Source organism: Malus domestica, chromosome 15 (genome assembly GCF_042453785.1).
Source record: "Malus domestica chromosome 15, GDT2T_hap1".
Lineage (NCBI taxonomy): Eukaryota > Viridiplantae > Streptophyta > Magnoliopsida > Rosales > Rosaceae > Malus > Malus domestica.
Window position 1 is genome coordinate 12,993,942 of NC_091675.1, and position 60,948 is coordinate 13,054,889.

Genomic DNA, 60,948 nt, shown 5'->3' on the forward strand with positions numbered 1-60,948 from the left:
AGACCTTAAAGCTCGTTCACTATTTTTCATGGCCCTGTTGGAAGATTTAGATATAGGTGTGCCACCACTTATGGAATATATCACATTCACCTAGCGTTGGTTACGGTTACCCCTTGAAGGGTGAATGAGGAATTGATCAATTTTTCCTTCACGTGCCAAAGCTTCAATATGATCACGAAGAATGATACACGTATCGCCGTCATGGTCGTTATGCTCGTGGTAGCAGCAAAACGTGCCCGTGTTCTTCATGGGCTTGTAATCCAGGTGCCTCGGTTTTGGCTTCGGTATCAGGTGTGCTATGCTGGGGTAAATGGCCACTCATGTGGCGTTCAAATGTGTGTATGCCTCATACCTCAGGGTAGGGGTTGTCCTGACACGTGCTTGACCCACTGTGTTGACTGCCTGGGGTCGGGGATTATCATGGCGATACCTTTGGTAATCGCGGTAGTGTCCCTTACTCCTTTTACTAAAATGAGACTAGTGAGGATGGAAATATTTCCTTTTGCCCTGAGATTGATATGTCTGTTGACTTGACAAAGTATTAAGTGAGGCAGAGGGAGGCACCGCTGCCGTTTGGAAGGTCGAGGTCTTTTCATTTGGTTGGATCTGATTTCCACTCCCTACTTGCTGATAAGGGGTGGTTGTGAGGGGTTTCCCTTGATATGTCCTTGCCTCGACAGAGGCATGGTTGTAAGCATGTGCCATCACCTCAAAGTCTTCCAAGTGTTGGCATTGATTATGTACTTAAAGAAACAATCACGTAGGCATGCCGTGAAGGCCTTAAGGGCGGTCTTATCATCTGCCTTAGCGCAGTGAGAATACTCATGGTTGAAACGACCGGCATACTCTCGTAGTGACTTGTCCGACTTCTGGCGAATAGTGTACAAGTCATCTGTAGAATGCAAGCGATCGATCTGGAAGATGTGTTGAGAGACAAACAGTTTCCTCAGTTCCTCAAATGAGTTTACTGTCTCAGGTAGAAGACGGCAATACCAGTTTAAAGCTCCGCCAGAGAGGGTGGAGGGGAAGAGAAGACATCGCTCTTCGTCGGTGTGCATCTGATATGCCATGGTGGACTCAAAGAGGTTAAGGTGTTCAATTGGGTCTTCCCTTCCAGTATAGAGTTGTAAACCAAGCTTTTGTTTTGTCTTTGCTTGAAAAGGGTGTCGAGGATCCTCCGTGTGAAAAGGCCAGGCCTGGGTTGGTTCCAGTCAGGTATCTTGGCCTGACGTTCGGCCTTCAACTTGTTTACTTCCTCAAGGAGCTGTAGGACAAGGGGGTCCTGAGTGAAGTCATATACTACTGGGATTTTCTTTCGTAAGTCTCCATCGCCTCTTGGAAGTATGAAAGTTTGAGCAAAGGCATGTGATTTTTCCTTGGACTCGCCGTACTGACTTCTATGGTGAGTCTGTCGGAATACCTCATAGTCCCCTGTACCTTTATGTTCCTCTGGGACCTGTCGTTCCTTCCCTAGATTGACAGCTGGCCTGGGTTGTGGGAGGGGACTGAGTCTTTCAGAAACCCTTGGGTTATTGATCTTCGAGCATATGTGGAGGGGATTCTCTCGACGTTGCTTTAGGAAGTCTCGGCAGTCACGATAAATGGCTTTCGATCCTTCCAACCCTTCTACAATGAGGTGTCTTCCTCCACTTCTCCTACTTCGGGTCGAAGCAGCTGGGTTGAGAGATGTCTCATGTTGATCAATGTTTTGATGATTAGCTCGCTCTTCATCAGGGATACCCATGTCGAAGGAAGGTGACCCTCCGTGTTAGAGGGTGCCCAGATGATGGTTGATGTCCACAAAGGCAACGAGCTCGCGTGTTTGAGTATGCCTAGTTTCGGGAAGCGTCTCAAATAGCTTCTCATACTGCTCCTGGAGGACCTCATTCTTCATTGCTCTTTTGTTGTTCTGAGCTTCTAGCTCATCGACTTTAGCTTGAAGAGCAACCCTATTTCCTTCCTTCTTTCGTTGCTTCTCACTAAGTGCAAGAGGGGTGTCATTCTGTGTGTTGTGGCTTCATTCGCTCCCCATGTTGGAGAGGGATGCCTGGTCAAAAGAGAGTGTACGAATGGTGGAAACCAGCTTGACAAAGCTGAAGAAAATGGGAATAAGTGTCGTTCCCACAGACGGCGCCAAATGTTGATGCACAAAATCAACGAAGACTTTGGTACAACAGAAAGTGTTAAGTTTGTAACCTTCGCTAGATTGCTCCAATCACTAGTGTGGATAAGTATGTAAATGGATAGGGACAGGGAAGCAAACACCAGATGTACGTGGTTCACCCAGATTGGCTACGTCCACAGAGTAGAGGAGTTCTCATTAATTGTGAAAGGTTTACACAAGTATATAGGTTCAAGCTTTCCTTTTGTGAGTACTAGTGAATGATGTAGTACAAATGACATTAGGAAATATTGTGAGAGAATGATCTCTATTTATAGAAGAGAGTTTCTAGTTTCATTCTGACATTGACACGTGTTGTGTTGTGATTGGTTTCTAATGTTGACACGTGTCACGTTATGATTGGCTTCTGATGTCGACACGTGTCGCGCTGTGATTGGCCTCCTGGTTGGAGGGAAACTCTTATGGGTCCTTGACGGTATAACGTTGACCGGTGCTCAGTAGTTTCAAGATTGGTTAAGTATGGTACAAACACATGATAAGAGTCATAAGACACATTACTTATAGAAGGGTGTAACCTTTATGATAAATCACACATTTTATCCCACCCTTTGGTTAAGTGTACATTAGTACACCAATCTTATGGTGCACATCCATACATCAAATACCACATAGTAAAGCCAACATCATCGTGATTATATTCTAACATGAAGGACTAAAATAAACTTTCTTATCAACAATGCACCTTTTTAGTGGCGTTATTTGTTCAATAAATATATGTCATGTGTTAAAAAATAAACTAATTATCCGATAAACGAGTTTCACATGTTTAAATGCTTACAAGAGACTCTCTCTTGCTCTCAATAACTTGCATGCATGTTTATCTCTTGTTGTAGACTCGTATATCTGTCTCTCTCATGACACTCATCATCACATGTAAGATAATATTTAATAAAGGATAAGATATGACGGATCATCATGTTTATGTCATAGACTTGATCTCTACACAAAGTATGTACTTTTAATAATATCTTAATCTAACAACATATTATAGTATGAGAAAGTTAAAACACATAATTTTGTATTATTCATTTGAAATTGAGTCACAATTGCATGCCTGATAAGTGGCGTGGACATGACGCTGCTTGTTTTACTTTGTTGCCTCAGTAGCACATAGAGTGCTTCAGTTTCAAATTCAATGGTCTGCAAAGACTCGTTACTATTTCAACCAAATAAATTGTACTGACAAAAATTGTTTGCATGGTGATTGTCCAACCCACTTAATTTTTGGTTTCAGTTCCCCCCGACAAACACATGACATATTCCTAATTGTAGCTGCCAAGGCAACGAAATTAAGGAAAGATTAAAGCTGCCAAGTCCCCTTAATTCACTATTAATTTTCTTTAATTTGTTTAAAGTGATTAGTAAAGTGGCGGAAGCGTGGTTTAGGGCTCAGTACTGTGGACTTGCTTATTTAAACCGACAAATAGAACTCAAAGTCGTACCAACCAACCACCGAATTCCAAACAGGGAAAATCTTTTTGAACCAGACCAGGCCAAACCAGAATCACCAGACCAGCAGGGTGCATGCTTCAAAAGTAATTAAAGTTGAGTCCGTGTTAATTAAACAAATTGAACTGAACCAGACCGGACAATTGACCTCTTTAGTCTGTTGGATCCTTTCATAGGCAATCTGCTTTCATCATGTCGATTTCGGCTATTTCCATATAGCAATTTTAATTTGATAGGAAATGTAATTAAACAGTTATAAGTGTTTATGAGAGGAACATATGTTTGAGTTTTTAGAAGCAAAAGAAAGTCTTTTTCGCATGATTTGACCAAATAATTAAAGACCATCAACCCAAATAGCGATTACTTATAACAAAATCTTCCATTAATTACTATGATATTATTGGATCGTCTATTCTTTATTTTTTTTGCCGAATATTGGATCGTCTACTCAACTATGTGTAATTGTCATTATACATAAAATTAGTTCTTGGTGTGTAACCAGAAAATCACACCACTATTCATGGGTTATAATATTGATCAGTGATGAAGTTTATACCTTATGCTATAATTTTGTATGTATACACTTAGTGTAACATTAGTAGACTGATTTCGCTTAGTGATAGTGCGACAAACTCACTAAAAAAAGGTTACACATGACCTAAATGAAGATAAAAACATACTTAAAACAAATACACAACTGTTTTATTATCCCAAACGTATTATGCATCGTCAAAACATGTAGTGTAATCGAAAGTTTATCGGAATTTCAGTACGCACACGTTTCATATAGCTTTCTCTCCCAAGTAACAACACAGCACCCCATTTGATCATCAAATTTGCTAATCTTGGATGGGTTTGGTTCCAAAATATCACAAGTCTGAGTCATCATGACACAAGCAGAATCCCAATACAGAAAATATATTCTTTTGTCCGTTTGTCCCCACACTCTAATTTACATAGTCTAATATTCTACTATCTATATATGTGCAAGAAGATTCTTGCCATATGCTTTCCAAATTCGATTTGAGTTTGATTATTATGTTTTTTTTCTTTTCTTTTTGTTAGAAAGAGTAACTTAATTTGTATTAAATTTACCTAAATTTTAAAGAGATATTTAAATTTAAATGCAGATTTACATTTAGAAACATATTGTTAATACAATAATTTTTATAAAAAAATTAACTATTATTTTAATACTATTTAATTACAATAAAATAGGGGTTAAGTCAGTTAATGTGTCTATTTCTATGTAGAAGTTGGAATTTCGCTTCTAGTAAACCAAAGTACATAATTTTTTTCTTTAAATTCTTTATGGAGACATTGAATTTGTGAGATGGTATTATGATGGGTGTTGTTATTCACAACCTATTTTTACCTTTCACATCCCTATTAATTTTTAGGGTAAATATCAATTTACTACATTTAAATTTCGTGGTTTTCAACATTTGTTACACGAAGTTTTTGTTTGTCCCAGAGTCATACCTAAAGTTTTAATTTTGAGACAATTTTATACATCCGTTAGTCTGATGGTTAAATCTTACGTTAATTGATGACGTGGCACCTATGTAAACAATGACCGGACACCACGTGTCATTAAAGGATCCACGTGGAAATTCAAAATTCAAAAAAAAAAAAAACTTGGTCTTCTTCTTCCTCCCTTATCCCTCGATCCTCTCCTCAAAACGAGTCCCAGATCCCGCAACAAGTCCAGAGCTGAGAACCCAGATATGCACCAACCCACCAAACTCTTAGCTCCGATTCAACTCCCGCAAGGTGTGGATATATGCACCAACCCATCAAACCCCCCACAGAACCCAGATCCCGCAATCGTCGGATTTGTTCAATTCAACTCTCAGCTTCAATCCACCATCGTTGACTGATTAATGACCATGGTTCGGACCAATTGAAGAAGGGAGGGGGTTGGGGGAGGTAGGAGACAGACGGGTGGGTTTTGTTTTTGTTTTTGAATTTTTAATTCCCACGTGGACCTTAATGACATGTGGCGCCTAATCATAGTCCATATGGATGCCACGTCATCAGTTAACGGAAGACTTAACAGGCAGACTAACGGATGTATGAGACTGTTCCAAAATTAACAATTTAAGTATGACTTTAGGACGAAAAAAATTTCATGTACCAAATGTTGAAAACCATAAAACTTGAAGGTAATAAATTGATATTTACCCTAATTTTTAACCATCGAATAAAATGAATTAAAAAAAATAAATGGATAAAAATTAATAAATATATGTGAGAGATTAAAATATGTATGAATAGTATTACCCTGAATCCCTGATACGGTAGCACATCACCGTCCACATCACGGGCGTGAAAAAATTGGTCGAAGGAGATGAGATTACATGCAGAAGAGGGGACCTCTTTCTGAGACAAATTCTGAATACATTCCTTTCACTAGGGAGTAGGGAGCCCCTCCCTACGTGCTTAGCTAGACTCATTGAAAGCAATATATCACCATTTCCACTTGATTGAGTGGAGGACATGTCTGTTCCATATTCTTCACCCTTGAAGCAATATTTGACAAACAATTCAATTTAGTTGACTCATTGGCCAGTCACACTCTTAAGATAGAATGTTGGACCATCCAACACATGGGCTTGAACCAGCAATGCAGTCTATGCCGATTTGGTTTGGATGCATGCGCTCTCTCTCTCTAACCTAAAGGTATCTTCATTTAAGAAAAATCAGAATATCACAATTTCAATAAGTTGTGATCCAACAATTGAAATTGTTCAATTCTTTTGATATTATGTCGAAGATTACTCCTGATGCTGAAGGAGCTAAATCTATATAACTGGTTTAGCCATTTGAATATCTACATTTTTGTTGATATGGTTGATGTTTTGCATGGATAAAAAAAAAGGTCGTACCCAGTGCACAAGGTTCCCGCTTTACGCAGGGTTTGGGAGAGGTGATATTTTGCATGGATAACTCTTAAATATTGATGATCTAATATAGACGATTACAATCGTTAAACTACATTATAAACTACAATACTATGATTAATGAGTGCGTTTTTTCTTAAATAAGGACATCCTTACCCTAGAAAACATGTGGTTGGGTACATAATTTGGGTGCATTGCATGGGACTAGCAATTAATCTGCAGGTGAAGCATTAATCAACAATGAAGTGTTGCTTTTGTTGGAATGTGGGTGGCACCACCGCCAACCGCCACCAGATGTTAATGTCTCAATAGCCTCGTGCGGGTGGCTCGGTCCAGGGTCTCGTGGGTTTGCCGGCAGCCACGTGAAGCCCCCGCCACGACTGTGGTCTCAATGTTTTTGGTGCCATGAGAGAGAGTGAGACTGTGACTCGACCCCAGGAGGCAATTTTTCTACGCTGGTTTGTTGGAACTTTGTTTGCCACATATGTACCTACAAAAAGGACCGTACATGAATAATTTTAATTTTAATTTATTCATAATATATATTAATCCCCCCAAACATAACCAAAACAAAGCACATGGGAACCAATTTTATGTACTAATATTAATATTATTTTGTTTGTTTGGCTTTGCATGGCAAATGGCACATTCCTCATCACTCATAAATTACAATATATTGACAAAAATAAAGTGATTAGATTACCCTAAGTTTTAACAACCAAAGACACGTCTCCTTTGTGCAATTAATTCCAGGAAGAAGCTGTCTGTATCCAACTGAATAGCGTGATCTTGTGGCTTTAATTAGGAATTGGATTCTCTCCGAGGTAAACCATCGGATCCTCCGGACCCACTTACACGGATCATTGGATTTTAATCCAACGGCTACAAACAAGGAGTTCTTCTAAAAGTTATAATAATTGTAGCCGTTGAATCAAAATTCAATTATTCAACGGCCCGTGTTATTGAGTTAGGAGGATCCCGAGGATTTGCCTCGGAGAGCATCCAATTCCCTTTAATTAACTTATACTTAACCTATACTTGATGTTTCCTGTTTTACCAAAGTCAGAATTATTATTTTATAATCTTAAGAAAAATATGCCGTTGGTAATGCTACGTGATTATAATTAATATTTGAAGGTATAATCTAATGATCTTCTGAGTCGGAAATGCAATACGATGTTATCAACTCTTTAGTTCACCATTTAAAAAATTATTATGCAATAGATAACTGAATTATAAATCAATTAAATGTTTGATTAATATTGTCAATGAATCAGGTTAATTAAATAATATGATTTATTTATTTTATAAAAAAAAGTTATTAGATGATTAAACGATTTTGAAGTTTGCTAGCTTTTTACAGAGCTAATAACTTTTTTCTTAGAGCCGAAAAAATTGAAATCAGAAAGTTACTTCCACATTAGGTTTGAGTCGTTTGACTTTAGGCTGTTACCTGAAAGGGAAGTGCAGGTCCCCGATCTGCCCGATCTGCTTTAGTGGTTATGGGAACCGGCAGAGAAAAACGTCCAGAGAGTTACTATTCTACAGTTATTTCAGCAACACATCAGAACGTCATTCTCCAAAAACGTCCGACTTCACGGGTGTCGTGTGACTGAGAGTGTTTGAATTCCAAATCTTTGGAACAGAGTATGATTCTCTATTTCTCTCTCCTGCTATTTCCATTTAGCTTTCTTCTACTTCTCTCATATTTTGTTTTATTTTTTTTTATTTTTTTTAGAAAAAAAATTAAAGTAAAACATTGACGTAATTTAATCATAACGGTTCAAATAAAAAAGAAAAGAAGGAGAGGGACTACGAGGGGAATAACTTTTTTCCTCTGTATTTGATGACGTGTGAAAAAGACGTGGCCTTGATGCGCGTGAGGATTGGGGATGTAAGATCTATCTCTGAATATAGTGTTGGGGGTTCAGAAAGCAATGAGGGGCAAGTGGGTCGGCTAAAAGTGGAGCATTGATACGGACAATCTTAGCCAATGTTCCCTGCACTCCTTGTCCCATCCCCGCCCTTCACCGCCTTCTTGTCCCCCCATCCCTGCCTAATTAGTCCCTCCACAATCCCATTCACTCCCTCCCTCACTCCGTATATATATTAAAGCAAGAAACCCAGACCCCTTGAACCCCAGACTCTCTCTCTATAACTCATAATTTATTGGTAATCTTTTGTTTGTTCTTGTTGGATTGGATTACATGATATGGAGCTTCAACTTGGTCTCGCTCTTCCAAGCACCCCTCCTCCTCCTTCTCCGCCAATCAAGGGCTTCGACTTGAACAGCTTTGTTTACGAAGCTAGGGTTTGTGGTAGTATTAATGACAACTACAAGAAACGCAGCTTTGCGCAAGCTTTTGATGATGGCGAGCACGACAAGACTAGTTCTACTACTAGTGCAACGGCCGTGCCTCGAACGCTGCCTTTGTTGCTTTGGAACAAGCAATCTAACAACGACGGTGACGAGGAGGAGGACGACAACAACCCTAATAAACGCCAACACTGCAACTCCCGCTTTACCGTTGTCATCAAGTAATAATCTATATCTCTTTCTTCAATGTCAGCTTCTCTCTCTAATTCAAAGTTTTCATCTTTACAAAATGATATATATTTTAAATAACTTTAATTTAAAAATTAAAAATTCGAGCTTTAAGTGTGAGAGTCAAGGACAGTTGATCAAGTGTCTCTTGATCAATTTACTTAACGCACATTTATCTCTTTAATTAATCTCCAGTTTTGATATAAAAAAAAAATTGTTCAAAAAAGGTTCATAACCATAAATTAATAATTTGGTCCATGTTATTTGGTTTGGTATAGAAATGATGGAGATGGATTGGTGGGGTGGCCGCCCATTAAGTCATGGAGAAAGGAGATTTGCTTCCACCACCACCACAACGACCGTGGTGGTGGTAATGGAACGGTGAGAAATATTAACGGCTGTGGTGGCGGTGGAAGATCAGGTTCATCATCAAACTCAAACCAGTACTACAACAATTCTACATTCGTTAAGGTGAAAATGGAGGGAGTGGGAATAGCAAGAAAGATTGACTTGAGCCTCCACCAATCTTTCCAGACACTCACAGACACCTTGATGGACATGTTTGACAAATGTAAGTACTTCAGAGCGCCACGCATGATTGACGGGTCACTATTTTCGAGTTTAAGTTTTAACAATTTCCACGTGTGGAATTCTTTGCGAAACAGGTCAGATGGATTCGAACAACTATAAGCTCACTTATCAAGACAGAGAGGGAGACTGGCTATTAGCTCAAGATGTTCCTTGGAGGTTCGATTAATCAACTAATTAAACAATATTTATTTAAGTATTATACATTGATGAGATTATTTAACGTATAGGGTTTTGTAACTTCTGTTCAACTAGCCAGTGATTAAGAAACTGATCATGTTTTAATTTTGGCTATGCAGAAGTTTCATCCGGTCGGTGCAGCGTCTGAACTTGCTTAAGAGAAGTGATTAATGGGAGTGACAGGAGCATTGTCAATGGGTCATCGAGATTTGACTAAACAATTTGCTCTAGCTAGTTTTAATAGGCCCATGAGACCTGTTGCAGATGATTTTTTGAACGACTGCTATGTATAATAATATGGAATTATAATATAGAACATCCTAATCAGTTCAGTTGTATAACATATGAATCACCTAAAATTTCCCCAACAATAGTAAAATTAATGTTTTATATCTTATAGCTAAATGTCCATATAACTTACATATTTTTTCTTATACGAACAATGTTAGAGAAAGGGAATTGAACACGCACTTTAAACTTAAAAAAATATGTTCTAAATCATTTGAGTTACATGACTATGACTAGAGGTGGGCAAACGAGCAGAGGACCTGAGGGTCGGGGCAGGTAATCACAGTCCCGACGAGCAGAGGACCTGAGGGTCGGGGCAGGTAATCACAGTTCGGGACGGGTCCAATTTTTTTAAAGGACAAACGGGCCGAGGTGGGTCCAAATCTTTAGACCCACAGGGTCCCGGACCGGCCCGTTTTTATAATGCTATGGATGGCACTGCTGGGGGAATAGAAATTGGGCCTGTTTCTACTTCGATTTCAAACCGGCCCGTTTCTATAACTAAACAAAATGAAACCATCCCAGGCTTCCAGAGTCTTCTCCCTTCTTCAATTTCAAATCGAAACCCACCACTCACTCTCTGCAAGTCCAGCAAACTTCTTCATGTCTCTCCTTTCTCTCTCACCCCTAATTCAAACATCATCAAACTTCTTCAGATCCCTCCATTTCTGACCGTGATATGCTCTGTCTCTCCCTTGATTTTATCGAACTCACTCAGATGGACGAAGATGGGGCATGGGTCCAAATCAAAGAAGACGGCCGGACAGCAGAAAGAGAGGGGGGACTGAAAGGGGTGGAGCTGAGAGATTGAGTTGGCAAGAACAGAAGTACTGAACGTGTACAAAGCTTTGCTATGAGCGACACGGAAGTCGTTCACCGAAGACGTGACGATGCTGAACGGCGCGACGACGAAGGTCCGCAAGAGGTTTGAAGAGAGCAGGCACTCAGACACGGAGATCCGGAGTCTCCTAGAATAGGCAGGCGAGGCCTCCTATTTCATCAGCAAAATGATCGTCCAGGGCAAGCTCAATTGTCGCTAGGCATTTGGGTTTTGTGTCAAAGGAAGACATACTTGAATGACGTCATTGCCTTCTGTTGGACCTGTTAACCCAGCCCGAACTGCCCGTTTCAAATAGGTTAGGTTATGTCTGATTCCCAACTTCAGAAATTTCAATACCCGGCCCGTCCCACCCCGTTTCATTTTAAAGCAAGTCCGGTCCAATCCCTTCAAATTTGGGCCCAGCCCGGCCTGTGCCCACCCTAACTATGACTGTCATGATCCACTATCGAACTGTCTTCCAACAAAAAATATGATTAGTGCCATGTATACATTAATTTTTACCTCTTACATATGGATTTAGATCCCATCTGGATTCAAATTGTGTGGATTTTAGGAATCCTCGCATTTTAGTCATTCCTCGTGCATCGTGTTGTCATAAATTATTTGATTTTTTTAATATAAAATTAAACATAAATAGTACCTGATGAAAACTTATCGCACGATGTACGATGAACGGTTAGGATGTGGGAATCCCTAAGGCAGATTCAAAAAATATGGATTAGGTGTGGGGCTCACTCTACATTCGAACCGTCTATTTTGTAAGTCTCAATTCATAGATTATCCTTACAAAAATTTAATTCAATCTGAAACTATTTGCCTATTTAATTATCAAGATAAAATTTCATTGTTTCTTATATAACAAAGTATTCGTTAATTTCTTTGAACTCAATCAAATGTCTTATACATTTCCGATTTGGCTAATATTTTGTAAGGATGATCTATAAGGTGCAAATTGAATATAGACGGTTCGTATCGTTAAAGTTTGATGTGATGTGAACCCTACAACTAATCCCCATTTTTATAAAAATAAAATAAAATAAAATGGAGATCCCATCTCTTAAAGGTTTTCTTTATATATAGAGGGATAGGATCAAGGGACAAACATCTTGACAAATATTTTAACATTTCTTATGAGCCTTTAGATTTTATAACATCTAATAGTCCTAATTAAGAGTGATGTAAAGACTTTTAATCATTAAATAATATAGTTGATGAAGTAGATTATTAACTAATATAATAAATAACCAAATAAAGATTAAAACTTAAAATGACTAAAAACTAGGAATTTCGCTAAAAAGGTAAAAACCCTAAAGCCTATTTGACTCTTGTGAACTCGCACCCAAAGTCTTGATTGGGCTTGTGAACTCGCATCCAAAGTCTTGTGAACTCGCATCCCTAAACCTAGACCCGGTAATTTCTGACACGACACGAAAACAACGGGTTTCAGGTCAACACGATAACTTATCTGGTCATTATCAGGTGACCCGTTAAGAATCCGTTAATAACGGGTTCTTAACGGGTATACACGTGGGTAACACGTAGGTAACCCGTTTCGACCTGTTAATAAAAAAATTATTTTGATAATTTTAAAGTTTAATTACTAAAAGATTTATTATAAAATACAATAGCCATATTAATATATACAATATATTCTATATTAAATATATAGTTTTGTATTATTATTCTATATAAGTTTAAAAAAAAAAGGTTTTAGTCGTTATTTATTTTTATTATGAGAGTTCCTTATTATCATTACTAGGATAAATTTTACTTAACATGTTGTTGTAGTATCCCACATCGACGACGTGAGGGCTGTCCTTGGGCCTTATATGTATTCGCTCGCATGTACTCTTGAGAGACGCGTTTTGGAGCTGCGGCTTGCAAAAACAAATCCGTGAGTGGGGTCGGACCGGTGCGCCGGGTTCCACCACAAAGCGGACAATATCTCTGCGGAGGAAGGCGTGGTATACTGTTTGGTATCAGAGCCAGACTCACGGCCGTTCGGTGTGCCGACGAGGACGTCGGTCTTCCTCCGCAGAGATATTGTCCGCTTTGTGGTGGAACCCGGCGCACCGGTCCGACCCCACTCACGGGTTTGTTTTTGCAAGCCGCAGCTCCAAAACGCGTGTCTGAAGAGTACATGCGAGTGAATACATATAAGGCCTAAGGACAGCCCTCACGTCGTCGATGTGGGATACTACAATCCACCCCCCTTAGGGAGACCGACGTCCTCGTCGGCACACCGAACGGCCGTGAGTCTGGCTCTGATACCAAACAGTATACCACGCCTTCCTCCGCAGAGATATTGTCCGCTTTGTGGTGGAACCCGGCGCACCGGTCCGACCCCACTCACGGATTTGTTTTTGCAAGCCGCAGCTCCAAAACGCGTCTCTGAAGAGTACATGCGAGCGAATACATATAAGGCCCAAGGACAGCCCTCACGTCGTCGATGTGGGATACTACAATCCACCCCCCTTAGGGAGACCGACGTCCTCGTCGGCACACCGAACGGCCGTGAGTCTGGCTCTGATACCAAACAGTATACCACGCCTTCCTCCGCAGAGATATTGTCCGCTTTGTGGTGGAACCCGGCGCACCGGTCCGACCCCACTCACGGGTTTGTTTTTGCAAGCCGCAGCTCCAAAACGCGTCTCTGAAGAGTACATGCGAGCGAATACATATAAGGCCCAAGGACAGCCCTCACGTCGTCGATGTGGGATACTACAATCCACCCCCCTTAAGGAGACCGACGTCCTCGTCGGCACACCGAACGGCCGTGAGTCTGGCTCTGATACCAAACAGTATTCCACGCCTTCCTCCGCAGAGATATTGTCCGCTTTGTGGTGGAACCCGGCGCACCGGTCTGACCCCACTCACGGATTTGTTTTTGCAAGCCGCAGCTCCAAAACGCGTCTCTGAAGAGTACATGCGAGCGAATACATATAAGGCCCAAGGACAGCCCTCACGTCGTCGATGTGGGATACTACAATCCACCCCCCTTAGGGAGACCGACGTCCTCGTCGGCACACCGAACGGCCGTGAGTCTGGCTCTGATACCAAACAGTATACCACGCCTTCCTCCGCAGAGATATTGTCCGCTTTGTGGTGGAACCCGGCGCACCGGTCCGACCCCACTCACGGATTTGTTTTTGCAAGCCGTAGCTCCAAAACGCGTCTCTCAAAAGTACATGCGAGCGAATACATATAAGGCCCAAGGACAGCCCTCACGTCGTCGATGTGGGATACTACATTGTTGTCCAAAATTAAAATAAACTAATATAGTATTTGTATAGACAAGGACTAAGAAGACATACATACAAGTATGAAAAATGTGAAAGAATATATAAACACTCGTGATTCATCATTATTCCTCAACGAGTAGATAATGGTTACACTTACATTATCGTTTAGATTTTTAAAATCCTCCAAACCTTCACGAATAATGTTTTTTATTTTAGGGCAATATTAATAAAATTAATAATAATTATTGTAGAAGTGTAAAAAATGTATAAAAAAAATATACAATCACTCATAGTGACAAACTTTACAACTTTCATGAATGGGTCAGCTTCGAAATCCAACACTATAATTCATAAACCTTACATTTATATTTAACCGTCGATTGCTATTTACGCTTTATTCTTCTTATTGAATTTCATTTTTTAAATTTTCTTTTTTGAAAACATGATCATCTGACGGATGTAAGAAGATGAACGGTTCAGATCTTTGATATCACGTTTTGATATTTACGGTTAACTGAAATATAAGTCGATGTCATATAATTTGTAGAAACTTTATAAACATCGATCAATATTTTCACTAACCGTAGAACTCTAAATATAATATCAACAATTCAAACCGTTCATCTTCTTGCATCCTCTAATAGATCAAGTTTTCAAAAAACAAAATCTGAAAAAACAAAATTTGATAAGAGCAATGAAGCGTAAATGTAAACAACAATCAACGGTTAAATTTTGATCTATGATTTATATGATTATAGTGGCGAATTTTGAAGTTAAGCTCTTTATGAAAGTTGTAAAGTTTGTCATTACGAGCATTTATATATTTTTTTACACTTCTACATTAATTAAAAAAGTATTAAAGACTTTAGGTAAGTAAAATATACTTAAAAGAAAATTGCGTTTTTATGTTTTGGATGTGACAATATGATATGTATGTACTTATTTAGTATTATGTTTTTCATTTGATTATTTATTGGTTTAAAATATATTTTCTTTAACGGGTAACGGATCGGGTCATATTACCTGTTAATATTATTGGGTCGATTTTGGGTCAGGTCATTTTACCCGTTTATTTTAACGGGTATTACACGACACGACCCATTAAGATATTGAGTATGACACGAACACGAAAAACACGACACGAATGTCAGGTCTACCTAAACCCTATATATGTATATATGTATATATTTAGTGGGCTTGAGTGTGCCAATGTCACATCCCGGCCCGGGGCGGACCACTTCCCGAGCCCACTCCACCACCATAGCACGATATTGTCCGTTTTGGGCCCCGACTACGCCCTCATGGTTTTGTTTATGGGAACTCACACGAGAATTTCCCAGTGGATCACCCATCATGGGATTGTTCTCGCGCGCTACTCGCTTAACTTCGGAGTTCCAATGGAATCCGAAGCCAGTGAGCTTCCAAAAGGTCTCGTGCTAGGTAAGGATGAGAATATACATTTAAGAATCACTCATCTGGGCAATGTGAGATGTTACAGCCAAGCTCTTGTTGGGCTTAATTGTGAAGCCTTTCCCCATTCGACCACCAATAAATGTTGGGCTCAAGTCTTCACCCGATGTGATTTTGGCAACTCCCATTTTTCTTATGCACTCTTTTTATTTTTATTTTTTATTTTTCTAATAGTTGGTTTACATAAGTTAAAAGAGAACAGTCAAGAAACGGAGGAATGCACAAAGAGAAAACGGAACGTGAAAATCGTTACCGATCATTATTCAACGCAACAGCACATTCAATGTTCGTTTGATACTAGTTGAAATTTACCTATTAATTAGTTATTGGCGTAAAGTTTTTTGTTTCAATATTTTCGAAAAGAATTGTTATTAGTATTTCAAATGGTCATCTTGCATTCTCGATTCTTCAATAAGAAAGAGCACATTGATAAACTTTTGTTTACCGGGTCAATCCACCATTTGCAGACAAATATAAAATTTTAAAATACATTATATTAGGGTGCCGTCTTTGTGAGTGAAAAGAAGTCACTCCATTTGCGTGTTGGAAAGATCAAGAGCAAGACAATGAAAACAACTATGGGTCGTTCAAAACAAGGGCAAATGTGTCATTTCAACGCAAGTCACATCCATCTTGCGTGGGCTCCGGTAGGATATCCGTAATAAATGGAAATGCATTCTTTTCGGATTTCTTTCTCTTAATTTTCCAAATTAGAAAATTTATGTCGTTGAAAATTGATTTACCAATTACGAACAGAAACCTACTTTAAAAGTTATAATAACTTCAATCATTGAATCAAATTTTAACGCTATAGATTCTTTAATTTGATGGATTAGAAGGAAGAGATCATTTCCCCAGTAAATGGCCACGTTGGGCCGATTATTCCAAAGCTTCTTGAATCTGCCACTATTGCGAGTGCCAGCATTCACCTACTCACCGTCTCACCTACGCTCAAACCATCTTGTTCGAAACGCACCAATGAAAAATTGCCACGTTTCTCACAACTTACACGTGTAAGTCGTTAACTCAAACTGTACGAGGTTGCATCTGTAGACGATCCCCCCCCCGGTGATCAGGTTCTGCGCTCCTCCTATCTTCCTATCTTCCCTCCAAGCTTGTCCCTCTCTCTCTCTCTCTCTCTCTCTCTCTCTAGGATTCTCCGCCTTCTCTTTATCTCTTACGGCGGTAATGCGCGCGCGGCGGCCAACTATTGTTCCTCACCCAGTCAGCCCCTGCAACTCCAGCAAGGTCAGATTTTGATTTCTTCTTAAAGTAGCACACATATTCAATTCAAGCGATATTCTAGTCGAATCTAATTTTACGAGGATGAGAATTCGAACTTTGGTACCTAAAGTAGCACACATATTTAGTCAACTTGGCTACGCCCTAGTCTGCAAATTTTCGTTTGACTTTTAAATTGAGTAAATTTCACATCCTCAATCCATGAACGTAATTAGTAGAAAATTATCTATCTTTGCTCTTGGTGATGTTGTGCTATCTCTCTATGAATAATGGTGGGAAGAGACAATAAACTGAGCGTTTGAGGCAAGCAAAGTATGTTTGGTGCTTGCATAGATTTTTCTAGGCTTCAAATAGTGTGTAGGGTTTAGGGTGTTAACTTAAAACTCCTTGGATGAGTAAGGATGTTGAGATCCGCGGCTATAATTCCAGCAGAAAGGCCCCTTTGATTGAGTCTGCGATCACCGTACTTAGATGAATAAACTTCTTTCGGTTTTTGGTCTCCTAAGTTAGATGTGCAGAATAAGATTACCCCTTGAGGCTGTTATTTCGGTTTCTTACCAGGCAGGGAATGCTCAACCTACACCTTATTAATTCCCGTCTTTTGCTATGAGCATTCTGAAAGAAAACTTCAAAACCCTTCCTAATCTCAACCAACTTTTGGATCTTTCAAAAGCTGGTGCATTGTCCCTAACATCAACGTCGTTTCTGAAACAAGTGAGTTCTACTTGGATTCGTGATTGTTGTAGGGATCTTCTAGTTTCTCCATGCCTTTTTTTTTTTTTAACTTCCTATATAACAACGTTTCAAAACTATTGATTATATTTTTATTCTATGTCCATATCTGCTAAAAGCAGAGTTGCTCATTTTTCTTGTGCTTTAGTGAGAGTAAGATTAAATTGAAGCGTGACTTTACGATATGCTCCTTACCTTTCTGGCATTTGCCAAAATCCGGTTTGAAATAACTGTCATTGAATTTCTATGCCAAGTGCATTACTGCATTTTATCAGGATGGCTTCTTATTTTCGCATCTAATCTACATATTAATTTCATGCAGGTGATCCAAGATTGTTTGAGCAATGATCATGTTGGTAGTTAAGTTGGGAAAGACATGTTAAGTATTACCCCTCTTGACCCCTCTTGATAATTATTCTTCGAGGCATGGCAATGCGATCTCCCCACTCTCCTTCCAGAAGAAGACCACCTAAGTTCTTTTGCTTGATACTGTTGATAGTTGCGCCTACATGTATTTTTGGACTCTTCACAAATTACCAGAAAATTTTGTATTTCTTCCGACCACTTTGGGACAAGCCGCCAGCCCCTTTCATACGACTCCCACACTACTACGCTGAAAATGTCACCATGGACCATCTTTGCCGCCTTCATGGCTGGTCCATACGGGATGAACCCCGCCGTGTTTTCGATGGCATCATCTTCAGCAATGAGTTGGACATGCTTGATATTAGGTGGAATGAGCTTTATCCATATGTCACAAAATTGGTAATCTTCGAGGCAAATACCACTTTTACTGGCATCCCGAAACCTCTCTATTTTGCTTCAAATCGTGGCAGATTTGCCTTTGCCGAGGATAAAATCATCCACGATGTCTTTCCTGGTGTAATTGTCCCACGAGGATCACATGCAGACCCCTTTGATCTTGAGAAAAAGCAACGTATAGCTATGAATGCTTTACTTCGGCGTGCTGGGATTTCCAATGGCGATATATTGATAATGTCAGATACTGATGAGATACCAAGCCCACATACTGTGAAATTGCTGCAGTGGTGTGACGGGATTCCACCTAAAATGCATCTTGAGCTGAAGCACTACATGTATTCGTTTGAGTTCCCGGTGGACTATAGTAGCTGGCGGGCGACAGCCCACATCTATGGCCCTCGTACCTTGTATCAGCATTCACGACAGACAAACTACTTATTTTCTGATGCAGGATGGCATTGCAGTTTTTGCTTCCGGCGGATTGAAGATTTTGTGTTTAAGATGACAGCTTACAGCCACGCGGACCGCGTGAAGCGCAGAGAATTTCTTGACCATTCAAGAATTCAGAAACTCATATGTAGAGGAGATGATCTTTTCGACATGTTACCTGAAGAGTACTCGTTCAAGGAGTTGATCAAGAAGATGGGAGCGATACCCCGTTCGACTTCCGCGGTTCATCTTCCTTCTTACTTGTTAAAGAATGTAGACAAGTTTAGGTTCCTTCTCCCTGGAGGCTGTTTAAGGTCACAGGGTTGAAAGGTTTCGTAGGTAATACTAACTTTAAGCAATATATTATTCTGATTTTAGCTTTCTATGTGCACCGGTAACTTGCTAGTAAAGGATACACCATTGCAAAGCAATTATTCTGATTTTAGCTTTTATAAGATTTGATTTTGTTTCTAATATTCATGTTTGGGCTGCGGAGGGTCGTTATTTGGTCATCCTTTGTGTTATTTTGGGAGTGCTTTTTTCGTTTTGAATACGCTGGTCTACTCAGTAGAACGGGAAATGAATGGTCATAATTAAATTGATGAAATACTATTTTTACTTGCTTGCCATTCTAATGGATATAAAGCCGGACTATGTCATTGTGCCAACTATTGAAAAGTTTCCCATGAAACAGGTGTAAAGGAAACCCAACTTTGCAAAAGTTATCGTGAAAGCGAAACTATCACAGAATCCATCAAGATGCATGGATGGCTAGATGGAAAAGCAAATTTCAATATGATGGTGTCTGGTACTCGAACATTGGCTCGAGTTATTTTCTCATCTCGTTCCAACCTCGTGCGCTTTTCATACTTTTATTGATAACCTTTACATTCCTCAATCTGAAAGTAGAGTATGGAGCATAAAAACATGTTGGATACACACCATGTATATGCATCATCGCGTAATTGGTTGTGTGATAAATTAAAGTCGCGTGATGATAATTGGTTGTATAGTAAAAGTAAAACAAACAATTACGTAATGAGAAAGATAAAAAAAAATGATAATTGAACATCATCTTTCGGAAAGAGGTGGCAATTTCTATGTGGTTTGTTTGTCAAATATTTGGACTATAATAGCTGATATGAATCTACAGTCCAAACTTTGTAGTTTGCTTTTGTTTCCGAGGTCAAATAGGTCATCCCGAAACTCAAGCTTTGAAGTCTAAGAGTGCGTTTTGGGGCCACCAGTTTTTTTAATTGTTAATTAAGGTGGGCTAAATTAGTTTTGACTTTTGTTCAACCCTAAATTATCTACTCGCAATCAATTTTTAATGCAATTGGAACTTTGGGAGGACTCACATTTTCTCAATAAGCACTTTCTATGATGTCATGACAAGTAGTTGATCTAACAATTTTCGGTCTTTATAATATCTCATGTTCGACTTGAAGAGATGTGAAATCATATATACTTTTAGTCAGTCAGATTTTAAATTGTAAATTTATTATGAGTGGATTAACAATTCGTCGTAATAGTAAGTTTGTAAATATCCTGTCATTTTGACTCAATTTCCTAGGGGCTTCAGAACATTATCAAAGATATTAATTGGTGATTTTTACTCAATTTCTTGGAAGCATGTCATTAGGGCATTCTTCTAAAAATCCTCGCTTAGCGTCGCTTAGATATTAGACAGCTGGTCACTGTCCCTATTAATTTCTAAGCATTTAAAAATTAAGAAATAATGCCTAGATCGCGATTTTCATTTAGACAAAAAATAGATAATTTTCATTTTGCATTTTATTTTTTCAATAAATTATAAAAGATTTGTTAAATACTTGAATGAACATTTGTTCCCCATGTTTTCAATAGGTCTAATACTTTAAAATCCATATTTCATTATATTTCGCAATTTATGTATCTCAAAACAATTATGTATTTTTTTAAGTATAAGTAGACATTTATTTATTTGTTATATAATAAATCTAATTAAAATTAAAAAAACCCACCTAGATGCCTATAGGCCCTACCCTCCGTCCAACTAGCGCCTAACGCTTTTTGAAATTTTTACTTTAGGGAGACAAACTTTGTTACGGATACAATAATTAGTATGGGTTTTAAGGTAGATAATTTGTATATCTGGGATAGAACCTTGCCGCATGTGGCAAGAAGAGCACTCTTGTTTGATTATATTGTTACTGATTATGACCGTAGTCACTTTATTTAATTGTATTTCCTTGATGAAAAAAAGTATTTTGCCATTTGTAACGAAAAATTGGTATTTTTGAATATTATAATTGGTGGTCTTAGTCTATGGTTGAATTAATTTAAAATCTATGGGTCAGGATCCAACATGTTAAAGCAACCCCGAAGGACACATTTCGGTCACTAACAAATGCTCCAAACACGTTTTCTTATCTTATGCTTTCCGGATAATAACATCGATAGAAACAATCACACATGTGAGAATTTGTTTTGGCCATAGAAAAATGCGAGAACTTAAAGAGAAATAAAAATAAGATAATGAACATGTTTTTACTGGCCGCCCTCAAATGATAACGATGCTCACGACTCTACTTATTAGTGTTGGATAAATTTAAATTTCAAGATTTGTGTATAATGGTATACATTTGAATAAGTTATCACGGCTGTCGACATGTCACTAATATATTGATTTTATTAGTAAAAAAAAACAAATCATAATGACTTTGTTGATAATCATCGTCAATATGAATATAATATTAGCTTCACGATTGTAATTTATTAAAAAAAAATGTTGAATTAATCAAACACTTTATCTGGAGGTCTCACCCACCATTTGGCAACCAAGCAGGCAAAACTTGTAAAAGCACAAAAGCAAACTTCATTGTCGATTGCTTGAAGAAAAAAGAAAGAAAATAAAATAAAGAGTTGAGCAAAACAAGCACTGTGGCCTGTATGTGGACGGCAGGTACCACCAATGCACTGAAACATCCACGAAAATTCCATCAAAAGTGTCATTTTCCAGGAAAATGCGATTCATCCTTTGCTGCTTTTTTCTTCTTTTGTACCAATTTTACCTACACCATTTGCTTAACAAATTGCTCATTTTATGGAAGATAGATATGGATCCAACTTTAATGCTACGTGTCACTTGGTAGACTGTAGTAAGAGCTTTATACAAAATTTAATCGTTGTAAATATTTATTAGATATTCATACGCCCAAGGAGTAGATGAAAGACCTAGGACAACTTGAAAATAGACATTAAGAAACCTAGAATATTCGGAGCTCACAGAATAATTGGCGCATAACCGAGTGGTGTGGCGTTCTAAAATTCATACAGCCGACCTCGTTTAGTAAGGTAAAGCTTTTGTTATTGTTGTTGACGACGACATGTTACTTAGAATCAAATAAATCATGAATCGGTGCGAGAATGAACAATCGTGAAAATGAATGAGTATTCTATTGGTTATCTCATACCTTTGTTTTTTTTTTTTAGGCATGACATACCCAAAATCAATATAGGACTCACTCACTTATGCATTCCTCAGTTGGCACAAATTAAATCATTGTAAGTAAACATGTCATGAATAGATTAATATTAAATTATAAGAGTATGTACAAAACATGATCACGGCTTTATCCAAGCTTCATGAAAATTGTCACATCACTACTTGTGTACATTCAAGAGTCTATCTATCTCTCATTTACACTACTAATAATATAACAACGTAGTGATATTCCTCTCAACTTCTACAGACAGTTTTAGTATTAACTCAAATTGCCCACTCGTTAGTGTGAAATATTGTTGTGATTAAAAAAGTTTATTGCGTTTATATTGTTTGACGAACTATAAATCCAGAATTTACTTGGAAATCACTCTTCTCTTTTTCTTTTAAAATGGCATGATATTATTGGTTGTTGCAAAGCTTCCCCGTTTGAAACGTCTTTCGACAGAACGAATTGACGTAATTGACGTGTGGTTGGTTGTTAGCCCACGTGAAAATGATTTGACAAAGCCTCTCACTACATATAGCGTTTTTTTGTATATATCGTATCGTTTTTTATAGACGATAAATTGAGAGTATTTAAAGTACTTATCTTATTTAGCACTTTATTCTATTTATTTATGATTTAGCTATTTCAGTCCAGCAGAGCACGCATTCATGTGCTTTTTATTCTTTTTTGTGTGAGCACGTGCCTTTATCTTCTCTCTCATTTTCTTTTATATGTCAACCGTGCAATTAACACACTCATTTTCTACCCCAACACACCTTTGTTAATTTTAGCTACTGATTTTTTTTAATTTATTCGATTTGAATGCCAAAATTAAGAGGAATATGAGAGAAATAAAATAGGTGTGTAGATAGCATTACCTTTATTTTTTATGAACTTAACGGTATAGGAATAATTTATATGAAATGAGTTTACCGTCACATAGTATTTTGATTTAATAATGTATTGTCATGTAAAAATAAGAGAAATTTATACATAATATTGGATCAAATATCACAATAATGATGAACCCGTTTTATTTAATACTTGCCAAAAGACTAGCGTCATTCTAGATTTCGACAAGCAACACTTAAGATGACTTCATGAATAATAATTAGATGCTCCTCATAGCACTAATAAATCATGCACTAGTTAATGTTAAACTAAATCAGTTGATTAATGCGCCACTCCATTATTTTTACCGTGAACATGTATGCAACGATCGCCTAAGTTATTATATAACGAGAAAAATGATTTTCACACGTATATTTTTTTCCCTTTTGCAAATGTTAGTTTATTTATATTTTTTGAGTTTTTTTTTAATTTATTCAATCAAATTGCTTGACAAAACAAAAAGATACCAAAAGTAAATTAGGGTGTTCCGAAATCACTTCTGTATAAACTAAAGTGTGCAAAAATCACTTCTCTATAAACAAAAACACGTGAAAATGCATGCGTCAATAATTTTTTTAGTGAAAAAAAAAAACTGTTTTATACACGGGATAATATAATATAAAAAAAACTGAAAGTGTTATAAATAGGTAAAAAGTTAGAGAGATAACTTTTACTGGTGACAGGAGCGAAGCAGGTGTAAAATGTCACACTGTAACTATAACATAAGGGGATGACAAATAAAAGAGGGAGGGATAGATAATGATGTTATTGATCTTTCTTGTTCTTTCTGTATATCTTGATAGTAGTCGGAGCGCTCTATTTATAGAGCTACTCCAGACAAACGTATTATTACATTTTGAAATTTACAGCACACATCTTTTGAACAATCTCCTTCATTTCCAAAGTCCACATTACTGTGTAGGTATTGAAAATTTGTGTGGGCATTCATTAATCTGCCAAATATTTTCAACACTGCCAATGTTTTCAACGCTCCCCCTTGGATGCCCACATATCAACATCAGTTGCCTCATTAAAACCTTGCTTGGAAAAACCCAGCGGGAAAAAACCATAGCGAAGGAAAAAGAGTACAACTTTACCTGGATTGTTAATATAGTGTTAAGTTTGTTTATGTTGCCTCGTTAAAACCTTGATATGAAAAACTCAGTGGGAAAAATCCTAATCAAAGGAAAAAGAGTACAACATGCATGTATCATGGATGCTCCCCCTTATTCTGCATTCTCCAAATTTATCTTATTGGTAAGTCGACGTAATCCGATACTTTGCACTATCTTCTAAAACGTGCATTTTGGTAGAGATTTGGTGAACAAGTCTGCTAGATTTTCATTGGAACTGATTTTTTTTACTTCAATAACTTTCGCCTTCCGAAGCTTATGTGCACTGAAAAACTTTGGAGATATGTGTTTAGTCTTATCACCCTTGAATCATTCTTTCATTTGGGCAACACAAGCTGCATTATCTTCATGAATGACAGTTGGAGTACCTGTCTTTGAGGGTAAACCATTTGAATTCCGAATATGATGGATCATTGATCTTAAGCAAGAACATTTATGACTTGCTTCATGTAAAGCAATTATTTCTGAATGATTTGAAGATGTAGCAACTAATGTTTGCTTTGTTGAGCGCCAAGAGATTGTTGTATCTCTATTATTGAACACATATCCAGTTTGTGAGCGGGCTTTATGCAAATCAGAGAGAAAACCAACATCTGTATATCCAATAAGAACCTAGTCATTTGTGGATTTCTTTGAGTAGAAGAGACCCATGTTTGTTGTCCCATGAAGGTATCGCAATACATCTTTGACTCCCTTCCAACGACGAATTGTTAGAGCAGAGATATACCTTACTAACAAGTTAACTGAAAAAGCTATATCTGGTCCAGTACATTGTGCTAAATATAATAAAGCATCTATTGCACTCAAATATGGTACTTCTGGACCAAGGACCAATTCATCATCTTCTTTTGGATGGAATGGATCTTTCTTAATGTCCAAAGAACGAACGACCATTGGCGTGCTTAATGGATAAGCCTTGTCCATGCCAAATCGCTTCAGGATTTTTTCAATGTAAGCTGATTGGTGGACCAAAATTCCATTAGCACAATGCTCGATCTATAGGCCGAGACAATATTTTGTTTTTCCAAGGTCTTTCATTTCAAATTCTCTTTTCAGATATGTTTGTACCATACTTGACCAATCCCGAAATTACTGAGCACCGGTTAACATTATACCGTTAAGGACCCAGAAGGGTTTCCCTCCAACCAGGAGGCCAATCACAGCGCGACACATGTCGACATCAGAAGCCAATCATAGTGCAACACGTGTTAACATCAGAAGCCAATCACAACACGACAAGGGTCAATGTTAAAACAAAGCTAGAAAATCTCTTCTATAAAAGGAGATCATTCTCCCACAATATTTCCTAATGTCATTTGTACTAAATCTTTCACTAGTACTCACTAAAGGAGAGCTCGAACCTATGTACTTGTGTAAACCCTTCACAATTAATGAGAACTCATATACTTCGTGGACGTAGCCAATCTGGATAAACTACGTACATCTTATGTTTGCTTCCCTGTCTCTATCCATTTACATACTTATCCACACTAGTGATCGGAGCAATCTAGCGAAGGTCACAAACTTAACACTTTCTGTTGTACCAAAGTCCCCACTGATTTTGTGCATCAACAAGATATTCAGCAGTTTTATTGAGTTCTTCAGGGGTTCCAACTAGGTTCATATCATCGACATTTACTGCCACTATAGCAAATCCAGAGTTGGATTTCTTACTGAATACACAAGGGCAAATGACATTGTTGGTATACCCTTCTTTGATCAAATACTCACTGAGACAATTATACCACATTCGTCCAGATTATTTCAGCCATACAATGATCGCCTTAATTTGATTGAGAGCATACCTCATGGTTTGTTAGTTGTTTCAGGCAACTTAAGTCTTTCTGAGACTTTTATATATATGTCAGTATCTAATTCTCCATATAGATATGCGATGATGACATCCATAAGTCGCATGTCAAGTTTTTCTGAAACCAAGTAACGGAACGTAATTGCGTCCATTACAGGAGAGTATGTCTCCTCATAATCAATTCCAGGTATTTACGAAAAGCCTTGTTCAACGAGTCATGCTTTATATCTTGCAATCTCATTTTTCTCATTGCCTTTCCTTGTGAATACCCATTTGTACCCCACGAGGTTTACACCAGGCGGGGTTTGGACTACTGGTCCAAAAACATTTCGCCTTTCTAAGGAATTTAAATCTGCATGGATTGCATTTTTCCACTTAGGCCAATCTTGTCTTTGTTTGCATTCATCAACAAAGCGGGGCTTAAGATCATCACTTAATATGATTTCAGTGGCTATTGCGAATGTGAACATATCGTCGATGATTATTTCATTCTGATCCCACAATTCATTAGTACAAGTATAATTTATGGAGATTTCTTTGCTTTCATGTACCTCTGTTTTTTCAGGTACATGTGTCTCATTAAGGACATTTACTTTCTCTGAAAGTACATAATCATGAATTGTGGATTTGTCATTCATTTTCTCTTCTTCAATGATTTCATTTGGATTCAGTTGTGCCCTCGTCTTTCTCTTTCGAGGGGCTAGATCTTTTAAACCTGGGGGTCTACCACGTTTTAGGTGTGCACCAGATGAATCATTCGCTGCCACTTTATTTTGTCCAATAGGGACATCAATCATTGCAGGTGCATTTGCAGTTGGTATATGTGATTTTGTCACTTTCATAGCATCATTAAATGCATCTGACATTTGATTGGCAATACTTTGAAGATGAACGATCCTTTTTACTTCATTTTCACATTGAATGCTTCGAGGATCAAAATGAGATAAGGTGGGAACAACCCGTGTCAGCTCTCGCCGTTCTTCTGGAATGGTCTTTTCTCCCTCTAACGACAGGAAGACTGTCTCATCAAAGTGACAATCAGCAAAACGAGTTGTAAACATATCACCTGTCAAAGGTTCCAAATATCTAATGATAGATTGACACACCCTGACCGAGGTCAAGGTATGCTGGCCGTCACGTGAGAATGACGTAGCCATGTGCACAGTGCAGAACCGATAAAGACAGCAAATATATGAATAATTAAAAACCAAATTACTAGAGTGCACTACTAAACGAATGTGATATGAGTTGGTTACAACAGTGAACACTCCTAATAAGAGCATAATAAGTTTAGGTGCAGTCCAGTAGGACAAGTACTAGTTACACAGTACCAGGAATGTCCTACTATTATTCAAATAGGTCAGAACTGCCTACAATCCCGAGCCACCAACAACAACTTACTTAGAACTTGGAGGGGCACAAAACAAAAAACGTGAGTGGGCAAAAACAAATGTTTTACAAAAACATTTCATTTATCAACATACTAACCCCTTGCTGTAAAACATGTAAGATTTTCCCAGAATTAAGATATAAGCATACACGCACACACACACACACACACATATATATATAATCATATCAATTCAATTCATGCTTCACACAATCATGTTCATATGTATGATATGCCAAAATATAACAAAGTAAACAATTCAGGTAAGAATAATTTCATAGAAATGTGATATGCTAGCCGGAACTCCTGAGGTAGTCTGTACGGCTGAATTCATAGCTCAAACTCAATCTAGCCGGAGTCACTACTATGACCTATATAGCAATATACTGCACATAAGTCGGAACCACTGAAAAGGGTCTGTACGACAAGATTGGGTGAAATATAATTATGCTCAACTCTATTATCTCATAATAGCCAGGCGATAGTTCACTAGTCACCTACGAGTCGGAACCATGAATAAGGTCTGTACGACAAGACTGTGCACTTAAGTTGGATCCAATATGAGCATATAGTGCGGGAGGTGACGTAAATAAACAGGCATGTACTTCATATCTCTGGCTAATTCACAATCACCTTAGGTGCAACTTTATGAGCTTAACATTACTTAATTACATATCACATATCACATCATCGATGATTCACACAACCAAACATAACTTACCTGAACTCACATGTGCCTCCACAGCACCACATTTATAAATGTATGCAATCATGCAAGGTAATTCAAAATATAGAAGCATTTGACATATTATTTCAAAGTATACTTTCTTTAAAATGCATTTCTGGGAAATATATCAAGTATATAAATATATACTGAAAACAAAAGCCCATTCACTGATAAGTCGAAGGGTCGTAGCCCCCGAGTCGCCCGTGGATACGCTCGTCCTCAGGATAAGTCTCACCTATATGCGAATTAACTATAAAAACGGTATTTTTAAGCACATATACAAAACTAGATAATAACTTCTCATACATTGCTCAAAATAGGTATATGAATATACTACAGTGATCTACACAACCTCAGAAACATCCCCATATTTTTAGAAATATTTTTGGACCTCCTACGCGCCGACAAGGGCACGGCAAAATGCGCCCCCACGCGTGGCCCAAACCTGACGGATTCCCTAATCACCGTTAAGGAATATTCTGTTAAACCTAACAGATTCCGTCTAATCTAACTGACACCGTGAGAATATTCTGTCCAAACTGACGGAATATTTCGTCTTCGTCCTCGGCGAGTCGCCGGTCGCCGGAAAACTAGGTAAAATTTTTTAAACTCACTATTCTCACTCGTTTCTCAACCATTTTTCATGAAATTTGAACCAAATGAAAGCTTAGAGTGAGAAGAATGGCGTTATACCTATTTGAAGCTTCAAATCTCACAAATTATGTCGGGGAAGCTTCGAAATTCAGACCAAAACTGCAAATCGACATTTCTCGTGATCCCGACGTCTAAATTCCTCGAACGAGCTACCCCGAGACTTGTGAGGACCTCATTAAGCTTCCTATAAGCTTAGAATTCCCTGAAATGCAAGGTTTTACGTCTAAATGAATAGTGCATGAAAATTGGGTTACGGGTTCTTGAGATTTCGAAGGGATTCTTACCTGAAATGGGTACCAATCAACTCGTAGCACCATGAGGAACACAATGGTGCACCCAAAACCTTCGATCTGCGAAGTTTGGGATGATCTTGAAGCTTGTCCGTACGAATAGCAAGGAAAGAGAGAGTGAGTGAAACCGAGAGAGAGAGTGTACAGGGAGGAAGAAAGAGAATGAGGTTTGTGTGTGTGTGATTGTGTGTGATCCACGTGGGTTACCCATCCAAAACCACAAAATAATCTTTAAGTCTCAATATGTCATACACACAAGACAATTTCCCCGTCCAAGGATAAAATCGTCATTTCACATTATCGAAAAATTAATTATTTGGGACAGGCTGTGCAATCTCCCCAACTTATAAAATTTTATCCTCGAAATTATACATAACAAATACATCCACTAATAATCATAAAACAATCGTGGATACATCTCTCTCATCTGATCATCTGTCTCCCAAGTGGCTTCTTCCACTAAATGATTTCTCCATAACATTTTTACCAAACGAACTGTCTTATTCCTCAGTTCTTTATCCTTCCAATCCAATAGAGTCACTGGTTCCTCATCATAAGTCAAGTCCGAATTGATCTAAAGGCTGAGGAGGAATCACATGTGAAGGGTCTGAAACATAATGTCGAAGCATCGAAACATGAAACATATCGTGTACCTTGGATAACTCTGGAGGCAACTTAAGCCTGTAAGCAACCTCACCGACTCGCTTGGTGATCATATATGGTCCAATGTACCTAGGACTCAACTTTCCTTTCTTTCCAAATCGTACAACACCTTTCCAATGTGATAGCTTCAGAAATACCCAATCACCTACATTATACTTCCGATCAGTGGCATGCTTATCTGCTAAGATCTTTTGTCGATCTTGGGCCACCTTCAGGTTAGACTTAATTACCTGAACATTTTGAGTAGTCATATCCACAATCTCAGGGCCCACTAAAACTCTTTCGCCAATCATCTGACCAACATATAGGCGTACGACAAGATTTCCCATAAAGTGCCTCAAATGGTGCCATACAAATGCTCGAATGATAACTGTTGTTGTAGGCGAACTCCATCAAATCCAAACAATCATGCCAACTATCTCCAAACTGCAGCACCGAAGATCTCAACATATCCTCTAATGTTTGAATGGTCCTCTTAGATTGTCCATCTGTATGAGGACGATATGTCGTGCTATAAAGCAATCTCGTACCAAGAGCTTCCTAGAATGCTATCCAGAACTTGGAAGTAAATCTGGGATCTCGATCCGAGATAATATTAACTGGCACACCATGGTACTTCACAATCTGCGATATAAATAACTTAGCTAATCGGCTTAACGAATACTTCTCCCTTACTGGAATAAAATGCGCTGACTTCATAAGCCGATCAACTACCACCCAAATGCCGTCATAACCATTTTGTGTGTGAGGAAGCTTGTACACAAAATCCATAGTAACATTTTCCCATTTTCACTATGGAACGGGAAGTGGTTGCATCAATTCAAACGGCTTTTTTCTTTCAGCTTTAACCTGTTGGCAAATGGCACACCTACTCACATATTCGGCAATTTCTCTTTTCATACCTGGCCAATAATAAAATGGTCTAATGGTATGATACATCTTAGTACCTCCTGGATGCATCGCATATGCCGAAATATGTGCTTCATCCAAAATTTCTTTCTTTAATTCTGCATTATTCGGCACACACATCCTGGTTTCTTGCATAAGCATACCATCAGTTTCTCGAATCTCAAAATCTTTCTTTTTACCTTGATTGATTCATTGCTTGAATTATTTCTTGGGTCTCCTCATCAATCATTTGAGTGTCAAGCACACGTTCAATTAAAACTGGCTTAACCTGGAAATTAGCAAGCAAGACTTCTCCTCGATTTTCCACTCTTAGCTCCACTCCAGTGGACCTCAAATTTGCTAGAAGAGGAATATGACAATCATAAATGGCATTAAGTCTGGTTGGAGTCTTCCTACTAAGTGCATCCGGCACTGCATTTACACGACCAGGATGATACTCAATCGTGCAATCATAGTCACCAAGTAACTCAATCCACTTCCTCTGACGAAGATTAAGATCTCTCTGAGTAAACAAATACTGGAGACTCTTATGATCTGTGAAAATCTTACACTTCTCACCATAAAGATAATGTCTCCAAATCTTCAAAGCAAAGATGATAGCTGCTAACTCTAAATCATATGTAGGGTAATTCTTCTCATGAGGTTTCAACTGTCTCGAAGCATAAGCAATTACCCTACTATGTTGCATTAATACACAACCCAAACCATTTAGAGAAGTATCACTATAGACTTCATAATTACTGTTATCATCTGGAAGTGCTAGAACATGAGTGAGATAGTACTTCAATTGCTGAAAAATTTGCTCACATTTATTATCCCATTCAAACTTAACATCATTTCGAGTCAACCTCGTCAGTGGCAGAGCAATCATTGAAAAATCCCTAACAAACCATCTATAATGGCCTGCTAAGCTAAGAAAACTCCATACCTCAGTGACGGTTCGAGGTTGCTCCCAATTCTCCACAGCTGCCATTTTTTTAGAATCCACTTGAACACCTTGAGCATAAATGACATGTCCCAAAAATGCCACTTGATTCAACCAAAATTCACATTTGCTAAACTTAGCATATAGTTGGTGTTCTCTCAAACTGCTCAACACCAACTTCAAATGTCTAGCATGCTCAGCCTTAGACTTAGAGTATACCAGAATTTCGTCAATGAAAACAATAACAAACTTGTCCAAATATGGCTGGAATACTCGATTCATCAAATCCATAAAAGCTGCTGGTGCATTAGTTAACCTGAATGGCAGCACAAGAAACTCGTAATGACCATATCGAGTCCTGAATGCGGTTTTAGGGACATCTTCATTTTTAATCTTCAACTGATAATATCCCGACCTCAAGTCAATATTAGAGAATACACATGCACCTCTGAGTTGATTAAATAAATCATCTATACGAGGCAATGGATAACGGTTTTTAATGGTTACCCGATTCAATTGCCTGTAATCAATGCACAACCTCAAAGTTCCATCTTTCTTCCTCACAAATAAGACTGGAGCTCCCCAAGGTGAAGTACTTGGCTGAATAAAACCTTTGTCCACTAACTCTTGCAACTGCACTTTCAATTCTTTTAATTCAGCAGGAGCCATTATGCAAGGAGTCAAGGATATAGGATTCGTACCTGGAAGCAGATCAATAACAAACTCCATCTCTCTATCTGGCAGCAATCCAGGCAAATCCTCAGGGAATACATCTGAAAAATATCTGACCACACGAACATCCTTCACACTAGTAGGAGCATCATCATTCAACACTACATGAGCCAAATATCCCTGACAACCTTTCGTCAACAATCTCTTTGCTTTCATGGCTGAAATAATACCATGCCTCACCCCACTAGGCTCTCCTACAAATGTAACTTCAGGTAATCCAGGACAATGAAATGTGACTGTATTCCCATAACAATCTATCTTGGCACGATTATAGTGCCAATCAATGCCCAAAATCACATTAAAATCCATAATATCCAATGGCATAAGATTAGCCAGCATAATAATACCCTCTACTATCACTGGACATCCTGGATATACCTGATCCACAAAACAGCTATCCCTTCTAGGCATAGAAAATTCTAAATTATATCCTAGATGTGTAGGATGAGGTTGTGTCACTTGAGCAAATGAATGAAAAATAACAGAATGCGTAGCACCACAATCAATCAACACTCTAGCAAAATGACCAAGAATATTTAATGTACCCATGATTAAATCTGGATTATTCTGGGCATCTTGCAGTGATATGTTGTGGATACGTGCCTGATTCTGCTGTCGTCCACCGCGACCTCTGTTGGCATGAACACCACGTCCCTATCTCTACTGACTCGACTACCTCGAAGATCATGCACTACTAGCAGCAATCTCTCCCTGCTGGGGCTATCCCCCTTGGTACCATTGAGATCCACCAGCTGAATGTGGCTGATAAGATATAGATCCTCCCTGGTATTGAAGGTACCCACTTTGATATTGAGGATCCTGAGAATACTGTTGCTGCTGTCTTGAGGTGTAGGGAGAGGCATCGCCCTGGTAATGGTAGGCACCTCATCGTCCAGTTTGAGTATACCCACCAGGTCCTGAAGCGTGTTGGGTAGATGCAGGTGGTGGGAATGAAGGCTGATGGGGTTTATGTTGACCTTGAGGGCATTGAGCAGCCCTATGACCCATCTTTCCACAAGTAAAACATCCATTACTGCCTCTCCTACACTCCCCAAAATGCCGATTATTACACCTACGGCATAAAGGAGCACATGATCCACCTGAACCACCAAAATCTCTCTGTCTCTGGAACCTCGGACCTCCAGTGAATCTACCACCTCTCCTCTGCATATTAGTACTCAATCCCCCACTAGAAGAGCTGGAACTGCCACCACTCCTCTTAAAGTTCTAAGTCTTGCGAGGTCCCTGAAATACTTACCCTTTTCTTTTGTCATCACGTCTCTGACCCACATTCTTTCCTTCCTCATCCTCACTTTCACTAGGCATGTTCTTTGAGGCCTCAATCCTCAGTAGAATCTCATAGAACACCTGGTAAGAGGCACAATGAGTTAATGTCGCTATGGAATGCCATTTCTTCTTAGTACCCAAACTGAAACGGTGAAGCATCTCTACCGGATTAGCAGCAACCTCCGGATCATATCTCGACAGATCAGTAAACATCCTGTAATACTCATTAGCAGACATCTTTCTTGCCTCAGATGAGTAAACTCTTGTTTCTTAAGATAGATATAAGCAGGAGGAATGAACCTTTTCCGAAATCACTCCTTAAACACTACCCAGTCCACAATCTCCTCTAGGGTCATCTCGTAAGACTCCTGCCTCCACCAAGATGCAGGCTGTTCTCTAAAAAACCAGGTAGTCGTCTCGACCTACATATCAGGATGAAGATTCCCCTGACTCTGCATCACCTGGAAGGTCATCTCCGTATGATTCAGCCATTTTTCTGCCCCCTCATGACCTTTATTACCCATGAAGTGAGTCAACTTCAGATTATGAACTGTCTCAAGATGTGTCCTTTGGGGAGTACGGAATGCTGTCTGAATGGCAGAAACTATAGTTTCCCCTAATTGAGCAATATCAGGGAAACAAGATTCAGCTGGTTGATGGGGCTCTCTACGAGGCGGCATAGTTCTGACATAAGACATCACAAGGATTAGAACATTCAAGAGTTATACAGGACTGCTAAACCTAGGCTCTGATACCAAACTGACACACCCCAACCGAGGTCAAGGCATGTTGGCCATCACGTGAGAGTGACGTAGCCATGTGCACAGTGCGGAAGCGATAAAGATAGCAAATATACGAATAATTAAAAACCAAATTACTAGAGTGCACTGCTAAACGAATGTGATAGGAGTTAGTTACAACAATGAATACTCATAATCAGAGCATAATAAGTCTAGGTGCAGTCTAGTAGGACAAGTACTAGTTACACAGTACCAGGAATGTCCTACTATTATTCAAATAGGTCAGAACTGCCGACGATCCCGAGCCACCAACATCAACTTAGAACCTAGAGGGGCGTAAAACAGAAAACGTGAGTGGGCAAAAACAAATGTTTTACAAAAGCATTTCATTTATCAACATACTAACCCCTCGCTGTAAAACATGTAAGATTTTCCCAGAATTAAGATATAAGCATACACACACACACACACACACATATATATATATATATATATATATATATAATCATATCAATTCAATTCATGCTTCACACAATCATATTCATATGTATGCTATGCCAAAATATAACAAAGTAAACAATCCAGGTAAGACTAATTTCATAGAAATGTGATATGCTACCCGGAACTTCTGAGGTAGTCTGTACGGCTGAATTCGTAACTCAAACTCAATTTAGCCGGAATCACTACTATGACCTATATGGCAATATACTGCACATAAGTCGGAACCACTGAAAAGGGTCTGTACGACAAGATTGGGTGAAATATAATTATGCTCAACTCTATTATCTCATAATAGCCGGGCGATAGTTCGTTAGTCACCTACGAGTCGGAACCATGAATAAGGTCTGTACAACAAGACTGTGCACTTAAGTTGGATCCAATATGAGTATATAATGTGGAAGGTGACGTAAATAAACAGGCATGTACTTCATATCTCTGACTAATTCACAATCATCCTAGGTGCAGCTTTATGAGCTCAACATTACTTAATCACATATCACATATCACATCATCGATGATTCACACAACCAAACATAACTTACCTGAACTCATTTGTGCCTCCACAACACCACATTTATAAATGTATGCAATCATGCAAGGCATATTCAAAATATATAAGCATTTGGCATATTATTTCAAAGCATACTTTCTTTAAAATGCATTTCTGGGAAATATATCAAGTATATAAAGATATACTGAAAACAAAAGTCCACTCACTGATAAGTCGAATGGTTGTAGCCCCCGAGTCGCCTGTGGATACGCTCGTCCTCAGAATAAGTATCACCTATATGCGAATTAACTATAAAAACGTTATTTTTAAGCACGTATACAAAACTAGCTAATAAATTTTCATACATTGCTCAAAATAGGTATATGAATATACCACAGTGATCTACACAACCTCAGGAACATCCCCATATTTTTAGAAATATTTTTGGACCTCCCACGCACCGCCACGCGCCTGCAAGGGCACGGCAAAACGCGCCCCCACGCGCGGCCTAAACCTGACGGATTCCCTAACCACCGTTAGGGAATATTCTGTTAAACCTAACAGATTCCGTCTAATCTAACTAACACCGTGAGAATATTCCGTCTTTGTCCCCGACGAGTCGTCGATCGCCGGAAAACTGGGTAAAATTTCAGATTCACTATTCTCACTCGTTTCTCAACCATTTTTCATGAAATTTGAACCAAATGAAAGCTTAGGGTGAGAAGAATGGTGTTATACCTATTTGAAGCTTCAAATCTCACGAAATCACGTCGGGGAAGCTTCGAAATTCTGACCAAAACTGCAACTCGATGTTTCTCGGGATCTTGACGTCCAAATTCCTCGAACGAGCTACCCCGAGACTCGTGAGGACCTCATTAAGCTTCCTATAAGCTTAGAATTCCCTGAAGTTCAAGATTTTACGTCCACATGAATAGTGCATGAAAATTGGGTTACGGGTTCTTGAGATTTCGAAGGGATTCTTACCTGAAATGGGTACCAATCAACTCGTAGCACCACGAGGAACACAATGGTGCACCTAAAACCTTCGATTTGTGAATTTTGGGGTGATCTTGAAGCTTGTCTATACAAATAGCAAGGAGAGAGAGAGAGTGAAACCGAGAGAAAGAGTGTACGGGGAGGAAGAAAGAGAATGAGGTTTTTGTGTGTATGTGTGATCTACGTGGGTCACCCATCCAAAACCACAAAATAATCTTTAAGTCTCAATATGTCATACACACACACAACAATTTCCACGTCCAAGGATAAAACCGTCATTTCACATTATCGAAAAATTAATTATTTGGGACGGGCTGTGACATAGATGGTGAATCAAAATCCACATAAATTCCCAGTCTGTGCTGAGGTTCCATTTTAGTACGTTGTGGTGGTGCAATAGGCACATAAACAACACAACCAAAAACTCATAAATGTGAAATGTTTGACTGATGCCTAAACATGAGTTGCACTGAGGAGTATTGGTGGTTGGCTATAGGTATCAATTGAACCAATGATGCAACATGTAAGATGGCATGTTTTCATGCAGAAATTGGCAATTTTGTTTTCTTGAGTAGAGTGTGAGCTATTAACTGAAGCCGCTTGATCAATGCTTCTACTAAACCATTTTGAATATGGACATGAGGAACAATGTGTTTAACATCAATGCCCAATGTCATGCGGTAATCATCAAAGGTTTGGGATGTAAATTCACTAGTATTATCAAGTCGGATTGACTTAATGGGGTAATTTGGGAACTATGCTCGCAACTTAATTATCTGAGTAAGAAGTCTCGCAAAAGCTACATTCCGAGTAGACAAGAGATAAACATGTGACCATTGGGTAAATGCATCGATCAAAACCATAAAATATCGGAATGGTCCACAGAATGGTTGAATAGGCCCACAAATATCCCCTTGAATTCTTTGCAGAAATGATGGGGATTCAGCATCAACCTTTAGTTGTGATGGTCTAATTACCAACTTCCCTTGAGAACAAGCATTGCAAGGGTTATCATTTGAGATAACAATGTGTCTGCTCAATAATGGATGTCTATTAGAGTTGGTAGTGATTCTACGCATCATGGTAGATCCTGGGTGACCTAGACGGTCATGCCAAAGCATGTAAACTTTTGAATCAATGAACTTCTGGTTCATGACAGTATGTGATTCAACTGTCTTTATGTATGTATAATACAATCCACTTGTCAAACCATGCAACTTCTCTAAGATACGCTTTTGGGTATCATTGGAGGTAATGCATATATACTACATATTTTCTGCACTTTTTGTTTCAATGTAGTATCCATTTAAACGTATGTTTTTAAAACTCAACAAATTTCGAGTAGATCAAGTATCGTATAATGCATTCTGTATGGACAATATTGTTCCATTTGGTAACATAATCTGGGCTTTCCCTGAGCCTTCAATTACACCTGATTAGCCTAATATTGTTGTTACCTTTACTTTTGTAAGCATCAATCTTGAGAAATACTTTCGATCTCAAAGTATTGTATGTGTAATTGCAATGTTTGCAAGACAAATATCTCTGCCATTTCTCATATTTTGAGAATGACCATAGTTTTTATCCATACTCTCTGAGTAAAGGGAGTCATGGTTAAAAGCAATTTATAACAGGAAATTTAAATGCCATTTTTATTGAATTTGAAATGCTAGTTTTAAACTACAAGTTCAGTGTATCAAACATAAATGATTCAGTCAGACCGGTATACTTCATTCCCTTTTTTCACAATGAAGTCTGAGACATCTAGGTAGGTTGTGCTCAACTGCCATGATAAGTCGCACACTGGATCAGGTATATCTATTGGTTTAGCTTGGTCGAGAAAATTTGTCTCGACACCCTTCTCTTTGATGGAAGCTTGATATAGATCCACCAGATGTTTTGGGTTACGACAAGTACGCGCCCAGTGCCCATCGCCACCACACCTATGGCAGGCTCCTTCAGAGTTTCTAGGAGCATTGTTCATATGAGCTTTGCCTTTATGGTGATTCACATTTTTGAAGCTCGGGCCTGAATTATGCCTTGGAACCTGATTGTGAAACTGGACAACATGATTCTTACCTTTCCCATTCCATCGTCCTCGTTTATGATTATTGCCACTAGAGGATGTGGCGTTCACTTTGAGGGAATCAGCATTCACTTTTGAGAATTGTGCAGATCCAATACGTCGTGACTGATGATTTTTCAGCAGGAGCACATATATCAGCTGGTTGTATTCAGTGAAACCTTGCTCTCTATACTGCTGCTGCAGGAGCACATTTGAGGCATGAAAGGTATTGAAAGTCTTTTCCAGTATATCTTCCTCAGTGATGGTTTCCTCACAGAGTTTCATCTTAGAGCTAATTCTGAACATCGCAGAATTGTACTCAGCCACTAACTTGAAATCCTAGATCCTTAGGTGAGTCTACTCATAACGAGCTTTTGGAAGAATCACTGTTTTCTGGTGATTGTATATGTTTCTTAATGCCTTCCAGAGAGCTAACGAATCTTCAACCGTTAGGTACTCGATCTTTAGTCCTTTATCAAGGTGGCGACGGATAAAGATCATGGATTTCGCTCGATCTTAAGAAGATGCACTGTTCTCCTCCTTGATTGTTTCTCCAAGATTCCCTGCCTCCAAATGGATCTTGGCATCCACTACCCAGGTAAGGTAGTTTTTCCCAGTAATGTCTAGGGCAACAAAATCAAGCTTTGCCAAGTTCACCATTTTTTTTTCTGAAAGAAAACTGAAATGTGTAAGAACTTGCAATAATATGTATTCTGGAGGTATATAGTGTTAGAACTTCTAGTTCGTACAAATTTTTCATTTTGATCTTCATGCCAAAATGATAAGCACTTGAAACTTTAGGCTCGAGATTTTCAAGATGAATGAGGAGGGCGATTATACTACACCATTCTCATAACATAGGATGAGCAATTATTCCGCACCACTCAAGTAGTAGGAAAATTTAAATACGTAGAGCAAGGTGGACGATTATACCGCACCACCTAAAATTGCAATAAAATTAAATAGCAGGCAAATTTAAATATGCAGGGTAGGATGGACGATTATACCGCTCCACCTAAAATTTGCAGTAAAATTAGATCTGCAGTCCAAGATAGGCGATAATACCGCACCATCTTGGATTGCGGTAAGATTAAATTTGCAGTTCAAGATGGGCGATTGTACCGTACCATCTTGTATTGCAGTAAAATTAACATAAATAAACACTGGATTAGTAGTCAGGAGCTACACCAAACAAGAAATCAAAGATATAAGTAACTGTTAGGTTGAGAACTAGAAGCAGGCATGGTGCAAACAGTTCTTCGCGAGGGTATATCCAGCAGTTGAGGCAGAGGAAAAAGAAGAACTGTAAAATCCTTAGTGGAAACTTTTTTTTTTCTTTCGGCAAAGAGAAATGAGATAATGATTAGAGAATCGTGCTGATAACATGTTATAAATAAGTAAAAGTTAGAGAGATAACCTTTACTAGTGATAGGAGCGAAGCAGGTGTAAAATGTCACACTGTAACTATAACACAAGGGGAGACAAATAAAAGAGGGAGGGATAGATAATGATGTTATTGATCTTTCTTGTTCTTTCTGTATATCTTGATAGTAATCGAAGCGCTCTATTTATAGAGCAAGTCCAGACAAATGTATTATTACATTTTGAAATTTACAACACGCACATTTTGAATATATGATCTCCTTCATTTCTAAAGTCCACATTACTGTGTGGGTATTGAAAATCTGTGTGGGCATTCATTAATCTGCCAAATATTTTCAACACTACCAATGTTTTCAACAGAAAGTATCACACACCAACCACACATTTATTATTTGACAAAAAAAAAAACCACTCTTATTCGTGGTAATCAATACATAAAACGGAGTAAATGGTATTTCATTAAGATAATAATTAATAAAAAATAGGGAGTATTTGTCAGATTGTGAACCAATTCACAAAATACAGGATCTATATTTCTTTAGGATATATATATATATATATATATATATAAGTTAAAAACATTAACAGATAATATACTTCCTTGGAACGAATCATCAAGAAATATCCCTTTGGGACATATTTATATTTTTTTATTCGGTAAATAGTATTGTTCTACCTCTTTTGGTTTTTTTTTTTTTTTTTGATAATTCTTCTTGCTACATATGAAAATAACAAAAATTGCGAATAGCGACCAATGTATTCATATGGCTACATCTTCTTTTCTTTTTTGTCGAAAGATGAATATTGTTAAATACGAATCAAAATGTTTACATCAGACGTCAGAGTATTAAATAACCACTCTAACTCAAAACCATCTCATGAATGAACAAGGACAGGCATGACATAAGTGTTGGAAATATGCCCTGAAAGTCAATCTTTGGAAGAAATCTTTCAGGACAAATGAATGGATGTATGGATGAATCTTATACATCAAATGGCAAAGACACGAATTAGGACTATCTCAATAAACGACATATGTCCTAAATAGTGTATCCATGGACAACGGATCGATTGGAGAAGTAATCTAATGAAGTTAGACTACAGAGACCTTCTTCACATAACCAGATGTCCAAAAGGTTCCTGGTCATTGGATTGTCGGAGGGATACTGACAATGCGTAGACCGGTACATACTGTGTCCGCTTCAATTGGAAGGATGGAAAGTCTCATCCCATTCGTGTTGTGACACTAAGACAAGTATGTAGGTGCTCATTAAGGGAATGAGTTCACTGAACACAATCGAACGAGAGTACTTGCATGGAGATCTACTCACATGTCAAGCAAGTAACTCTAATGGTTGGAAAGATGTAAGTAATCCTTAGACCTGAGGCATCGTCGTTGTCTTGTGGTTAAGTACTTAATCTTTGATTATGTCAAAGTCTCCCCATTCGAGGGTGTCCACGGCATAATTGGGGTTAAGCCACTTAGTCATGAAGGCAAGTGTATGCGCAACAAGGAATCTCTAATCCTCGATAAGAGAGGAAGAATACTCTAAGATATGATTCGGGAATCTTCGGCCGAAGTATCGAGCGTAATAAAGGAAAGCGTTCCTATACGACTCAATTGGATCATATAAGAAGGAATAATCACATTAGGGGTTTGACATGATATATCCATACCCTAATGATGTGATTGAGAGTATTGTATTAGAGAAGGATTGAATTACATTGTAATTCCAACTGACTAGGTTCTTCGAATAAACTTCTACATTAGCTTGGGTAGCTATGACATATGGTTAGATGTCACTCATAGCTTGTGAGTTCTTCTAGATGATTAAATGTAGTCATCAAAGAAGAAAGGTGAATTAAAATGAGGTTTTAATTCACTAAGTGATTGAATTAAATATAAGCAATTGGATTGATGCCAATCACCTCACTGCCTTGCTAATTAGAACCTAAAAGATTGTTCACCACAACACTATTGTAGTGAGTAACTAATGGATGATGGAAACAATTAATTGGATTAATTATGTGTTATGATTAATTTAGAAAAGTCTAAAGAAATCATAAAAGCGATAAAGATCGTTTTGGGCTTAAAGAAACGTTCGGGTTTAATTGGGCCCATTGGGCCTAAACCCATTGGGCTTTTATTCAAGCATTGGATGACTTGAAATAAATGAAAGCCCAAAGCCCAAACAACACAAAGAGGGCCGGCCATATTAAGTGGGGAAGGAGAGAAAATTAGTCAAGTGTTGACTAGGTTTCTTTTGTCTATATAAGCAACTTTATAGAGATAAAGTTCATTAGGGTTTTTGTGTGTTAAAACAACAAAGAGGCAAAAGAAAAAGAGCTCTCTAAACTACACAAAGGCCGGCCACCAAAGGGGGTTTTTACTAACATCTCTTACACCCTTTTGGTTATTCCTTCATCCTTCTCACTACACTAGTGGGTGAGGATCTTTAGAGGTTTCCTACTTTGGAAACTTGAAGAGAACCTAGGAGCACTCATTGTAACAAAGTGGAGGAGGCAAGGAGGGAAGCTAGGCTCAAGGATTTCAAGGAGCAAAGGGCTTGGAGGTGGTCCATCCTTGGTCTCAAGTCTAGATCAAGAGGTATAAGACTAACCTTCACCTTGTTCTTGATTCTTTAAAATGTTTTGATGCATTATATATAAACCTATGAACCTTGAAGGGGATTTGCATGACTATAGCTTTGATAATATGTTATAAATGCTTCCGCTGCTTTCGTATATTAAATTTGATTTGAATATGCATGATAGTCATTATGAAATCACATTCTAGAAATCTCATAAATTTCCCTTCAATAAGATGCCACAAGATGCGCAGCCTTACAAGGAGTATAAATAAACTCAATAGAACACAATTGTTGCTTAATAAAGTTAATATCCCATAGAATACCATCCATGCTTGCCTCTGGTTGCAAGCTTCCATGAAGCATGTCGACAAGGATCTTTGAATCAGTTTCCAATTGAACAGATCCGAAGCCCCTTTCCACACAAGCAAGCAAAGCCAACCTTGTTGCTTCCACTTTTGCCATGATGCTCAAACCACATGGTACTTTACCCGCACCTCCACCTCCAACATCTTTGAAAATGCCCACAAAATCCCTCGCAACCTACCCAAAACCTCCCACACCAGTACGATTACACCAGGCTCCATCACATTTAATTTGTATTGTTCCAAATGGCGACTTTACCCACCCTTCAGGACTCTCCCTTCTCCCTTGCTGCCCACGGTTTGGGTGCTGCACCAATTCCCCATCACATCCCGCTACTTGCTTATTTCTTTTACCTGTAACGAGAATTTCATCTTACATACATGATTACAATTCAACACGTGTACTAAAATGATATAGAAATGACTATTTACATGCAAGGAATCAAATAATGATGCTAAGGTTACTCTGAAAAGTGACGCTTATTTTTTTTAGGACTTTCATCAAATTTGAAGGTTTTTATACTAAACTCTTAATACAGACAATCAGCCATTTAGTACTACGGTATGGTGATATTCCTCTTCACTTATAAGTGAGAGGTCTTAGGTTCGAATATCATGAATGGCAAATTCGATACCAAATTAAGTTCTGTAGCTTACCCGAACAAATTCAGACAATCAAAAAACACGTATAGATTTTGTGGTATATTTGTGGCATATCCCCATTATGTGACTAATTATGTTTTTAGAAAAGTCAACGTGGCTGCTATAACTGTTTTTTTTTTTTTTAATTGGGCACATCACTAGTTCTCGATCTTGTTTTTATTTTGATCATTTTCTTGATGTAATAGTTTAAGTTACTTTTTGACAAGTTTGGTAATATGATCCTAGAGGATTTTCTCTATAAATTTTGTTCATCTATCAAGAACGAAAAAATAGTCTCTCTTATCATTTAAGTTACAATAAATTCGATATCTCGACAGTGGCAAGACTATAACATTATTTCCAAATATCATACATGCATGCACCTGCACCAAATTTGAAACGCTCTTTCACCATATAACAGTTTCATCATACACAGTAACATAATATGTTTGAACGTTTAAACACCTCAAGTTACTATAATACATAGTATTAGTAAGTAGTGTGCCCCCTAAACGAACAATAGGGTCTAAATAACTCGTAAATCAACTATAATTCTATTTCATTCGACAAATGTATATTTCAAAACATGTAATCTTTTACGTTTATTTTTTTAATATTATGGTTAAAGAGAAAACTCTCTCCATAAACTATAACAAAAATTTTATTAATAACAATAATAATAATTATTGACAATGTTTTTTGGTAATAATGATTTAGAAATTTTACAACTAAAGGCCGCGCAAATCCAGCCGAATATAATTCCAAATCTAGCGTTGTACATGAATTGCATAAGTCAGAGTACTTATCAGCCATATAAGGTGATACTCGCTCATATTATAAGCACTCTCACTTATCACTCTGCTTATCAGTCTAAATACATCTCATCTCGTTCTCGCAATTTGTCTGCTACCGTTTCTCTCTCCTCCAAATCCCTAATCCTCCTTTCTTCTTCTTCTTCTTCTGCGTATAAATACCTGAGCTCCAAAGCACCAAAACAAAGAAAGTTAGAGAGAGAAAGCTTTCAAACCCTCCGATCGGAGCCATCAATATCATTAAGGTACCTCCTTTTCCTTCTCATTTTTCTCTCTGATTTCGTTATTTTTCCAAATTTTCCAACTTTTATCTTTTGTTGATTGATTTTTCGAAACTGAAAATTATATGTTGAATTATTTGAATTTTGCGCGAAGAAATTTTGAGTTTATGAATTGTTGAATTGGAGCAGGAGGTTTTAGATTTTTTACTAAATTAGGGTTTGGCAGGAGGTCAGGGACGACGATGTCCTCGCTTAGCAGAGAGCTCGTTTTTCTCATACTTCAGTTTCTGGATGAAGAGAAATTCAAAGACAGTGTTCACAAGTATGCTCAAATTATCCACTTCATTAATTTTTTTTATTAATTTTACCGATACTTGTATATAACTGTATGTATCTGCTAATTTGTTTGGTGGTTGTAATTCAGTTTAATTTGTTTCAAGTTTCGATTAATTTTGTTGTGATTGTTGTTGGTGTGGAGGTTGGAGCAAGAGTCAGGGTTTTTCTTTAACATGAGGTACTTTGAGGACATGGTGACAACTGGGGAGTGGGAGGAGGTGGAAAAGTATTTGTCCGGTTTCACCAAGGTTGACGATAATCGATACTCTATGAAGATTTTCTTCGAGATTCGCAAGCAGAAGTACCTTGAAGCTTTGGACAAGTAGGTGTTTTGAATTGCTTTTTTTAAATCAATTTGGTATTATGGTTTAATCCTTGTCGATTAATTTATTCCATTTGAAGTTTTTTTCTTTCCCCATATGATTCAAAAGTAACAAATGATTGTTGTAGGAGGGATCGAGCAAAAGCTGTGGACATTTTAGTTAAGGACTTGAAAGTTTTTGCAGCATTTAATGAGGAACTTTTCAAGGAAATTACACAGCTGTTGACTTTGGAAAACTTTAGGTGAGAACAAATTGTCTTGTGCTGTTGTTGTTATAGGCGGCTGGTTCATGTTTCTGTTATCTGTATGACGTGACGTGTTTTTGGGTATGCATTACTTTTCAGGGATAATGAACAGTTATCTAAATATGGTGATACTAAGTCTGCAAGGGGTATAATGCTTGCTGAATTGAAAAAGTTAATAGAGGCTAACCCATTGTTTCGTGACAAACTTCAATTTCCTACCCTGAAGAACTCGAGACTGCGTACTCTTATTAATCAGAGGTCCTTGAGAAGCTTCTGCCTCGTGTGTCTGAGACACTACATTTTTTCTTACTTTAGCTTTAAGATATCTGGTTTGCTAACTTTTATGTCCTGAAAACTGCAGTTTAAACTGGCAGCATCAGCTTTGTAAGAACCCAAAGCCTAATCCAGACATAAAGACCCTGTTTGTAGACCACAGTTGTGGACAACCAAATGGTACCAGGGCTCCATCCCCCGTCACTAATCACTTAATGGGGGCAGTCCCTAAGACAGGGGGTTTCCCTCCATTGGGTGCTCATGGGGTAAGTAGAACAGAAAATATATTGTTTTCGTAGAAGGTCAGACTGTCTCTAAGTTGAAGATTGACTCTGGGTGTATACATGTGTAGCCCTTTCAGCCCACACCAGCTGCTCTTCCAACATCTCTTGCTGGATGGATGGCAAATCCATCACCTGTACCTCATCCCTCAGCTTCTGCTGGGCCTCTTGGGTTGGCTGCAACTAACAATGCAGGTATTATATCAATATTGAATGTTTCTGGAGCATTTAGCATGGAAGTTTGACATTGTCTTATGGTTAGCTTGTATTGTTCTTTTGTCTGAAATTTTTATATGACATGCTGACTGTATTCTTTTTGTTCTCTTATTTAACATGTGTTCTCTATTGTAGTTATTTTCTTAAATTTGTACCAGTTTTTTTCCCTGTTTTTCTCTTTATGTATATATTTACCATCATGGCAGCCATCTTAAAGCGCCCTAGGACTCCTCCAACCAGTAACCCAACTATGGACTATCAAACAGCTGATTCTGAGCACGTTCTGAAGAGATCAAGACCTTTCGGGATAACAGATGAGGTATAAATCTATCCGTTAATTTTTGCATATTCTGATTTATCTGATGGAAGTCTGAGTTCAATTGCTAAATTTCAAGTTTTCCTTTCTTATGACATATATTCTTTTGACCGTGTAAATATTAAATTATTTCATTTTTACAGAAATAAATTTATTTCATCCTTAATGTATTGTTCCATAAAAGGTAGGTAGCGAAATTGTTCCCTAAAAGGCCAGTAACAAAAGGGTAAGTTTAGATTATGCAAAATACTAGAACATGGCTGATGAGGAAGGATGCTTAACAGAATTAAAAGAATTTTTTTTTTCTTATAAACATGATGCAAATGGTCCTGCAGTTCCCTTTTTATTTATGAGCAGTGTGCAACTTTGATGCCAAAAGTTTGTATAGCTTTATTTTACAGAAAAATTTCAATTTTCAACTTCTTAGTTTATGTAATTGATTCTATATTAACTCAATTTCAAACAGGCCAATAATCTGCCGGTAAATATGCTGCCTGTTGTGTATCCTAATCAGAGCCATGGTCAGAGTTCCTACTCTTCTGATGACTTGCCCAGGTCTGTTGTTATGACTTTATGTCCAGGTTCAACTGTCAAGAGTATGGATTTCCACCCAGTGCTACAAATTTTACTTCTTGGTAAGCTCTAGAGAGCTGACCTCCAATTCCACTCATTGTGAATTATTGTATATGTATGTCTGTTTTATGTCATTGTTTCAAATGTTGGATTATAGCTTCTCTTTTAGTAATAAGCGATTTTATGATTTCAGTTGGAACAAACATGGGCGATGTCATGGTATATGAGCTACCAAGCCTTGAAAAGATTGCTATTAAGAACTTCAAAGTTTGGGACCTTGGAGCATGTTCAGCGGCTCTGCAGGTTTGGCTCTTGGTATTCTGTAGTATCATATGGATGTTTTTTTTTATAATCGTCCTTATAATGAAATAACATTGCGTCCTGTAGGCATCTTTGGCCAGTGATTATACAGCATCAATTAACCGTGTGATGTGGAGCCCTGATGGGACACTTTTTGGTAAGTGTCGGTGTCCTTGATTTTGTGAAGTAGACTTATGCTAGTTCATCAAGCATTGTCAAGAATTAGGAAATGAATCTTAAACTGGTTATGATGACTCAAAATTCTACTGCAGGTGTTGCATACTCTAAGCACATTGTACACATATATTCCTACCATGGTGGTGATGATTTACGAAATCACCTAGAGGTTTATTCCATCAACCTTTCGCTTCGAAGATAGTCTTCTGTCATTTGCTCGTGTTATTTTATTTTATTTTGTTTTTATTTTGAAAATTGTTATTGGTACCCCAAAATCTAATCGTGCACTCCAAACTTTCTATATTTAGAAAGTATTTTTACTCTTACGAGGAGAATACAATTAGATTTATGGAGTGACAATAATAGTTCCCTTTATTTTTATCTCTTATATGTTTTCCTATTCCTGTTGGACTTCTCAATTTCCTTTCTGGGGGTAACATTGACTTAAGCATTACTGTTCATGTCTTCTTGTTTTCAGATCGAGGCTCATGTTGGCAGCGTTAATGATCTTGCTTTCTCATTTCCAAACAAACAGCTGTGCGTTATCACTTGCGGAGAGGATAGGGTCATTAAGGTTTGATCTGTGACTTGACTAATTCTAATTTGATTTTGCAGGTTCAAGTTCATAGTTACTTATGATTGTCCAATATTCTGCAGGTTTGGGATGCAGCCACTGGGACTAAGCAGTATACTTTTGAGGGCCATGAAGCACCTGTATATTCAGTGTGTCCACATCACAAAGAGAAAATCCAGGTACCATCTACTTATTTGATCATGTTGATAACATGGGGTGTAAAGTAAAGCTTTTGGTTCTTTTGTTCTTAAACACCTTCCCCCCTCCCGAAAAAGGGTATTATTTTATAAAAACAAAGAGGAAATTAAAACTACAATTTTTTTTCCTATGCACAAATTAAATGGAGAATCTGAACCAGTTCTTACTTTAACTGTATGTAATTCAGTCAAAGATATTAGGACACTACTTTCCCATATTTATTTTTTGGGATGTCACTACATTGCAAAAGGTGCTCAAGACATTTAGAAGTGTGGACAGTTAAGTTCGATTAAAACCTTACTACAGATAGGTGAACTAATCCATATTAGTCTCGCTTTCACTAAATGGGGGAATAAAAAACTAACTCATAAAGTAAAAATAGAAAAAAAGAATTGAGGGGCCTACAACAAAATCCTGTTTAGTTTTCGACTTAGTCATTAGTAACTTGATTTGATGTCGCATAGATTGCACAAGTATATAGTACTTTCTGTTGAAGTTCTGATTTCCTATTGTTGAAGTTCTGATTTCCTATTGTTTCTTGTTCCAGTTTATTTTCTCGACAGCTACTGATGGGAAAATAAAGGCATGGTTGTATGATAATATGGGCTCAAGGGTTGACTATGATGCACCAGGCTATTCATCTACCACTATGGCATATAGTGCAGATGGAGCAAGGTTATTTTATTCACCCTTTACAAAGTCATTGTCTTTTGGTGATGTTGATATTAATATTTCTTTTATCTGTTATATATCACGGACATCTTCATATCTTCTCTGAACAACATAGGTTGTTCTCATGTGGGACAAATAAAGAAGGGGATTCATATTTGGTGGAGTGGAATGAAAGTGAAGGAGCTGTAAAGCGGACCTTTCATGGTCTTGCAAAGCATACTGTTGGGGTTGTGCAGTTTGATACCACAAAAAATCGGTTCTTGGCTGCTGGTGATGAGTTCACAGTCAAATTTTGGGATATGGACAATGTTAACCTTTTGATGAGTACTGATGCAGATGGTGGATTGCCGGTAGGCTCACAACTTATTTTTCTGAATAAAACAATTCCTTCCAGATAACTCACCATGATCTTAAAAACCTGCAGGCTTCTCCCGTAATCAGATTTAACAAGGAAGGAATATTGTTAGCTGCCTCAACGAATGACAATGGTATTAAAATTCTGGCAAATTCAGATGGAATTAGGTTGCTAAGAACTGTGGAAAGCCGCACACTTGATGCTTCAAGAGCTGCTTCTGCAGCTGCTGTGAAGGTAAAGTTTCAGCTTGGCGTACCATGTTAAAATCTGTTAGCTAAATGCATTGTTTAATATGCAGGCACCCCCGACAGGAACATTTGGGCCTTCCAACATTCCTATTGGAACAAGCATTGGAGATCGAGCTGCTCCTGTGGCAGCCATGGCTGGACTGGTGAGTTCATGATCTCTCCAAAAGCATTGCTATATTGTACGATGTTACTATCATCAATATAACTTATGCTTAATATTATGTCTGATCAAAATGTATGCATTATGCATAGCATATGTGTTTGAAACTAAAAGTTCAATCTTTTCGATGGTAAAAGAAAGGGTGTTTTTGTACAATGGTTTAACCTTGTCCTTCTCTTTGTTGATCTGTGTAGAACAATGACAATAGAAGTTTGGTTGATGTTAAACCTAGAATTGCGGATGAGTCGGTTGAGAAATCCAGGATTTGGAAACTGACTGAAATCAGTGAACAATCACAATGCCGCTCTCTGAGGCTCCCTGATAGTTTAACAGCAATGAGGGTACTAATTCTCTTCCGTCCTATATTGTTAAGTTGTAGCTTTTATTGCATTACCTTTTGTAGTCATTCATGTATTTCCTATGCCTTTGCTATTTAACAATTGTGCCTTGGCTTTTATTGCGACTTGTACTTGAAGCTTTTTTTTTATTTTTTTATTTTTTTTTATTTGGAATTTCTGATTCCCTTGAGACATTTCAGTAAGAGTACTGCATAATGAATTTCTGTAATATATTCATTTGCTTTGTGTTTCTTTTAAAACATTTTCATGAGAACTATGCATGTTTTTATTGTGAAGCTCTGATGGATAATTATTTCAGGTTTCTAGATTAATATATACAAATTCAGGACTTGCGGTGTTGGCTTTATCATCTAATGCTGTACACAAGCTCTGGAAATGGCAAAGAAATGAACGAATACATAAGGTATTAAATTTACTAAAAAGTTAAAACTGATGGTTGCATTTCATTATATATTTTTTTTCTTTGCATCCTTAAGTTTTCCATTTACCAAAATGTTTGTTTGTGTAGGCCACAGCTAGTAGTCCACCGCAAATGTGGCAACCTGCTAGTGGAATATTGATGACTAATGATATAAGTGATACAAACCCTGAGGATGCTGTTCCATGCTTTGCACTGTCAAAGAACGACTCTTATGTTATGTCAGCTTCAGGGGGGAAAATATCCCTTTTCAATATGATGACATTTAAGGTAGATGGTTTCTTCTTAACCTCATACTCATAAGGTACTGGTTGATTATATATGCATGTCTATAAACCTTTTAATACGGCCGTGCACAAGATAATCTCAATTGAAATAGGTGCTTCTGTACCATCCTTTAGAATGCCCTTTCTACAATCTACTTTCCCACACCTATTGAAAGCTAGAAAAAATATATCATGGTATTCACTCTGCCGACCATCATTCCCCGAATACCCTTAAAACGTAATATGACAACATTTATGGTTTTATATTGTTGTGTTTAATGTTATGCCGTCTGCAGACAATGACAACATTCATGCCCCCACCACCAGCTGCAACATATCTGGCATTTCATCCTCAAGACAATAATATCATTGCCATAGGAATGGACGATTCTTCTATCCAAATTTACAATGTTCGGGTTGACGAGGTGAGGTCTTTGTTTACTGAACTTTAATTTGTCAGTTTGTGATGATAGCTGGAATAGGGGATTGCTTACAATCTGGATGCTCCCCTTTCACAGGTTAAAACCAAGCTGAAAGGTCATCAGAAAAGAATAACAGGCCTTGCCTTCTCTCATACTCTTAATGTGCTTGTGTCTTCGGGTGCTGATTCCCAGGTATGAATTAGACGACATGCAAGTCTGTATGCATGCATTTCCCTGTGCTACTAGGCTTTAAGCAATGAACTGATGACTATCAAAAGTAACTTATCACGAGTAGCCAAGCCAAAAGGATCAATGTAGTTTCCAGATGGTTAAACTTTCAGGTCTTCATGGTAGTTCCCTTTGAAATCATTTTGTTATGTAACCTGTAACTGGTAAATGCATTTTTGAAGTGCGTCTCTTTAGAATTGTGGCTTATCTAGTCCTTACTTGCCTCAGGCATTTACGAAATTCTGTTATTTGACAATCTTGGTTTTTAACCAATAGTGTCTTTCTGTTCCTCTTTTACATCATGCAAGACACGCTTCAATAGTTTTACTGAATGTTGGTACTGGGTTGTTAAGTCATTGATGCTTTTGTTTCTGTTTGCCGCAGTTATGCGTTTGGAACACAGATGGATGGGAGAAGCAGGCTAGTAAATTTCTTCAGATGCCAAGTGGCCGAGCTGCTGCTCCTCTTGCTGATACCCGAGTTCAGTTTCACTCAGATCAGACACATTTGCTGGCTGTTCATGAAACACAGATAGCCATATACGAAGCACCAAAATTGGAATGCCTTAAGCAGGTACAGTTGCTTTGTGCTTAAATTTATTTTTGAGTATATTTTATCCCATTTTATTACAAAGAATCCAATCAGTTCAGATTATTGCATAGACTGTGGAATTTGATCATTGCATATATACGCCACTGGCATAAATGCATTGTTTGCATGTGGTACGAGCACAAGCAAGCATTAAGATGAATTTTTCGGTGATTGTGATGATCTAGTTCGTTTAATCGTTTACTTTTACCTTATTATTTGGGTTTATTTAGTGCTGCTTACATGTTGAACCATGTTCCTCATACAGTGGGTTCCTCGAGAAGCTAGTGGTCCAATCACACATGCTGTATATTCCTGTGATAGCCAGTTAATTTATGTTAGCTTTGAAGATGGAAGTGTGGGGGTTCTCACTGCTCTTACACTTAGATTGAGATGCCGAATACTACCAACTGCTTACTTACCTTCAAATCCAAGGTTTGTTTTCCTGTCAATACGATCCCAAGGCCTTTTCCCATATGATATTTGTGGTCGTTCAGTTTTGTAAATAACATATCAAGGTACTAACAACAAAAGTGTTTAACAGCTTAAGGGTGTATCCTCTCGTTGTTGCCGCACATCCCTCGGAACCCAATCAGTTTGCATTAGGACTTACAGATGGTGGAGTCCATGTACTTGAGCCATTAGAGTCAGAAGGAAAATGGGGCACTAACCCTCCAATCGAAAATGGTGCTGGGCCTAGCACGACTTCTGGGGTAGCTGGTTCAGAACAACCCCAAAGGTAACAATTCCATGTGCATGGCTTCCACCGAAGACCTCGAGTGTATTTATCTCTTCCGTGATGATCCCGTTCCTGGTGTCACCGTATATTATTTTTTGGTGGGAAACTGCGGATTTAGGTGTTATAGTTTTAGGATACTTTAACCCAGTAGAATTCGTTATAGTGGCATTCGAAAACAGATTACGGTGAGGCAATTCCCCTCGTTTAGGATAATTGGACAAGTGAAGAACTACAGTTTAAAGTTTCCAAGAAATGCAGCGCCGGGCGAAAGGTTGAGATAAAGATTGTAGTTGCTTTGGTTGGAGGCCCAGAATGTTTTTTCTTTTTTATTTTTTTCTCCTGAGGTTATTGAGTCTTGGAAATTAATTTAGATGTGAACCGGAGATGGTTAGTTATTTTATTTTCTGTACTCTATTTATGGTTCTGGTGATAAATAAGAAAGCAGCTTTTGCATCCATGGGAGTTCGTTTGCTGTATATTTCCTCTACATTTCAACGGAAACAATTTTGCTCGCAAGTGCTTTTATTACAAGTGTTTTTAGCCTTTTACTATATAGAATAAACACGCTGAATCTTTTTACTAAAAATCAAGTGCTTCTACAATAAACATGTTAAATATTTCATTAAAATCCAAAAGTGTTTCCCCTAAGGAAAGCACTTGGAAGTACTTTTTAAAAGAATCGTCAGGCAAATGCTTCTTTATAAAGCGCTTTTATTAGCCAAAATGTTCAAACTTTTACGTTAGATGCTATCAGAGATTCAGAAAATAACCAGAAGAAAAGAAAGAAAAACATAATTGTTGTTATTCACAGCTGAAATCGCTAAACGATTCAAATCTACCGAACATGCATTCAACTGCTATACACGGCTTGTCGATTGCTATCTTCTAGTTCCGTCTTCGGCCAGATTTGGACTGTCTTCTAGAGTTAGCAGGAGAAGATTGCTTCGAAGGTACAGGCAAGACTGTTCCTCCTTTTATGCTGTCCGAGTCCCTCATGTCATTAAGTGTTTTTTGGGCCTGAATGTAGACCGTAAAATCTCTAATCTGCGACAACCATCATTTAAACTAGTTACGAACCCAACACTACTTCGGAACGCTTGCAAACTAGCAGAAACTTGTAATTGCAATACCTGTTCTTCCAAATCGACTATCTTTTCCTCTCTTAACCTCAGTGATGCAGCTTCCCTAAAAGAGTTTGAATCACGGAGGATACCAATACGGAAGAATTCACTGCCACTTATTATCGCAAACTAATATGTACCTCTCATCGATTTCCTTCAACTTTCTGCGCCAGGTTTCTTGGTCCTTGATGAGATTACGATTGATCTAAGCAACAAACCCACAAGCAAGCACAACAAAAATAAAATTGACTGTCAGAAATAAAAACAAAGTGATTTAACTCAACATAACAATACCTGTGGAAACCCAAAGTAAAAGTAACATTCAAGAGAAATACATTTACGAACTCACATCTGCAACATCATTTTTTTCTTCAAGATATTTCCCCAGTTTGGCTTGCAAATCCTGCATCTTCGAATTTACAGCCTTCTCCACTGCTTCTGAAATACTACTTTCCTTTTTACTTTTGGCCTCCATAAGTAGAGATTCATAATACTGAATTTAAAGAAACAAAAACAGACGAGAGGAAAAGATTAAAGCATATGATTGGAACTAAAAACAATTCTAATGAGATCAACAGCCACATTAGGTAGATGCAAAAGTAAAAACACAGAGAACGGGTTAAGTGGCGTTTAGCAACAGCCTTACTTGTCTTTGATTCTCAAGTTGACTGGCAACAAGTCGGTTGTACTCGTCTACAATCTGTTGTAGCACAACATCTAATCAGTTATGCAAATAAGAAAACAAAAAATTACGCATAGCGCTAGCTAGAGTACATACAGTGTCAACTTTGCTACTATAGAGGGCTCCACTAATTCCAGAATCAGCACTACATTCACAACCGTCACAAGCCTCTTCCAGTGACATACAAAGAGAATCTGTATCATTTATTATTTTTCCATCAACTTTCGATTGGTTCAGGCGGTGAACATAAGCATCACCAACATAATCCCAGATCTGCTGCCTGTCCAACTCAAGAGAATAGCAATGTTGCGTATCCTTCCAGTGCTTAACAGCATGGCCTTCAGTATATCTAAAAAAAGTAACAATCAATAATTTTCAGTGCAGGATAAATTTACCCAAGACAACACCATATCTGATCAAGTAAAGAGCTATGTTGCTTTCTTGCTTTGAAGACAGAAATAACCAAAGAAGAAAGAACAATACACCGGTTTACCTTCCACATCCTACAAAACCACAAATTATGCAAATCCAGGGATTCACCGAAATTCCACAGACAGAGCAAGCTAGTTTTTCATCCTGCTGCTGACAAAGTCGGCAAACCTGGTGGCACACAAATATCAATTCAGGAATCGTTCTTCATAAACCCAAGACCATAACCATATCAAAGTTATGAAGAAGCCAATGGCAATTCAAGCTGATGTTCATAAACCCAAGACCATAATCGTTGGACAGAAATATTTCATTGTAAGCTATCCAATTGTCTACCCAAAAGGGGGTTAGGTTTGGTTCTTCCTGTGTTTATCACTACTACAGTAAAACAAGATGGGATATGAACTAAGGGATTTCAAAAAATCTGAAAAGTATCCATAAGAAAATGGCTACATTGAGTGGGATGGTAACAAAACTGACCCTGTAACCTCCCAACATCACCCTTTGGGTAACCACTAAGTGTTAAACAATCTGTGAAATCTTGAAGGTCAACTGATAAAAGAATAGCAGTACATACAAGTAATAACGAATAGTTATTAGTGCATTCAACAATGCTCTTAACCAAGATCTCTAACTCAACAAGTAAAAAAAAAATTGGAACAAAGAACCAACTCACCTGACAAGATAAATAAGTCCATTTCGAAATGCAGGGACATTGAAATGAATGATCACAAAGGGTACTCACTATTCCGCCAGTGTCTGCATCCAATCTCTCTAACATTCAAACAAAAGTATAAATATCGGCACAAGCACTACACTTCCGGGAAAAAAAATGAAAACAGAACAGCTCCCCACACCCCACGGAAAATGGTGACTCACCAAGACAAACTGGGCAAGTAGGTAACTCGGTAAATTCTTTCTCGGGAGTCCCAGCTATTTCTTCTGATTCTGTGTAGTTCACAGAATCCAAAAACAAGATATGGCACACCTCAGCCTGAAAAAAAAATCAAACAAGGGATATAGAACAGACATAAGCTTAGCTGTATAAGATAGATCATGCACGAAACCAAACCACCATAAAGACAAGCCTCATTACCTCTCCGGGCGAATATTTCCTCCCATTAAAAATGCTATAAAATTCACCAGCTGCGTCCTGACTCTTACATTCAATCAAAACACTGTACCGATCCTCCATTCCGTCGTTCCTAATCCAATGAAGCAAACACTAAATCAGACTTTTTCGATGACTAATCAAACAAAAATACAACATAATTTAAATGTCAAGCAAAGATTTCGTTTCAGTCCAAAGTATTGATCATTTAGATTTGTAGCTCAAATAACAACTCTTCATTTCTTTTCAATTCACTTAACTTATATTCTTGAAATTATCAATGTAAGCAAAATACCATCCACATTTCTTGCAAACAAAACCCAAAGTTTGCCATTTCCTCAATTTCTTCAGAAACCCAATTCAGGGTTTTGATCAAGCAACCAAACCCACAACCCCAAATCGAAAGATTCAAAATTTCTACCTGATGAAGACGAGTTCGAGGACATGGTCGACGTGGGACCCACAGAAGCGGATGAAGTCGTCGAAGGAGAGGTAGTTGGGAACGGCAACGACGAAGAGCATGGGGGATCGAGAGGCAGTGCTCGGCAGCGACGACTGTCTGATTTTCCGAAACAGGTGGACGATGCCTTTTCGCTCGCTGAATTTGGGGGTGGTTTTAGGGTTTGATTGAGCCGCAGCGGTGGCCTTGGAAGTTGTGACGGCGGTGAAGTCTGCGCCTTTGAGGCTGAGAGGGTGGTTGGTGTCCACTGAGTGAACTCGGAGGATGAACATTGTGGTTGCGGGCTACCTGAGTCGACCCGGTTCGGGAAAAAAAGAAGAGAAAATGCGACTAAATTAACAAGCTGCTGATATTCGCGGGAAGAGGCGGTTTCCTTTTTCCCAGTTTTTTTTTTTTTTTTTTTTGGGAGAAAACCCTTTTCCGAGTTATTATTAATATTTTTTATTTATTATGTAACTATTTTTAATATAACGAGTTGTTTACAAGAAAAAAAAAACTTGATCACAAACTTATTAATTATATTTACAATTAAATTTGAATCCCAATAAATTAAAATATTTTTTAATATTACCCACAAAACTAGTTGTTTTGTGAATTTTATGCAAAATAAAGTAGCTTCGCATTTTGCATAATTTTAATAATGTGATCAATTCCTCATTTGGAGATATTTTCCCTAACTAAAAATTGTTGAATTCTTATAACATTACATCGATCAACGGAGAAGGGGTGATTTGCCTTATATGTACATGCTCACCTTCATATGGCATGGGGCATTTTGGGAACTCACTGGTTCGGATTCCATCAGAACTCCGAAGTTAAGCAAGTTCGAGTAAGAACAATCTTAGGATGGGTGACCCACTGAGAAGTTCTTGCGTGAGTTCCCAGAAACAAAACCGTAAGGCGTGGCTGGGGCCCAAAGCAGACAATATCATGTTACGGCGGAGTCGAGATTAGGATGTGACAATTCCTTTTTTTCCTATATACGTATTGACTAAAATGAAATTCCGTCCAAAAGATGGGCAAGACTAAAATGGAATAGCTATAAGTTGATTGTCATGGTGGTCAATGTCTTTATGTCCAACCCATTGCACCGTCTATTCAAACTTTTTCCTTTTTCATCCAAACTTTTTCATTTTCCTTTAAGTGTAGATTAATGTAGAATATTGCTTATATAAAAAAATAAAATTAATGCGTGAAAAAATATCATTTAAGACCAAAAAAAAAAACATTTAGATGCTTAGCAACATATTATTTACTTTATGATACAAGTAGTTCAATGGGATACGTTGCAAGAAAGTTTCCGTTAGACAAGATGAAGGTTTCTTTCGTCATTAGGGTCCGTTAAATTCCCATTGCATTTGAAGATTCAACGTTGAAGAAAAAGTCGGCAATCCGTCAAATGCCGTCTACAATCGTTTAATATTAACCACGTAATTAAGTAAAGGGTTTAATCTTTTCAGATTACGCGCTTTCGCAGCAAAAAGCGAAAAGAGCGCAACAAAGACTCTTCTGAATCCTGCTCTCTCTCTGCTTTAGCAGCTCAGCTCCGTTGTGCGATTCCGATCGTACGGACTCGATATCCACCGTCTGCGGTGGCGACCCAAGTCAAAAGATATCTCCTTTCATCTTCTACACCCTCGATCGGCTCCTCTGCAGCTCTGAACAGAGCAGAGGTAAAATTACTGATATACGCCTTTTCTTGTTGATTATTGGATTCAATCGAATTCATCAATGGCGTCGAGCACGATTCGCAAGGCGATTGGGGCGGTGAAGGACCAGACGAGCATTAGCCTGGCGAAAGTGGCCGGAAGCATAGCGCCGGACATGGAAGTTCTGGTGGTTAAGGCCACCACGCACGACGAGGACCCGGCGGACGAAAAGTACATAAGGGAGATCATAAATCTGACCTCCTACTCGCGCGGATACGTAACAGCGGCGGTGGCGACTGTGTCGAAGCGTTTGAGCAAAACCCACAACTGGATTGTGGCTCTCAAGGCCCTTATGCTTGTTCATAGGGTTTTGGTTGACGGGCACCCTTCTTTTGAGGAGGAGATTGTGTCCGCGAGTCGCAGAGGGTTGAGGGTTTTGAATTTGTCGGGTTTTCGTGACGAGGCTCATTCGGGTTCTTGGGATCATGCGGGGTTTGTGAGGCTTTATGCTATGTATCTTGAGGAGAAGGTGGAATTTGAGGTTTATGAGAGGAAATCGAGAGGTAGGGAGGGTAGTGGTGGATTCGATCAAGAGAGGGAGAGAGCGAATCGAGAGGAAAGGAGGGAATTCGAGTACGAAAATTATCAAAGTGATCGGGCGTTGGAGAGAGAGAAGAGAAGAGAGAGTAAGGATAGTACACCGGTGACGGAAATGCAGCCGGAGAAGGTGTTGGGACGGTTGAATGACTTGTTGAGGGTTCTTGATCGAATTTTGGGTTGTAAGCCTGCAGGTGCTGCGAAGAGTAGTAGGTTGGTGATCGTTGCGCTATATGAGGTTGTGAAGGAGAGTTTTAGGCTGTATGTTGAGATATGTGAGGCATTGAGAGTGTTGTTGGATAAGTTTACTGAGATGGAGTATGCAGATTGCCTCAAGGCTTTTGATGCTTATGTCAATGCAGCAAAGATGATTGATGAGCTTGTGGGGTTTTATGGTTGGTGTAAGGACATGGGGATTGCGCGTTCATCTGAGTATCCTGAGGTTCAGAGAATAACTGATCAGCTTTTGACTTCACTTGAGGGTTTCTTGAAGGGGAAGACAAGTAGGCCAAAGAGTCCTGAGAGAAATAGGGATGAGAATGTTCGGGTTGATGAGGAGGCGAAAGAGGATGTGAATTATGAGGTTAAGGCTCTTCCTCCGCCGGAGAATTACACTGCTCCTCCCCAGCCACCCGAAGCCCGGCCTAAGCCTTCGCAGCCTCAGCCTGTGACGGAGGATTTGGTGAATTTGAGGGATGAAGAAATAACAGCTGATGAGCAAGGAAATAAATTTGCTTTGGCTTTGTTCTCTGGACAGCCTACTAGTATTAATACAAATGGTTCCTGGGAAGCATTCCCATCAAACGGAGAGCCTGAAGTGACGTCGGCTTGGCAGACACCAGCTGCTGAGAGTGGTAGAGCAGACTGGGAATTGGCTTTGGTGGAGACGGCAAGTAATTTGTTGAAACAGAAGGCTGACTTGGCTGGTGGTTTTGATTCTTTGCTATTGAATGGCATGTATGATCAGGGCGCTGTGAGGCAACATGTGAGCACCTCACAGTTGAGTGGTGGGAGTGCAAGTAGCGTGGCAATGCCCGGGGCAGGCAAGGCTGCTAAGCAGGTGCTTGCTCTGCCCGCCCCAGATGGGACTGTCCACGCAGTGGGGCAGCAGGATCCATTTGCTGCCTCCCTCACAGTGCCGCCTCCTTCATATGTGCAGATAGCAGACATGGAGAGGAAGCAACACTTGCTTTCACAGGAACAACTGCTTTGGCAGCAATATGGAAGAGATGGGATGCAAGGGCAATTGGGTTTGGCCAAGATTTCTGGCGGTCCTCGACCGATGATGCCTCAGCCGGGAGGGTACTACTACGCGCCCTATTGACATTGGATGACCCTTGAGCAATTTGCTCCTCCTGTAGTGCAAATACCTATACCAGTATTTACAGTTTTTGGAATAAGCTTGATGCTGCAGATACCTTCTTATGTTACTTTCTTTTGGGAAGATTTTACATCTGTTTTTAGTTCCTAGCCGTTGTGCTTATTCCTGCACTTAGATGCAGTGATAACATACATGGTTTGAGATTATATATTAAGAGCAAATTTGGGTCTTCAAATATGCGCGTTTGACTTGGGATACAGTTAGGGATGAGCAACGGATATGGCGGACGGATAATTGCGATTATTTACCCATAACCGTTTATGCTCATACCTGCATAACCGTTTAGCTGTTGGGTAATTGCCTAAACGGTTATACCCATGCCCATAACCATTTATAAACGATTAACCATATCCATAACCGCATACATATTTAACCGTAACCGTTTAATACCCGTTTACCCATTTACTTTTTTAATCCTTTATCTTTTTTTTTTTACCATTACCCCTTTTTCACCGTCTACATTTTTTTTTACAACTGGAAAATTAAAAAAAAATTGTCATAATGTTCTTTTTTATGACAATTAAACACCGTTATACTTACATTCATCATACATTTCTGTATTTTATTTTATTTTAAATCCTTATACTATTCCAATAATTGAAATAATAGTTTACAGACAATATTTTTAACTGTTACCAATGAAGGTAATATAATATTTTTTAAGTATTCTTAGGTTACGAAAACTGTTTAAAATATAGTATTCTTGGGTTAT

The 60,948-nt window shown here is 38.4% G+C and overlaps 6 protein-coding genes across 8 annotated transcripts; 4 read left to right on the top strand and 2 right to left on the bottom strand.

Moving 5' to 3' along the window:
* The first annotated feature begins 8,466 nt into the window (after positions 1-8,466).
* Positions 8,467-10,244, top strand: LOC103400395 (auxin-responsive protein IAA20-like). Its single transcript, XM_008339039.4, has 4 exons — positions 8,467-9,072; positions 9,358-9,650; positions 9,745-9,826; positions 9,967-10,244. Exons 1-4 carry the CDS (start codon positions 8,747-8,749, stop codon positions 10,016-10,018), a joined length of 753 nt encoding a protein of 250 aa, XP_008337261.3. The 5' UTR covers positions 8,467-8,746; the 3' UTR covers positions 10,019-10,244.
* A 6,508-nt stretch (positions 10,245-16,752) lies between these two features.
* LOC103431468 (uncharacterized) lies at positions 16,753-19,327 on the top strand. Its single transcript, XM_008369624.4, has 2 exons — positions 16,753-16,936; positions 17,985-19,327. Exon 2 carries the CDS (start codon positions 18,089-18,091, stop codon positions 19,178-19,180), a length of 1,092 nt encoding a protein of 363 aa, XP_008367846.3. The 5' UTR covers positions 16,753-16,936; positions 17,985-18,088; the 3' UTR covers positions 19,181-19,327.
* Positions 19,328-38,175: 18,848 nt separating this feature from the next.
* Positions 38,176-38,835, bottom strand: LOC139191694 (uncharacterized). Its single transcript, XM_070812691.1, has one exon. The coding sequence runs from the start codon at positions 38,833-38,835 to the stop codon at positions 38,176-38,178; it is 660 nt and encodes a 219-aa protein (XP_070668792.1).
* A 5,580-nt stretch (positions 38,836-44,415) lies between these two features.
* LOC103400396 (topless-related protein 4) lies at positions 44,416-53,261 on the top strand. Of its 3 annotated transcripts, none has more exons than XM_008339040.4 (26): positions 44,416-44,564; positions 44,730-44,862; positions 45,019-45,198; positions 45,327-45,440; positions 45,543-45,701; positions 45,805-45,982; positions 46,069-46,192; positions 46,420-46,532; positions 46,996-47,164; positions 47,296-47,405; positions 47,490-47,559; positions 47,675-47,748; positions 48,058-48,153; positions 48,237-48,332; positions 48,899-49,026; positions 49,139-49,373; positions 49,448-49,612; positions 49,677-49,769; positions 49,981-50,127; positions 50,444-50,548; positions 50,654-50,833; positions 51,126-51,254; positions 51,348-51,443; positions 51,864-52,052; positions 52,336-52,502; positions 52,612-53,261. In XM_008339040.4, exons 2-26 carry the CDS (start codon positions 44,783-44,785, stop codon positions 52,808-52,810), a joined length of 3,396 nt encoding a protein of 1,131 aa, XP_008337262.3. In that variant the 5' UTR covers positions 44,416-44,564; positions 44,730-44,782; the 3' UTR covers positions 52,811-53,261. The 3 variants fall into 3 exon arrangements, with proteins under 3 accessions (XP_008337262.3, XP_008337263.3, XP_017178654.3); XM_008339041.4 differs by having other exon boundaries at positions 44,431-44,564; positions 44,767-44,862; XM_017323165.3 differs by having other exon boundaries at positions 44,454-44,564; positions 44,757-44,862.
* Positions 53,262-53,488: 227 nt separating this feature from the next.
* LOC103400397 (BRAP2 RING ZnF UBP domain-containing protein 1-like) lies at positions 53,489-57,083 on the bottom strand. Its single transcript, XM_008339043.4, has 11 exons — positions 56,571-57,083; positions 56,135-56,243; positions 55,918-56,032; positions 55,715-55,812; positions 55,103-55,209; positions 54,706-54,958; positions 54,574-54,627; positions 54,277-54,420; positions 54,068-54,132; positions 53,937-53,991; positions 53,489-53,850 (listed from the first exon to the last, which is right to left on the bottom strand). The coding sequence occupies exons 1-11, from the start codon at positions 56,879-56,881 to the stop codon at positions 53,692-53,694; spliced, it is 1,470 nt and encodes a 489-aa protein (XP_008337265.3). The 5' UTR covers positions 56,882-57,083; the 3' UTR covers positions 53,489-53,691.
* Positions 57,084-58,057: 974 nt separating this feature from the next.
* LOC103400398 (putative clathrin assembly protein At2g25430) lies at positions 58,058-60,411 on the top strand. Its single transcript, XM_008339044.4, has one exon. It carries the CDS (start codon positions 58,341-58,343, stop codon positions 60,177-60,179), a length of 1,839 nt encoding a protein of 612 aa, XP_008337266.3. The 5' UTR covers positions 58,058-58,340; the 3' UTR covers positions 60,180-60,411.
* Positions 60,412-60,948: the final 537 nt, after the last annotated feature.

Coding starts and splice junctions, on each gene's coding strand:
- LOC103400395 (XM_008339039.4), top strand. CDS start 8,747: ATGGAGCTTCAACTTGGTCTCGCTCTTCCAAGCACCCCTCCTCCTCCT. Junction 9,073..9,357: donor CGCTTTACCGTTGTCATCAA/GTAATAATCTAT, acceptor GGTTTGGTATAG/AAATGATGGAGATGGATTGG. Junction 9,827..9,966: donor GCTCAAGATGTTCCTTGGAG/GTTCGATTAATC, acceptor TTGGCTATGCAG/AAGTTTCATCCGGTCGGTGC.
- LOC103431468 (XM_008369624.4), top strand. CDS start 18,089: ATGGCAATGCGATCTCCCCACTCTCCTTCCAGAAGAAGACCACCTAAG.
- LOC139191694 (XM_070812691.1), bottom strand. CDS start 38,835: ATGTTCAGAATTAGCTCTAAGATGAAACTCTGTGAGGAAACCATCACT.
- LOC103400396 (XM_008339040.4), top strand. CDS start 44,783: ATGTCCTCGCTTAGCAGAGAGCTCGTTTTTCTCATACTTCAGTTTCTG. Junction 47,749..48,057: donor ATTTACGAAATCACCTAGAG/GTTTATTCCATC, acceptor TCTTGTTTTCAG/ATCGAGGCTCATGTTGGCAG. Junction 50,549..50,653: donor GAAATGAACGAATACATAAG/GTATTAAATTTA, acceptor TTGTTTGTGTAG/GCCACAGCTAGTAGTCCACC.
- LOC103400397 (XM_008339043.4), bottom strand. CDS start 56,881: ATGTTCATCCTCCGAGTTCACTCAGTGGACACCAACCACCCTCTCAGC. Junction 56,244..56,570: donor CTCGAACTCGTCTTCATCAG/GTAGAAATTTTG, acceptor TCATTGGATTAG/GAACGACGGAATGGAGGATC. Junction 55,210..55,714: donor GGACTTATTTATCTTGTCAG/GTGAGTTGGTTC, acceptor GTGTGCCACCAG/GTTTGCCGACTTTGTCAGCA.
- LOC103400398 (XM_008339044.4), top strand. CDS start 58,341: ATGGCGTCGAGCACGATTCGCAAGGCGATTGGGGCGGTGAAGGACCAG.